Source organism: Helianthus annuus, chromosome 17 (assembly GCF_002127325.2).
Source record: "Helianthus annuus cultivar XRQ/B chromosome 17, HanXRQr2.0-SUNRISE, whole genome shotgun sequence".
In the NCBI taxonomy this organism is placed as follows: Eukaryota; Viridiplantae; Streptophyta; class Magnoliopsida; order Asterales; family Asteraceae; genus Helianthus; species Helianthus annuus.
The window spans coordinates 41,758,504-41,830,592 of NC_035449.2; the positions used below are offsets into that span (position 1 = coordinate 41,758,504).

General features: G+C 38.4%; 1 protein-coding gene and 2 long non-coding RNA genes across 3 annotated transcripts; 2 read left to right on the plus strand and 1 right to left on the minus strand.

Moving 5' to 3' along the window:
- Positions 1-17,261: 17,261 nt before the first annotated feature.
- On the minus strand, positions 17,262-18,781 carry LOC110905612. The gene is made up of 3 exons (XR_002573271.2): positions 18,637-18,781; positions 18,010-18,066; positions 17,262-17,455 (listed from the first exon to the last, which is right to left on the minus strand). It is a non-coding gene; the product is annotated as an uncharacterized LOC110905612 (long non-coding RNA).
- A 6,473-nt stretch (positions 18,782-25,254) lies between these two features.
- LOC118489260 lies at positions 25,255-28,550 on the plus strand. Its single transcript, XR_004886931.1, has 5 exons — positions 25,255-25,542; positions 25,739-25,788; positions 25,873-26,660; positions 26,908-27,195; positions 27,571-28,550. It is a non-coding gene; the product is annotated as an uncharacterized LOC118489260 (long non-coding RNA).
- Positions 28,551-31,820: 3,270 nt separating this feature from the next.
- LOC118488825 lies at positions 31,821-32,888 on the plus strand. The gene has a single exon (XM_035986206.1). The coding sequence runs from the start codon at positions 31,821-31,823 to the stop codon at positions 32,886-32,888; it is 1,068 nt and encodes a 355-aa protein (XP_035842099.1).
- Positions 32,889-72,089: the final 39,201 nt, after the last annotated feature.

Sequence of the window (72,089 nt, forward strand, 5' to 3'; positions counted from 1 at the left end):
AGACCCTACAATCTTTAGCCATATGACCCACCTTGTTGCACCTATGACATACCCGGGTGCATGTCCCGCGATGATGAAACATACACTTATCACACTTTGGTAGCTTTCCTGCATAAGAACCCTGATTTGAATTGTTGCTCTGATTCTGGTTCACAGAAGGCGACTGGCTAAAACTGCGGTTGGTTATTGTCTGCCCTTTTCTGAGGTTGACTCGCACTAATTGCTTTGTCAGCATCGTTCCATTTTCGCTTGTTAAAACCAGCAGGTGTGGTAGCTGTAGCAGTCGAGGTAGTAGCAGATTTACGAGGCGGCAAATTGCGACGTTCGACCTGTTGATCAGTGATCTTGTGTGCCAAACGGATGATCTGGGGCAGATTGTTAAGGTTTGCTGCAGTGACATATCCCTTTACAGCCGGTGCTAAGCCCATGAGATACAACTCAATTCGCCGAGGTGGAGGTCGAGACAGGTTAGGGCATAGAATTGCCAGTTCGTGAGATCGTCTCGTGTATGCCTCGATCTCAGATCCTTCCGTCTGCAAATCATAGTACTCATTCTCAAGCTTTTGTATCTCATCACGAGGATAATATTCCTCACGCATTAATTCCTTGAAGTCATCCCATGTAGTGGCATTCGCCATCTCAATACCCAACATCTGAACCTGGGCATTCCACCAAGTCAAGGCACCGTCCTTGAGCATGCCTGAAGCATACTTCACCCAGTACCCCACGGGACAGTTACACATAGCGAACACAGACTCAGCTTTCTCGAACCATCAAAGTAGCCCCACAGCCCCTTCAGTCCCACTGAAGGTCTGTGGCTTACAATCTATACATGTCTTAAATGTGCAGGCAGGCGGATGGTTCAGATTCTGCTGACCTATAGAACGAAAGGGAATACAATACAGGGGTAAGAGTTGTGTACGCGACACAAGTATAAAGAAGGTTTGGCACATATCGTACCAGCTTGATAGGCTGCTAAGGCTTCAGCCACACGGGTGTTGAGTAAGTATGTCAGCTCAGCTTGGGTCATCGCGATGTGACCACGTCCATGACCTCGTCCACTCATGATTCTATACAAGGAGAAGGAACAAGTTTAGGGATTGGGATGAGGTAAAAGTCAAGTGTCACGTTGAAATCTACAAACTACCACGTTTACACACAATTGGGCAGAACCCTTCTCACACTCGTTAAGCCTCACTAGGACTTACGTGCACCTCACGTTATTATTATGTGTGCACCCACAATAATAAGGCAATTTACATGCTCATCTCAGTGCCTCTTAACTTGCGCTAAAAGTTTCCCCGCACTCATTCAGTAAAGCAGAAGGTATTACTGGGTTACGAATCACAAAAGTCGGAGAGTAGTGTCACACTATCAAATCACCATAGTATCTAGTAAGTTGTTTCATGCAAGCTGTGAGTGTGTGACCCCTAAACAAGTAATGCATAAAGTAAACAGAAGACGAACCTTGCAATCTGGAGCTGAGTATCATGGTCGATTTTCGAAGTTGTTCGGTTATAGTCTGGATTAAAAAAAATCGTTTTAAAACCTAGTTCACTATAACCAGTGGCTCTGATACCAAATTGTCACACCCCCAAAATACAACCCATCTATGAAGACATGAGAACTATTAATTACCATAACATATGAGCACAGATTCCAACTTCAACAAGTAAAGCAACATCTCATTAATTAATTCATCTAACATATTTAACTATCACTGACACATTATTAGGATGTCCACTTTATTGATTAGATCAAGACTACAACACAGCACATGGGCCGCCATTTTAATCAAAGTTGACAAGTTGTCAAACCACTTATCCTTACATGCATTAGACCACCAAAGGCTATGAATATTATAATCGGTTTGCTTATCAAAAAGGCATACATCAACATCAACCAACACACATAGAATAAGGTTAAAATATAAGACAGTCACATGCTATTATGGGCGGCCCAATAGGAATTGACTAAGATCATAGTTGTCAAAACATCGCACATGTATATAACACAATTAATCAACATAATTAATCAAGACAATATATATACACATAAGAAAACCGAGAGGCTTTTACTAACCCGACGATGTATGGAACTAGGCACAAGAGAAGATCCCTAAAAGAAAAGAACTTCGACAGAGGGGGGAGTGTCTCCAGTTTCACGCGACATAGGGAGGGCTATCTACTGTCGACGATAGCTTGATGGGGGAGGAAATAGGGTTATACGATAGAATGGGTTATGTATACATAATAGAAGGAGATTGGGCCAAATATATGTTTCATGGTCTCAAACGGCCCAACATGCTTGTAACCGGCTCAAAGCTCAAACATTATTAACCGGCCCAACACTAGTCATGTGATACAATGAAACCCACCCGCACAATCACGCACAATCATGAATCATTTAAGTTTAACATCCCAAGCGATTAACAGATTCACCAAAATAAACAGTATGCAAGGAAGTAATACTAGTGAGGAATCGGAGTCACAAGATTGAAAGACACTAACCGTAAAGTTCGGGTTGTCACATTCAGGTAGCAAAACAGAAGACACCACAAAACATGAGTCACGAAGATCTAACGGTATATCACACCGTGACTCTACCAATCACATAACCTAGGCAAGTACGCATGAGTTCAGTTTGTAGTGCTAAGTGTGCAATCACATGCAACATCATACGATAGTGTATTCTAGATATGTTATGCAATAAGTAAACGAAAGATGAACCTTGCAATCTAGAGCTGAGTGTCATGGTCAATTTCGAAGCTGTTCAGTTATATTCTGGTTTTATGAAAACGTTTTAAAACCTAGTTCACTATAACCAGTGGCTCTGATACCAAACTGTCACACCTCCAAAATACCACATGCGGAAACACCGCAGGACGTGTGACGTACCAGGATCCAAGCCACCAATCACATTGAACCAATAATAAATATTTAAATAAAACATTCGATTCATTTCATAATATAAATCCAATTCATAAGTTAAAACCAAAGTAAACGTTCAGCGGAAGCATATTGTAAATTGTTAATCAACTATTTCAAAACAAGTCTTCAAAACCAACGAAACAAGTATCCAAGAGTCTCGACCCATGACCACTCCAGCATTCCCAGATAGCAAGTCCATACCCAAGAATCTAACGACCTACAAACATGCAGACAAATGTGTCAGACGACGCTGGTGAGTTCAAAGTTTGTTAACACATTTTAGTTACCCGATATAAGTATAAGATGATTCAATGATTTGATGTTGTTATTAACTCGATTACCGCAGATGGCTCTAGATTTATTTGCCCAAACCCCAATGCTCTATCACACATTGGTCAAGTGGTTAAGGTAATTAGTTCACGACCGTCCTCCCCGGTACGGTGTGAGGGTGCCAAACCTAATAGCGCTATCAACTAATAACCCCGTTGCCTCCCCGACAACCAATCGGTATATGGTGGGACTTAATGATAGAAATGAGTGTAATAACCAACATCCTAATAACCCGACATTCCTCCCCGGAACGATTACCAGATGTCCCTCCCCGGGACGCATGCTTGGAAAAAGAGCAGTGAACTCACCTTGGTTTGCTCGGTTTGTTAAGTTACCCGTTTCCAAGGTTAATCAGCCAACCCTACCGTGGTTACCAATGAATATCAGTTTCACAATTAAAAAAGTCATTGTTTTCACACAGATTGCATCTCGCACAAGATCACAGTATATTAGGTAGCCAATACACCTTTCTAATACAAGTTCACATCTCATGTGTTTGTCACAAGTAACACATAACATAACAGATGGGTTTGTTAAACCAACTATTTGAACAAAGTTTCTTGTTATCATTAAACCAAGTTTCTTATTATCATTAACATGTAACATGGATCATGTACACACACAAGTATCTATCATCATTAACATCACAGGCACCTACTGTTCAATTCAGTGACTTACACGAAGAAACATCCTAGTGACGAAAGATCATCTTTCGTCGGGATGCTTGTCGACGAAGGACCCTATGTTTCGTCGGACTGCTTGTCGACGAACAACCCTATGTTTCGTCGATATAAGGTGTGACGAAAATCATATGTTTCGTCGAGCAACAGTTACAGATCCAATCGGTTACCATTCTACATGTTTTAAAACCCTTAATCATCATCAACAGTTACATCATGATCATCGATCAATCATCCAGTTCCCAATTATCATCAACATGCAACAAGGGCCTTAACCACATACATATCATCATTTTATCATTCTGACCGAATCATTTACACCATGATTAACATGCAAACCCTAATTTCCTATGTAATATCAACACAGCGACAATTCATTTATATTCAAAAGCTGTTGAAGATTCGCATATAAACAACCCTAGATCATCACAAATCATAACATTACATACATGTCAATGACCAATTCAGTTTGTACACGGAAATCATGAATCAACAAGTAAATTATAATTGAAGGGAATCAGGAGTCACGCGTCGCAACAAGGGTAAACGTACTAACCGAACAACTGCGTATACTCAAAGGTATGCAAGACGAACGAGGGAAAAAGCTTCACAAAGACTGTCGTAGGTTTCGAGAGGGGGAATAGTCCTGCCAACGTTTACAATTGCGAAGAAGGGTCTAGGATTAAACAGATCTATGCTTAAATAGCGAGAGCAGTGCGACTGGGCTTCTTTTGGGCCAAAGCCCATTTCGGCGAAACACCATCCTCGACGAAACTCCATCTTTCGTCGAGGTTACATGTGGCGAAAGACCCCTTCTTCGTCGGGCAGTGTTTTCGTCATGCTAGGTTTTATTAATCATTGCATCACCAAACAAATAACTTATACATAATCATTTTTAAAATAATATACGTGGTATAACGTACAACCAAACATAAAACAGGATTGTAACACAGGTAACACGTAAAGGAAAGGTCTTGAAATCCCAAGTTGTCACAAAGACAATGGACATAACTGTAACACCCCAGTTTTCGTATGTCTTAATAGAATAAAATAATAGTGAGGATTTAACGACAAAGAATGGTAAATATAAATTTTTACCATTATACCCCAAAATATAAATTTATGAATAGGTTAACTAAGAATGTATGAAAATAAAAGTTTAACTATCAAGTATAATGCTCAATATTTGAGGGACCAAAGTTGGACAATTGGAAAGATAATTTAATTAAATTTCACAACACAAAACACACACATCAGATATATGTGTGCGTGTATGTGCGACCAGAAGAGGGCAAGGAAGAACAAACCCTAAACAACACAAATCAATCAAATTGAAAGGAGATTTGGGGTCTAGTTGAATGTATGAGATAAGAATGGTGATCACCTAAGTGTTTCTTGTATCAAGTAAGTCGAATTTTGCAATTTGGTGATGTTTGATTTAATGGGTTTAGTATAATTCGTGAATGTATTGCTAAATTCAGTATGATTAACGGTTTCTAAGGAGATTTAGACATCACTAGATGCTAAATTTTAGTATGAACATGATTAGGGCAAAAACCCACTTGCATGTCAAATAATGCTTAGAAATTGTGAAGTTTTGTATGTTAAATTGATGATTGAATTATGAAATTGTTATGAATATAGATTTAGAATTGTATGTTCTTGATTTGAATGATAGATCCTAACATGGTAGTATGTTTATGTTGCTCAAGAGTGAACTATGAAAGTTGTGCTTAAAATGCTTGTACATTATGCTAGTCTAGTGATATGCACACCATGTGTTTGACAAAATGCCTAAGTGAGTTAGTTATGGCCTTTGCATGAATACTTGTTAAGATGATGCAACTTTCTCATGATAATGATGTATGTAACTAGTAAACGCCATAACATACCATAAGGATTGTGAAATTAATGTTGAAAGAAAGCTAAAGTACGGGATTATGACATATAGGCACAAAGAAGGAAGAAGGCGCAAGTCACTCAAAGGCACAATCATCACAAGATCGCGGTAAGTTCATATGAACTTTATGTACTATATTGGTAGATTATGAATGATACCATTTAGAACTATGATTTTAGTATAATTTCCCTTTATGAATCTTGATTAAATAAATGCAAAGAGTTTGTAAGGAGAAATGTCGGAAAGACCAAATTGTGGTAAAATTTAAAGGATCCGTCTATTAGGATGAAATATGAAATAGAATGATAGTTGGAATGTTTAGGAATTTGATTTGTCATACGGGTCAAATGGGGTAAGTACATGAAGGAATGATATGCGGTGATTCATCACTAACGAATTGGAAAAGCGGAATGATGAATGTTTCCGAATGAAGGTAAATATGTTAGTAGGGTATTATGCTATGTTAACGGGTGAAAAGAATAGGGAATTAAAGGATTGTAATTGTTATGTGTTACAAACTAACAAGTGTTTGTTGTTATGAATGTTAGGTAAATCTCATGCTTGATCGCGGCGCATTCGGAGCGAACACACAATTGTCGACCTTTACACGTTCCGGTTCATGTTGTCGATTATGAATGGGTCAAAAACTCTGTTTTGTCATATGATGTTAAATTGTGTTTAGTATGTTAGTAAGTAGCTAGAACTTTTAAACCTTTTGGTACATTTTGTACAAAATTGTCCATGGTGAACCTTATGGTCATAACTTTGTAGTTTTGATAAGTGTCGTAGTATATAATTAAAATGATGTTGTTAAAAGCAGGGAAAAAGTTAAATTTTCGAACGGGTCATGTCAAATTTTTTTAGAATTTGTATAAAGTTATGTTATACATCGTAAAGGACAAATGTGGGCGTTTCAAGTTGGTATCAGAGCCTAGGTTTGAGGGATTTAAGCATCAAATGCTTGAACTCAAACCAAAAGCTCGGGAGAAGTGTGTGTTCAATCCGTGGCGCAATGCAAGTAAGTGTTCTAAATGATTACGTTATGAATAAATTTTGCATTTCAATTTAAGTTGTTGTGGGACGTTATGAAATGATTACGAGACGTAGTGGAAGATATAGGACGAATCATATCAGTTTGGGGGTTAATACGGGTCAAAAAGGAGTAGAAAAACATGAAAAAACAATAAAAGTACGCTGGGCACTACCGTAAGTTACGGTGGTACCGTAATTTACGGTAGCACCTGGGAGAAAGAATGGCTACCGTAAGTCAGTAGCTTGGCACCGTAAAGGAAAAAGGGTCACCGTAAGTTACGGTGGTACCGTAATTTACGGTAGCACCTGGGAGAAAGAATGGCTACCGTAAGTCAGTAGCTTGGCACCGTAAAGGAAAAAGGGTCACCGTAAGTTACGGTGGTACCGTAACTTACGGTGGAGCTCATTTCAGCCTATTTCAAAATATATTGTTTTGTTTACTGTTTTATTCATACGGAAGGTACTTGGAATGATATAATTCGATCATAATGGGTAAGAAAAGTATATTAAGATTTAAGGGATAAAGAATACTATGGAGTTAGTTGTCGGAAACGTTGAGTTTCCAAAGAAAGTTTAAGCATGGTTTAGTAATGAGTAATTTCTTTCACATATTAGAAAGAATGAGAGCTACGTAGCACTAGCATGGTCATATGATAGAAAGGATGAGTGAATGTCTAAAATAAAGAACGATACGATACAAAGACGATAAGGCAAGAAGTATGAATGATGAATGAAACGTGTTATGATAAAATGATGTTAAGACATGATGATGGAAGAAATGAAATGAAATTCTAATGAAAGTAACGAATGTTTTATGTAGATGGCCGATAGGGTGAATGCGAATGAGGACGACGAAGCACGCCGAAATGAAATAAAAGCTATGGTTGTGGAAGAAGTAATGAAAGCAGTTGAGGCTAGTATTCCCCGACTAGCTCAAGAAGTCGAAGGGCAAGTATTGGAAATAATTAATACCTCGGTAACTTCCAAGGTGGAAGAATTGAAAGAAATGATTAGCGAATTGCAAGTGAAGAAAAGCTTTCGGCGATGCACGTACAAGGAGTTCATGGCATGCAACCCCTTACCATACAAAGGGGAAGTTGATCCGATAGCTTGTCAAAGGTGGATTTCCAGTACCGAGGCAGTGTTTACACGAAGTAGATGTGAAGCGGAGGATCAAGTAATGTTTGCCACGGGCCTTCTACAACTTCGAGCAAAAGATTGGTGGGACGCATACTCGAAAGAATTAGGGGATGATAAGGTGCAATCGTTAACATGGCAAGAATTCAAGGAGTCATTTCTGAAATATTATAGTCCACAATCCGCAATTGATAAGATTCAGGAAGACTTCTTACGTCTCAGACAAAAGGATGAAACGATTGATGAGATAACAAACAAATTCCTTGAAAGGGTGAAGTTCTGTGAGGAGATAGCGGGGACTGAGAGGCAAAGGATTGTACGTTACCATGCTATGTTAAAGGCTGAATATCGGGAATTCATAAACCCCTCTAAGTGTGCGACGTTAAATGAATTAATTGAATGGGCAAGAGACAGAGAAATTGAGATAAAAAGGCAGGTGGAACGGGGAGAAAAAAGGGCAGCGGAGAAGCCTACCAACGCAAACCCATCGAAAAAGGCAAGGTATCAAGACCAAAGCAAGAAAGGGAAAGCAAGTGGTGAAATCCCGACTTGCAAGACGTGTGGGAAGCATCATTCGGGTGAATGTTTGTCGGGAAAGAAGGGGTGCTACAAATGTGGGCGAGAAGGGCATCCGTTTTATAGGTGCCCCGAAAACTCAAAGGCGTGTTACAATTGCAATGAACCGGGGCACATTAAAGCGGAATGTCCGAAACTCCAACAAGGGGCAAAGAGAGATGGAAAGAAGGACGAGCCCCCCAAGGCTCGCGGAAGGATGTTTCAGCTAACCTCGGATGAAGCTAAAGCTAGCCCGGATGTGGTTTCAGGTATATTCTTGGTTAATTCTATGCCTATGAATGTTTTATTTGATTCCGGGGCTAGTAGGTCATTCATTTCTAATGAATTGTTAGCTCACCCATCGTTTAAGCTTGAAAAGATGTCAATACCCTTAGAAGTTGAAGTTGCTGATAGTAAAAGCTATTTGTTGCATGATATTTGCAAAAACTGTAAGATAATAATCGAAGATGAGGAATTTAGTATAGACCTTGTTCCAATGTACATAGGGGAATTTAAAGTAGTTATAGGAATGGATTGGTTAGCCCAAAATCATGCTGAAATTCAATGTGAAAAGAAAATCATTCATATAGTAACCTCGGGGGGGAAACGGATAAGTGTTCAAGGGGAAAGGGTTATCAAGCCGAAATTGTGCTCTATAGTCAAAGCTGTCAAATATGTGAGGAACAGGGGTAGGGCTTATCTATCTTATGTGATTGACACTAGTCAAGGTGTCCCAAAGCTTGAAGATGTGAACGTGGTGAATGAATATCCGGATGTATTTCCGGAAGACCTACCCGGGCTCCCACCTGAACGAGAAGTAGAATTTAAAATAGAGCTTAACCCGGGTGCAAAACCGGTAGCTAAAGCTCCTTATCGGTTGGCCCCAAACGAAATGAAAGAACTGATGACGCAACTTCAGGAGTTGCTCGATAAGGGTTTTATTAAACCAAGTGTTTCGCCATGGGGAGCACCCGTATTATTCGTGAAGAAGAAAGATGGCTCGATGCGAATGTGCATCGACTATCGAGAGTTGAACAAGTTAACGATGAAGAATCGATACCCGTTGCCCAGAATTGACGATCTCTTTGACCAGCTAAAAGGGGCGAGTTGGTTTTCAAAAATTGATTTGCGGTCGGGATATCACCAACTGCGTGTGCGAGAAGAAGATGTACCAAAAACCGCGTTTCGAACACGGTACGGACATTACGAGTTTTTAGTAATGTCCTTTGGGCTGACAAACGCGCCAGCTGCGTTTATGGATTTAATGAATCGGGTGTGCCGACATATGCTTGATAAGTATGTAATCGTCTTTATCGACGATATTCTAATATACTCCCGTAGTGAAGCAGAGCATGCTTCCCATTTACGTGATGTATTAGAAACGCTTCGCAAGGAAAAGTTATATGCAAAGTTCTCAAAGTGTGCCTTTTGGCTTAGAGAGGTACAATTTTTGGGCCATGTGATCGATGCGAATGGTGTTCATGTGGATCCGTCCAAGGTAGATGCGGTAATGAATTGGGTACCCCCGAAGAACCCAAGCGAAAAAAAAGTTTTATAGGCTTGGCTGGGTATTATAGGAGATTTATCCAAGATTTCTCCAAGATAGCCTCTCCTATGACGAAGTTAACAAAGAAGAGTGAAAAGTTTATATGGGGCGAAGAGCAAGAAAAAGCGTTTCAAACTTTAAAAGAAAAGCTCTCAAATTCTCCGGTGTTGACATTACTGGATGGAACGGATGGTTTGGTGGTGTATACTGACGCCTCTCGTCAAGGTTTAGGTTGTGTGTTAATGCAAAGGGGTAAAGTCGTTGCTTATGCTTCGAGACAACTCAAGCAACATGAAGGCAATTATCTGACTCATGATCTTGAACTGGCGGCGGTCGTATTCGCCTTGAAAATATGGAGGCACTACCTTTATGGGGTGAAATGTACTATCTTCTCGGATCATAAAAGCCTCAAATATTTTTTCGAACAGAAAGATCTCAATATGAGGCAACGAAGATGGTTGGAACTCATTAAGGATTATGATTGTGACATCCATTATCATCCCGGGAAAGCTAACGTAGTAGCGGACGCACTTAGCCGAAAGGAATACCCGCCCCCGATTCGGGTAAAGTCCATGAAGATGGTAGTTACTCCTAAACTACTTGATGAAATTCGAGAAGCTCAAATGAAATCTTTAAATGCTGTTGACCCAAAGAAAGAAAGAACAAAAGGATTTATTCATGAATTGGAAGAGAATGCAAATGGTATGAAAACGAGGTACAACCGAATTTGGATACCCCGGTATTGCGAGGTGAAAGAACTATTGTTGAATGAGGCTCACAAGTCTCGATACTCCGTTCATCCGGGGGCTACAAAGATGTATCGAGACTTGAGGATGAATTATTGGTGGCCGGGGATGAAAAGAGACATTGTCAAGTATGTTGCTAAGTGTTTGACGTGTTCCCAAGTAAAGGCTGAACACCAAAAGCCGTATGGAAAGTTACAACCCTTGGAGATTCCGGTGTGGAAGTGGGAACATATAACGATGGATTTGGTGACTAAGCTTCCCAAGACAAGAAAAGGGCACGATGCAATATGGGTGGTCGTTGACCGACTGACCAAAAGTGCACATTTCCTACCTATTCGGGAAAATTATAAATCAGAAAAGATGGCGGAAATCTACATGAACGAGATCATATCCCGACATGGGGTTCCGGTGTCTATAGTGTCCGATCGGGACACCCGGTTCACCTCTCGTTATTGGAGGAAGTTTAACGATGAATTGGGAACCCAATTACACATCAGCACCGCCTACCATCCACAAACCGATGGTCAGACAGAGCGAACTATCCAAACAATAGTTGATATGTTAAGGGCGTGTGTTATAGAATTCGGAGGGAGCTGGGATGATCAACTACCTTTGGTAGAATTCTCATATAATAATAGCTATCATAACAGCATAAAAATGGCCCCCTACGAAATGCTTTATGGAAGGAAATGTAGGACCCCGGTTTGTTGGGGGGAAGTGGGTCAACGAGAGATCGCGCCAAAAGAAGTAGTGACCAAGACGAATGAAAAGATTGATATGGTTAGGTCAAGATTAAAAGCAGCGCAAGATAGACAAAAGTCTTATGCGGATCGACGAAAGCGACCAATAGAATTTCAAGTGGGAGATCATGTGTTATTAAAGGTCTCTCCATGGAAAGGAATAATCCGTTTTCGTAAACGCGGGAAGCTAGGCCCTCGATACATTGGGCCATTCAAAATACTCGCCCGGGTTGGGGCGGTGGCATATCGGTTAGAACTACCACCCGCGCTGGATGGGATTCATAACACCTTTCACGTGTCTCAGTTGCGAAAGTGCCTTGCGGATGAGACGGCATACGTGCCTATGGATGACATTGAAGTGGATAAGAAGTTATATTATGTTGAAAAGCCCGTAGCAATCAAGGATTTTAAAGTGAAGCACCTCCGAAACAAATCTGTTCGACAAGTGTTGGTTCAATGGCAACATCGGAAGGGATCGGATCTCACCTGGGAAGCGGAGGATGACATGCAAAAGCACTACCCGGAATTATTTGGTACGTAGGCAGGTTTCGGGGACGAAACCTTTTATAAGGGGGGTGGACTTGTAACACCCCAGTTTTCGTATGTCTTAATAGAATAAAATAATAGTGAGGATTTAACGACAAAGAATGGTAAATATAAATTTTTACCATTATACCCCAAAATATAAATTTATGAATAGGTTAACTAAGAATGTATGAAAATAAAAGTTTAACTATCAAGTATAATGCTCAATATTTGAGGGACCAAAGTTGGACAATTGGAAAGATAATTTAATTAAAATTCACAACACAAAACACACACATCAGATATATGTGTGCGTGTATGTGCGACCAGAAGAGGGCAAGTAAGAACAAACCCTAAACAACACAAATCAATCAAATTGAAAGGAGATTTGGGGTCTAGTTGAATGTATGAGATAAGAATGGTGATCACCTAAGTGTTTCTTGTATCAAGTAAGTCGAATTTTGCAATTTGGTGATGTTTGATTTAATGGGTTTAGTATAATTCGTGAATGTATTGCTAAATTCAGTATGATTAACGGTTTCTAAGGAGATTTAGACATCACTAGATGCTAAATTTTAGTATGAACATGATTAGGGCAAAAACCCACTTGCATGTCAAATAATGCTTAGAAATTGTGAAGTTTTGTATGTTAAATTGATGATTGAATTATGAAATTGTTATGAATATAGATTTAGAATTGTATGTTCTTGATTTGAATGATAGATCCTAACATGGTAGTATGTTTATGTTGCTCAAGAGTGAACTATGAAAGTTGTGCTTAAAATGCTTGTACATTATGCTAGTCTAGTGATATGCACACCATGTGTTTGACAAAATGCCTAAGTGAGTTAGTTATGGCCTTTGCATGAATACTTGTTAAGATGATGCAACTTTCTCATGATAATGATGTATGTAACTAGTAAACGCCATAACATACCATAAGGATTGTGAAATTAATGTTGAAAGAAAGCTAAAGTACGGGATTATGACATATAGGCACAAAGAAGGAAGAAGGCGCAAGTCACTCAAAGGCACAATCATCACAAGATCGCGGTAAGTTCATATGAACTTTATGTACTATATTGGTAGATTATGAATGATACCATTTAGAACTATGATTTTAGTATAATTTCCCTTTATGAATCTTGATTAAATAAATGCAAAGAGTTTGTAAGGAGAAATGTCCGAAAGACCAAATTGTGGTAAAATTTAAAGGATTCGTCTATTAGGATGAAATGTGAAATAGAATGATAGTTGGAATGTTTAGGAATTTGATTTGTCATACGGGTCAAATGGGGTAAGTACATGAAGGAATGATATGCGGTGATTCATCACTAACGAATTGGAAAAGCGGAATGATGAATGTTTCCGAATGAAGGTAAATATGTTAGTAGGGTATTATGCTATGTTAACGGGTGAAAAGAATAGGGAATTAAAGGATTGTAATTGTTATGTGTTACAAACTAACAAGTGTTTGTTGTTATGAATGTTAGGTAAATCTCATGCTTGATCGCGGCGCATTCGGAGCGAACACACAATTGTCGACCTTTACACGTTCCGGTTCATGTTGTCGATTATGAATGGGTCAAAAACTCTGTTTTGTCATATGATGTTAAATTGTGTTTAGTATGTTAGTAAGTAGCTAGAACTTTTAAACCTTTTGGTACATTTTGTACAAAATTGTCCATGGTGAACCTTATGGTCATAACTTTGTAGTTTTGATAAGTGTCGTAGTATATAATTAAAATGATGTTGTTAAAAGCAGGGAAAAAGTTAAATTTTCGAACGGGTCATGTCAAATTTTTTTAGAATTTGTATAAAGTTATGTTATACATCGTAAAGGACAAATGTGGGCGTTTCAATAACGTAAAACACAATGAGTATCAAACTAAAAACACAATGGAAAGTAGACTAAAAACACAATTGATGATGACAGATAAAAGACACAACTACTGAAATTGCTTTATATACCAACATGCGATTTCATCTATTTACCAACATGCGATTTGTGCTGAAAAGCGAATTTGGTTTATATACCAACATACGATTTCATCATATTTACCAACATGCGAAATTGTTACAAAAAAACCAACATGCGATTTCATCAAAAATACCAACATGCGATTTCCAACATGTTTTTTTATAACATGCGATTTCACATTATCGTACATATTGTACGTTAAGGAATATTGTATTTTACACTTTCACTCCCTCTCTCTCTCTCTCTCTCTCTCTATATATATATATATATATATATATATATATAGAGAGAGAGAGAGAGAGAGAGGGGGGCAGGTTAACGTACAAAATGGCTTAACGTACATTTCGTACGCGATTGTATTTTCAACGTGCGATTTTATCATTCAACATGCGATTTGTCAAAAAAAAATATAACATGCGAATTGTAAAAAATATATAGCATGCGATTTGTCAAAACAATATAACATGTGATTTCTAATCGCGCACGTAATGTGCGTTAACGCCAATTATATGATACACTTTCTCTCTATATATATATATAATTGTGGCTAAACTTTAAAGTACACAAATTTCAAATTCTTATTATTGGAGTTTTAAAACTCATAAAACAAAACTAAATTGATGTTGCGGGATGATAACGACCTTATTACGTCTTACTTTGATATATTAGTAGGCGTGGGTTTTTTAATTTATTATTATATGGTGTGGGTTTTTAAATTTATTATATTATAATTAGTTCTAGACGCACTTTCAGTTATTGTATAATTCTATTTATTGTAATAAAAATTATTCTTTGATTGTATAATTCTATTTATTGTAATAAAAATTATTCTTTGAAATCCAAGAATTCTTTGATTCGATTGTCCATTCATGTCATCTTCAGATGAAGTTTGGACTAGGTTGAAAACCCATGAATTGCATCAAGTATTAGAAAAAATCTATTTGTACAATATAATAAATAAAAAAGTTTAAAGACACGCGTTATTTTTTAATGTCTATGGTAGGGCTGAGTAATTCTACAAAGAGGTATAAAACTAAGAAGTGTAAAAAGTCACTGACAAGTGTCTCAAAAGAAATCAACTGAGAAGGATAAATTAGTCAAAGAAAATAAAAAAATTATGAACATGCAAGTTACATGTTATTCCCCCCTAGTTTTTAGACATCCATAATTTTTTTATACGTCATTTGTTTTTTTTTTAAATTATACCATAAAATCGAGCGTTTTTTTTTTATTTTTAATATGAGTACTATATTGTTATATTTAGAAATTTTCTAATCGAAAACCCAGTTGCGTATTACACAATGAACATAACGTAAAACACAATGAGAAAACCCAATTGTGTATTACACAATGGACATAATATAAAACAAAATGAGTCTTAAACTAAAAACACAATGGAAAGTAGACCAAAAACGCAATCGGTGATAACAAATAAAAGAGACAATGGACATAACGTAAAACACAATGAGTATCAAACTAAAAACAGAATGGAAAGTAGACTAAAAACACAATTGATGACGACAGATAAAAGACATGAATAGTGAGAGCAAATAAAAGACGCAATGAACAACAGACTAAAACACAATGGACAACAGACTAATACATAATGAACAACAGATTAAAACACAATGGATAACAGAATAAACACAATGACCAGAACCTATAACACAATGTATAGAGTACCCAAATATAACATCATCTTCATTATGTCATATATTGTGTTATAGGTTCTGATAAAATGCAATGAACAGAACCCAAATTAACACTGTGTTATAAGTTTTAATATTAAACAATATATAGAAACCTTAGTAAAAAATTTAAGGACCAAAACCCAGATGAAAGACACAATGGTCACAACCTTTAACACAATACAAATAAAACCCAACAAAAGTGAAATTTTTATTTTATTTTTATTTAGTAATATCATACTCATATTAAAGATAAAAAACGCTCGTTATATGGTGATTTTTTTTAAAAAAACAAATGTCGTATGAAAAAGTTATGGACATTCTAAATTTGAGAGGAAATTGGCATGTGTCTTGCATGTGGAGAGAGAAAGTCAATATATGTAGGATTTCTTTTATGCACTTTAATTATTTTGTTTTCCTTAAAATTAATCTCAAACCTCCAAATCTAAGATCAATGGACGAGAATCCTTTTTAACTTTCTTATTTATGTTGTCTTTTGTATTTGATCTTGTTTCCCATTTCTATCTCTTATTAAGGGTGAGAGGGGCACTCCCCTAAGAGGGGAGTCCCCTCTCTTACTCATAACCAATCCTCGTGTGCCACGTCAACTCCTCTCTTAAACTCCCCTAACACCCTAAATTGATGGCGGCACTCCCCTCTTAGGTGACTTGGTTTTTAATTTTTTTTTGTTTTTTTATTTGTTGAAATTATGCATGTTTATAAAAAAAATTAATAAAAATTAAATAAAATTTAACAAAAGACATTTCAAAGTAGAAAATAAAAATAAAAATTAAATTCAAACTAGAAAATTAAAATTACATTCAAACTAGAAAATAAAAATTACATTCAAACTAGAAAATAAAAATTACATTAAAACTAGAAAATAAAAATTTTAGAAATCGCATGGCCACCCGTACTTGTTAGCGATGTCGCGCTTTCGGGCGAGGATGAACGGTAACATATTTGGCGGAGCATCGTCGTGCGGCTTGAGGAATGTTTTCATATCTCGATCGTAATTGTAGTTTTTCATCGTCTCGCGTTGTTCCGATATGAGTTCGCGAGCCTGCGACTCTCTTTTCTTCCTCAATTCGATCGCCTCCAATTCCATCGCGTGCTTCGCTTCTTTCATGGCGGTGTACTCTTTGAATTGTGCCGCCAACTCGGTCGAGCTTCCCTCGGACGATGTCGCTTGACGCTTGTCTCGCCGTTGTGCTCTTTGTGGCGAGGGGTCTTCGTTCATATCCGGTATCGAAGGGTCCACGTCAACGAGCTTTCTTTTATGTGCCGAACCTTCACCTTCCTTGTTGGATCCGTTTTTTTTTTCGAACTTTTAAAATTTCTTACAAAAGTAGTTTATGAGACATCAAAAATACCAACTTTGTTACATAATAATTTTTACAAAAATTGGGCATGACCCGTTCGTAAAACGAACGTGCCCCATATTTTTAACATAATCATTCAAATAACATTCTACGAACCCGTTGACATAAAACTACCAAAAGCAAAGACGACAAGTTTTACAAATGTACAACTACTAACAAAGTTGGACAAAATAACAAGTCATGGACCAAAAGGATGAGAATAATCTAGCGGAAGCGTTTGGTATAACATGACATAGACACGTGCTCACTCCAATTCTCCAAATCGCCTAAAGTGAGGATTTACCTACATTCAATAACAAGACTTCAAAAGTTAGCCGTAATACTCATTTAACTCGATGTAACAATATATTAGCTTCATTCGTTTATATGCTTTCATTATTCTTACGCATTCGATTTACCCAATTAAATGGGTAATGGCATATACCCTCATAATGAGGTTCAAGCTTATCACTTACAACCCGGTAACATCGGGTTAATCGCTTTCAACATAATTCTTTCTTTCCATCCGTATAACGGATTAAATTTCAAGCATTCGTCATAGCATTCGTGACCACCCATTCAAAACGGGTGGTAGCTTATCTTTACTCGACTTGTCCAACTAGAACCGGTCGACTGGTATGGCTTAACATAACCTTCATTAGCATAACCAAATCCGCAAGGGATTTGCTATTTCGCATTCATTACAACATAACTTCTAAAACCTTTTTTGACATAAACTCTTACATCTAACCAATCTTTATCTATAAAGGAATTTGCACGAATCGTATTATCAATTAATATCATTCAATATCATTCGTAAATCTACTAGTAGAGTAAATAAAGTTCAAAAGAACTTACCGTGGTCTTGCACTACTTGTGTTTTGGAATGGCCCGTGCCTTCTTCCTTCTTCGCTCCTACATGTTACAATTTCATACTTTTAGCTTTCATACGAATTAATTACATACGCATTTGCTTTATTCGTCATGGTGTTAAACAACTATGCACACTTCCATTTCTATTCTACCACATCAATTTAACATGGATTCATATCAAATCACAAGTAAATAAACCTAGGCATTTCATAGAACACCTTATGTGCGTACCATCAATAAGGCATAGTGTACAAGTAATTAAAGCACATTTTTCCTTGTTCATTCATGGATCATCATAATCATTTAATCTTCATATATTATCATCATAATCATATGTATTCTGTTTCTTACCAAATTATTCATCAAAATATCTTCTACAACTCTACTTGAACACCAACATTACTCTAATTCACATATAAACTTCACCAATCCTTCACTTTCTTACAAATACCAAGTGGGTTTTAATCAAAACCTTCAATATGGTCAGAATCAAACATATTACTACTTCTACATGTTAATATTATCTAACATTCATGTCAATTTCATACTACAATCATAGATTATACATAACCCACTTTATCAGACATCACCAAAATATGAAATTTGACTTACTTTGTGTTAAAAGAACACTAGATGATCATGAATCTTGATACATGCATCAATTTACACTTCAATTTCCCTTCCAATTTGATGAATTTAGGATGTTAGGGTTTTGAGGGGAAAGCTCCTCCTGTCCCCCTTCTCACGATCGCACATACACCCACATGAAGCACTGGACTTTTTTTTGTTAAGGGTTTTAATTACATACTTTTTCATTTTGACCCCTCATCATTTAGAACATGTCACTTTTCTCATATTTAGATACTAATTTAGTAAACCTTCATGCATATGTATAAAATTTTAGATTTGCTAGAAGCTATAATTCTTAATAATGGTAAAATTTTATATTTACCATTTCTTTTCACTAGAGTGTTGCGATTAAACATTTTAACATGTTGTACGGAATTTGGGGTGTTACAAGTCTACCCCCCTTAAGGATGGTTTCGTCCCCGAAACCTCAATACATACCTTCTGACTGGTCTAACAGTATTCCTTCGTAATTACATACCTCGAACTTCGACAACATGCTTTCATTCGATCATCCATCATGATGAATCGGTCGTTACTACTCTAAAGCTTGTCTAATACACCTGGTAAATGAACCTTGCATGATTCAGTGTTATCCTATTACATTATTCCATGATCATTGTTCATTTGTTCAAGCTGACTTCTCAAAACTTATCTGTCAAGTTAATCATTCCCGCATACATCTAACATCTACTTAGGGAAATAATTATCATAATATTCATACTTGTTCATTCATATTCATTCATATAAAGTCACAAATCATGCATCATTTAATAGTTGCTAAGTATACATATATATATATTTACAATACCTACATATAATCTTTACCCGAGACCAATATTTCTTTCATTGATGATTCCTCATAAGTGCATGGTTACACACAACTTAACGTATACGGTTATACAAATCATGTACCTACTATCTTGCTCTAATCTTTTACCATTTATCCCTAGGTTACAAGGGCCAACATAAGTCTTTAATCATGCCATCAATATGATCGTGTAATCAATACTTACATTTGAGTAACTCATATTACACTCGAGGTGTCGTTATCATATTCCATAGCCGTTATACATACGTAATTCCTTCTAATAGTTGTAATGCTAAGGCAATTCCCTAACTATGTACCACAATGGATTAACTCTTACCTATATACTTACTAAGTTTCATTAATACGAGATTATAAGCTTATTACACATGCCATCTCATTCCACGTATGAGTTACACATAACTTGGTACAACCCTTCTTTCGATAATTTAGTTTACACTCTACCTCGTAGGGTCGTCTTATAACACGAGCCATGAATCTAGGTATATAAACTCTAATTCGTGAACATTTCTTTAGAGGTTTACCTTCAAATAAGTCCTCACATACGCTAGTTAGCCCGACTAGGGACAGGATCCATTAAATTTTTCAGTCATTTACTCCATTAGTCGTAAAATTTTCATGTCTTAGCGAAATCCTATCTTATATTCCTTGCAAGGTTTACTTGTGGCAAAATATCTTTTATGCCACATTCCATTCAAATATTCTTTATTTTATATTCCACGCAATCCTTCTTTACGTAACATTCTACCTCTCTAATAATTACGCATTCTAGTATTTTCATTCTAACTTCCTTCAACGTTAATCTTTCACATTTTCCATACAATCCCTTCTAATTATTCTAAATTTGGCATTTCAAGCATGTACTCCGCTTTCTTACCAGATCCTTACTTTCCTTTCCTTTCCACTATTCTACTTTTTTTTTGTTCGATATGCGGATCAACTCCTGCCATCTTTCCATAACGACATTTAGTAATTCCATCACTAATAGCATAAACAATTGTATGTGTTAACGATCATACCGATCGCATCATTCACATTTGACTCTCGTTAGTCGATTCTGACAAGCGTAAGACATATACTCAGATTCCAATTCTTTCAAATTCTTATATTTCGTCATGTCCTTCATAGTACGCGTATTGATTTAACATGTTCTATACAACTCCCTAAAATCCTACTTTTACGACCATAAGTCAAATCATGCTTCTTATGCATAGACGCTTAGTCGTCTCTCAGAAATCAATAGTGTTAACATATAACTTACGACTTAACCTTGTTTATTCGTGTTGTTATGTGAAACTATAAAAACATCAATATACACATATCAAAAATCTTGATGTAATTGGCTTACAACCACACAGTCACCTAACCATCGTCACATATACATTCACATACACATGCTCCCTCATGTAAGTGCTTTCATTAGTCACAAGCATATGATACGCTCATAATGAAAATACTCATTTAACTACTTCGTTCCATATCTACACAATTCAACGTTCATCGTTCACAACACAAAACAATCAATCATCTATTACAACATTCTAATTCATGTTTCTTACCATGTTATCTTATCAAACCAATTTCCATTGGCAATTCATCTAACACACATTCTTATGCAGATCTATTATCTATTATATCATTATCATTTGTCTACATATATTTATCCATTGTTAGCATACAATTCCACTTACCATTTTCACCTAAGCATTTCATTAAACATTTGGTGGGCGTACCACTTTCTAAGCATAATGTACAAGTTTCCTAAGCATATTCCTCCCAAATTCATCTCATGAACCATTACATTCAAACAATTCACATTATCATTACTTCCACATCACGTCTAACTATCAAAACTATCATGTAACATCTCATGCACCAACAAAATCACAATTTAACATCTTCATCATTTTACAATTCCAATTGGGTTTTACCACAAATCATTAATATGATCAAAACTGAGTACAATACAACTTCTATTTTCATACCAACCTCAAGCATATAATTAGTAACGTTAATACTATACGCATCTAAATTATGCTTACACACATTCTTACATGCATACGCACACATCTACATACATACCTACCTTCCTGCATCTCTACATACATACGTACACTCACACGCACCTTTATACACACACACATATATATATATACATTTACATACACGCATACCTTCCTACATACTCGTTCAAGATCTTGCTTACAACTTACATACAAGTACATTAATGGCTTGGGACCTAAACTTTGATTTAAAGCCCATAAACGTTAAAGGAATGATAAAAATTACATTTGGGATGCCCACCGTAGTCCACGGATAACGTATTGAAGCCCACGTTGCATAATCCACTTAAATAACAAGATTTCATGTACCATTTACGTGATCCTCTAATCAATACATATATATATATATATATATATATATATATATATATATATATATATATTCACATACACATATTTTCGTATGCTAATGCTCCATGATTCTACAATTAGCAAATTTCATTCGGAACATCTATCTATCATAATTTAAACATATCCTTTACTAATTAGCTCGTATGATTTACATTTAGCACATATTCGCCTCTTAATCATACTAGAGCAAATCATTAAATATACTTAAACATCACACCATTCATGTACAAGGTACAAGCCTCTAGTGCATAATTCTATCAAAGCATACATTCATCCGAATTTTCATACGAATTCCAACTCCACTTTATGCATTCGTCATTCATTTCATGCCATTCCATTCGTTACATTCGACTTTTATAAATTTTACTTTATTGCCAACGATCTACATGACTTTACATAACTTATTATATCTTCTAATACTTAACAGGAACATAAAACGGGCATTTCTGAGGAGTATGGGAACTTAAATTATAACTCATAAGCTCTCAATTCATCATAGTTCATTAGTCCGTATTTACTTCATTCGCATTCCTACATTTCATACTTTATCCACTTTTTAGACTTTCGGCATTCATTCGTGTCATTCGACACATTACTCTCGACCTTTACAAGTCTCTTTCCATCGTAACCACTAATTGTGGTTAGATATATCTTATTAGGCATTATTTGGACCCTACATGAACACTTAAATAGGCTTTCGGACAATCCGGTAACTCGAAACGCGAAAATAATACAAAAATAAAATTTTCAGCGGATTGATATTCCACAAGCCGTCGGCGACGGACTTACACCCGTCGGCGACGGGTCATGAATTGTGGCGTCGGCCACTTTTGCCCGTCGACAGACGATTAGGGCGTCGGAACTAAGGGGGCGTCAGCGACGGCATGGAAGCCCGTCGGCGACGGCCCTTCCTTTGTTAAAATGCTGAAAAAAAATTTGCCCAGACACAGCTGTGTTGATTATCTGAGTACAATGTCACACAGCTGTGTCAGCCTTGCTATACACCCTGATCCCAGCAACAAGCATCAATGGTCCACACAGCTGTGTCTCTTAACGACACACCTGTGTGCGACGCCAGATTAGATAAAACCCAATGTTTAACTCCCATTTTTACTATTTCGCATACTTAACTTAAATATTTATCATAAACACACTATACATATTTGTGTTTAACAAAAACTTAAAGTTTTACCTCATTGGCGATCTCGGAGCGAACACACTTTTGCACGAGCCATCGGTTTGAGTTCGAGCACTATGACTTTTGCCCGAATCCCTCAAACTTTGGCTCTGATACCAACTTGTTAGATCCGTTTTTTTTTCGAACTTTTAAAATTTCTTACAAGAGTAGTTTATGAGACATCAAAAATACCAACTTTGTTACATAATAATTTTTACAAAAATTGGGCATGACCCGTTCGTAAAACGAACGTGCCCCCTGTTTTTAACATAATCATTCAAATAACATTCTACGAACCCGTTGACATAAAACTACCAAAAGCAAAGACGACAAGTTTTACAAATGTACAACTACTAACAAAGTTGGACAAAATAACAAGTCATGGACCAAAAGGATGAGAATAATCTAGCGGAAGCGTTTGGTATAACATGACATAGACACGTGCTCGCTCCAATTCTCCAAATCGCCTAAAGTGAGGATTTACTTACATTCAATAACAAGACTTCAAAAGTTAGCCGTAATACTCATTTAACTCGATGTAACAATATATTAGCTTCATTCGTTTATATGCTTTCATTATTCTTACGCATTCGATTTACCCAATTAAATGGGTAATGGCATATACCCTCATAATGAGGTTCAAGCTTCTCACTTACAACCCGGTAACATCGGGTTAATCGCTTTCAACATAATTCTTTCTTTCCATCCGTATAACGGATTAAATTTCAAGCATTCGTCATAGCATTCGTGACCACCCATTCAAAACGGGTGGTAGCTTATCTTTACTCGACTTGTCCAACTAGAACCGGTCGACTGGTATGGCTTAACATAACCTTCATTAGCATAACCAAATCCGCAAGGGGTTTGCTATTTCGCATTCATTACAACATAACTTCTAAAACCTTTTTCGACATAAACTCTTACATCTAACCAATCTTTATCTATAAAGGAATTTGCACGAATCGTATTATCAATTAATATCATTCAATATCATTCGTAAATCTACTAGTAGAGTAAATAAAGTTCAAAAGAACTTACCGTGGTCTTGCACTACTTGTGTTTTGGAATGGCCCGTGCCTTCTTCCTTCTTCGCTCTACATTAGCTTTCATACGAATTAATTACATACGCATTTCCTTTATTCGTCATGGTGTTAAACAACTATGCACACTTCCATTTCTATTCTACCACATCAATTTAACAAGGATTCATATCAAATCACAAGTAAATAAACCTAGGCATTTCATCGAACACCTTATGTGCGTACCATCAATAAGGCATAGTGTACAAGTAATTAAAGCACATTTTTCCTTGTTCATTCATGGATCATCATAATCATTTAATCTTCATATATTATCATCATAATCATATGTATTCTGTTTCTTACCAAATTATTCATCAAAATATCTTCTACAACTCTACTTGAACATCAACATTACTCTAATTCACATATAAACTTCACCAATCCTTCACTTTCTTACAAATACCAAGTGGGTTTTAATCAAAACCTTCAATATGGTCAGAATCAAACATATTACTACTTCTACATGTTAATATTATCTAACATTCATGTCAATTTCATACTACAATCATAGATTATACATAACCCACTTTATCATACATCACCAAAATATGAAATTTGACTTACTTTGTGTTAAAAGAACACTAGATGATCATGAATCTTGATACATGCATCAATTTACACTTCAATTTCCCTTCCAATTTGATGAATTTAGGATGTTAGGGTTTTGAGGGGAAAGCTCCTCCTGTCCCCCTTCTCACGATCGCACATACACCCACATGAAGCACCGGACTTTTTTTTGTTAAGGGTTTTAATTACATACTTTTTCATTTTGACCGCCTCATCATTTAGAACATGTCACTTTTCTCATATTTAGATACTAACTTAGTAAACCTTCATACATATATATAAAATTTTAGATTTGCTAGAAGCTATAATTCTTAATAATGGTAAAATTTTATATTTACCATTTCTTTTCACTAGAGTATTGCTGTGATACCCATTTATTTTTTTTGTTAGTTTTCAACAATTATATATATCTATGGTTCCCATTAAGTCTAACTAACTCTTCAATCAATATACACCATTGGATTTGGCTAAGATTAAATCTCAGCCACTTAAACTCACAAAAGTAACTGCTGTCTATGGCAGTTCAGAGTGGTTTTCTCAACCTCCTCCATGATCCCAAACCCACTTTCTCCATTATCCTTTATCCTCCTATTTATTTGCTCAACTGCTTCCCCATATCGTGGCTGGTATCTGCGGTTTATCACGGTTACAAAATTGAATGGTTATCCTCTTCCTATATATCACTTGCTGAATCTCCTGTAGCCGAATCTCATATATGTTCTTTTAGGGTTTGACGTCTCAAGAGGTTAAGTTGGATGCCTTCAACATGTCCAATTGGAATCATGGAGGAGCCTCATCAGCCTCCCAAATACTTGATGAACGGTAAGTTTTTCTTCATATTTTTTTCTTCTATGTCTTCTTCCTCTTCGACTTTCCATTCCCCTGTTCTTCAATTTTCATTCGAGAATCAAATTTCCCATGTATTTCCAATGGTTTTTTTCCTGATTTTGATAAGTCCATTATATTTTCTTAATTTTATTTCTAATCGATTTTGTTTCTAATTTATGTTCTCATGAAGGAACTTCTCATTAAGCATTCAGGTTTCAACTCCATTCTTTTCGTGATATTGTGAGTTTCTAATTATGTTTTACTCATACTGCTCTGATTTGGTTCTGCTTTAATTTTATTAATTTAGTCGATTTCCCGTTTCAGAAGCCAGCCATCAGTTCTAAAATTGATCACGATTTAGAGTTTCTAAAGGAGGTCAGGAATTAAATCTGAGTTATGTCACGAGAATCATGGTAAGTTTTATTTATATCCATTCAACACACACATACTAACTACTCATGTTCATCTTATTCTTTTCTCTATCATGAAGTTAAATTCTTTTAAGACTCCGTTAACTAAGTTGTATGATTATGGGTTTTGTAATGGCATACATTATTTACAGTTTTCAGCTTTCTTTACCTTGCCCACCAGATGTTTGATAAATTCCCTCAATGAGAGTTTTGTTGAGGAATTCACTGACGTTCCATAAATCACACACAGTGTTTGCTAGCTTCGGTTCCTTGACCATCTAAAAAAGCTTCAAAGAAGAACGTGGAATATTTGGGTTGTTTTCGGGATCCACTAGATATAATTACTTAATGGTTATAACAAAATACTGAAACATCGCGTTATCCTAATCATCAGGTACTGTTTGCAGTAGGTTTATTCTGATTTAGTAGTAACATTTTTAAACTTTTTTAATTATCTTTTGTTTTTATTTATTTATTTTATTTATGAATGGTGAATAGGTTGTATGCTTTCATGCAATGGAGAAACAAAAAGAGGTTATGTTCTCTCTAGAACTGTAAGTTTTTTTGGGTCTCCAAGCCGGTGCTTAATGTTTCAGCTCAAATTTCATGGTTTCCGGATTACTCAATCCGTCGTCAAAAAACCAAGCCGAGGGGTGACCGGGTCGTGTACACTTGCCGAGTTGATGTCGAATCTGCAAAGTGGTAAGTCTCTTTTAGACCTATCTATTCATTTTGTATGGTTCTTGGAATTCAGTCATGGGTTCATGCTTTTTAGTTATGAATCCTCATTTCATGTTTATGATAATATTGAAACTGTAGGGTGAAATTGGTCATGGACCAGTTTACTTATGGAAACACAATTGCTCAAAGTTATATTGTATATGGATGGGGTCAAAGAAGTTCATTTGTATTTTTTAATGTGTTTTTCTCACTTTGTTTTTTTTTTCAGTGTTGCTTCATGCTGAGTTATGAGGCATTTGTTTTGCGAGTGTTGAATTTTGCTATATATTAGCGGTTACATGTTTCATACAGAAAATGGTTCACGTTTGCTAAGTAATTATCTGACAACAGGTTTTATACCATTGTTAGGAAGGTAGGTACTCTTCACATGAATGAGTTATAAAATAACTTATTTTTTAATGGTTTGGTTTAGGCCAAAAAAGGTGGGTACTTTTCAAATGATCGTCCATTTTCTGTTTCGGGAGTGAAAGCATTAGTTGAAGCTTGGAACATGAAGGTATAATATCGTTATTATCTCAATAAATAGAAAAAATTATTTGGAGCAGGATTCGTTGTCCATTTTCTCTCATTTAAACAACGTTTATGTACATACAATCAATCCCTTCTTAACGTAGATCATTGGTATGATATAAGATAGGTTGAAAGCACGTGTATATGGAGCAACCATTCGGTAGTCATATAGCATTTGCGAAATTTAGAATATCTTTTTCTGATTTAAGTTTATGTTTCTATTTTATTTCTTATATTGACACAATGAGTTATGTGCAATGAAAGAGTTGATATCACACCTCCTTTTTCTACTTTGCAATATATTTCTAATTCCATAATAATATTCAATTTAGCTAATTTGTTAAATAACTGTTGCTTGCAGGGAGTCTTTGCTGAGGAAACAAATTAAGAAAGAAGCTGTGTTATATCCCACCCTTATGCTTTCTCTTATCGCAGTTGGAGATGGCACTTTCTTTTTGGGCCTTATTGGTTCCAGTTCTTAATGGTTTTTACTGATCATATAAAAATCTAATAATAATAATAATGTGTGGTACTATATGATCTTTTTTGTGGTCATACAAATTTTTTGTTCTTTATCTTTTCTTACAATAGTTTGGCCTAACTTTTTCTTTATTTCCTTTTCCTTTTTGGGAATTAGGTAGGTTACCACATCATAATGTGTAGTGTAATAACTTGGTACTTGAAAGTATGTATCTTTAATCACTGATATGGTGCAGACATGCAATTTGTGATTACCATGTTATCTACTTATCTCTAAGCATCATGTGTGTCTTTGTACCTGGTGAAAATCTTGGCTTTCAACCGCTACATGTGTAGTATTATGTTTATTTGATGCTATTTTTCTTCTCTTATGGAAATCTAACTAACACTTTTCATTATTCCCTTTGTTATTCCAGAGCGCAGATACATGTTGGTTCAAGAAATTTAAACTTGCTCAGCAGCAGAAGTCACACTGTTACTCCATCAAGCAATTATACATTAAAATTTGCCTACCATTGCAAAACACATTGAAATCTAGGCTGCTCAAAGCAAGGCATTCTCATTAATTTTGTCTGCACTAAATACATAATAGTAAGTGTTCCCAAACAATCAATGGAAATAATCTTATGTTTTTTGTAGATTATTTTTTATATATATTAAAGAATGGTGCTTTTGTTTGTAATATTGTTTAGATTTGTGTGCACTTATTGTGGGTGTTTGGGATTGCTTATTTTGAGCTCCTTTTAACTTTTCGACTTTTTCGAAACGGAGAAAAGGATATGAAAAAGGAGAAAAGAAGAAAAGGCGAAGCAATCCCAAACAGCCTCAATATAGATTATGTTTTTTTGTCACGTTGTTTGCGTAACCCGTCCACCGGACGGGTATTAAACTAGTTTATTTGTTGTTTCTTTTTATTTTGAAATTTAAAATAAGTAAAGTTGGGATTTATATGGTGGCAACTAGCTGTTTAATTGAACAAATAACATAATTGGTGTTTATGTTAGTTTAAAATTAGAATTTGAATTTGAAATTTCGATATGCACTTAAATAATAGGATATATTCATTTACATATTTATACAAAGATGACTTAGAGATAGAATAGGAAAGAAAATAAATCACCGGGCCAATATCTCGCAAGATATCAAACGAAACCTAGTCTCTTCATCTAGAAAACCCTCTAGTATGCAATTAAATAGAGACATCTGCATCGTAAACAAAAGGAATAAGGGACCGTGTTCGTAGTTCCGCAGAGGCAGTGAGTAGCAGTCGCGTTTTGAAGGTAATCTCCGTTGATGATTTTAGATATGTTATGATTTCTGCATTAGATACTTTAGAGAGGTCGACTAGTTGAGTTTCTAATTCTAAACTGTTAATCATCGTATGTGGTTTTGTTTCTAGCGAACTAGCATGCTTATCTTCATATGATCATAAACATGCATATAGGTTGATTAAATTGTATGAGGTTTATCATATATAGGTAGATATGTAATCACTCACGCATAGGGAAAGAAGTCATTTTTTTTGAACAAATATAAAGTAGCATCCAAGTTTATAAATGGGTGGGAATGAAGATGTTGGCGTCCAACTTGAGAAAAATGGCAGAAAACTATTTATTTCATGTGATTTCATGGGATAGGTATTGAGTTAAAGTGGGGGAATGAAGGGGAATCGATGTTGGTGTTTTCAATTATTAAGTTAATAAATTCATTCAATTCATTTTTTTTTTAAAAAAAAGGTTGTCATATCAAAGCTTACTTATTTATACGATAATGGGTAATCTTGATTTTATTTTTTTTCTAGTTTTGAAAGGTTTAGTTAATCAAATAATTTTTGAAATATTTATTAATTTGGTTGCTATTATATAACAAACCTTGTGGTTCTAACGTTACAGTTAAACACAAAAAGAGCCGGTTTAAATGTTTTCAATAGTTAAATGGGTTATTTCTCTTAGAAGGGAACTACATTAATCTACTAATAGGGAAAGGATTTTATCGGCTGGGTGGATATATCTATGTTTGGTTACATAAAAGTTAAGTCAGAGAACTTGTGTTTTATAAGATATGGAGTTGGAATTTATATATGTCTTGGTGGAAAGCTATATGACCAACCTCAACGCTTTTCTAAATAACTATAGTATAAACAACTCTTTGGAGAAAGATTTAATAGTTGTTTTCTTTTCTTTTTTTTTTTGGATTCATGTAAATGAATAAGAAACTCATGATGAAATTAGATCAGTAAAACGTTTTTTTAGGCTTCCTTAATTAATTAGATAATTAAGGCTTTGAATTTTTATTTTTCTAAAACAACTATGGTTTTTGGATAGGGAGTCTCTAGAACTAATAAAGTAGTCTAGGATAGCTTTAATATGCATCTGAGGTTGGTTCATCAGGTGGGTTGTAACGGATGATAATTTTTATAATCAATTGTCTAGGTTGAAGAGACCATTGACACTCGGATAAACACTAGATATATTCAATCTTGTTCAGGTAAGATATTGTTTTCTAAAATCACGGGTACACATCAAATTTATTTTTATTAATATTGCAAGTTAGTTTTGATTCATGTGGGTATTTTATGCGTATGTTTATATGATGGGTCGGGTTACGGGTGTCCTATTTATTTATGCTATTGTTTGTACGATGATTTTGGTTAGTTGCTTTGATGATTTTATTCTTTGCCTATGATGAGAATAGCCCATGCATGACACGAAACCATGTAGACGACACTAGACTTTGAATCTTTAAGACATGTGCACGTTAAGGGCCTTAAAAAATAAAGATTAAAGATAGACTTAGAAAAGAAAAATAAAGAATTAAAGAAAAGAGAACGAACATGATTGAGAGCTCTCCGATGGATCCATCCCAAGATTTGGTGTGGGTGTTTCATGCACACACCAGGAGCAGTACCGTGGCAACTAAGATTTAAAGACACGTCCAAGAGCCACACGCATGAAGTACTTGCCCGCTATTGTTTACGAACGATGGCTAACGACGGCGGTGAACTGCTTTTGTGCTTCTTCACTTAGTCGGTTGTAGTGGGCTTTCCCCCGAATGGTGCCCGATATACATGGTTTATCCATGAAAGATCTGATGACCCAAGGATTATCCCCCACGTGGTTTTTACGATGATGAGATGATAAAAATGAAAGATTATGAATAAAACCATGTGATAATGATGATACGATAAAGATAATGATTTAAGATATAAAAAGATAAAGATTAGATAAGGTTGCTTAAGACGATAGGCACACTCTTAGGATTCTTTACTTGGTCATGTAGTGGTGTCTGGATCATAACTTGCAATCACATGAAATGAATGATTTAATGAATTGATGATATTTTACTTATTTCATGATTTACCCTTTATCTTACTCAGCTTTAAAAAGCTGACACTTGTTTTCGAAAATCGATGTGTATCATTTTCAGGTTAGTTAAGATTGTTAGACATGAAGCTGGTGAGGAACGGGTAGAGAAACTTTGACAAGAAGTGATGAATTTAGATGATTCGTTTATTTTATTATTTATATATAAAGGTTCGTTTATAATTCTGTTGCTATGAACGACAAGTAACACCCAAATTTTTGTAGTATTTAAATCATTTTTTTTGTGGTTTTATGATTTAAACATATGACTGGGAGTTTCCGCTGCGAAAGAAAATTTTTGAAATCTAATATTTTAATAAAAGAAAAATGCGGGGTGTTACAGTTGGTATCAGAGCAATAGTTTAAGCGAACTAGGTATAACGATTAGGTGCCTAGACTTAAACTTTAGAACTTTGCTTAATGAAATATGAACTAGGATGGGTCTGTATGGGGTGAGAGAGTGTGACTTAAATGTTTTGCCTTATTTTTTTATGTGGTAGTAGCGGTATGTATCATTCTGTGCGTCTAAGATTGGATAAGTCTAACTATCCTCTATATTAGATTAAAGAATGGTGAACACTAGAGCTATGGCAGTCGGCCCTCAAGACAGGTAGATGGTGAGGAAGCAAGTGTTACCGCATCAGATATCCGACCGCTTGTTGCTACTAGACAAGGGAACCGGGCCAGACATAATCAAGGTCGTGGGCCAGTAATCCGAGAGCCTGTGGTACCTCCTACTCCAGAAGAGTTGATGAACCAATTTCAACAAATGAGGGATGAGCTAGAAAGAACTCGGGAAGAGTTACGACGACACCAACAAAGAAATCAAGTTCAGGATCGACAAGAAGTTGTTGGGGATAATGGAGCTAGAGTCAATCAGGTTAACCGGGTAGTCATGCCTCGCAATGAAGGAGGTTGTTCATTCAAAACATTCCTAAGTTGCAAACCACCTGAATTCGAAGGAAGTACAGAACCAACCGAGAGCCAAAGATGGATTCGGGGGATGCAGCAGGCGTTTGATTCGTGTGACTGTGATGATGCTCACAAGGTGGTATATGCTATACGGATGCTGAGAGGGAAAGCTTTGGATTGGTGGGACACTGTTAGTGCTGCTTTGGGGCAAGAAGCTGTTAACAACTTGACTTGGGCCATGTTTACAGAAAGGTTTAATGAAGATCATTGCACTAGGAGGGATCGAAACAAGATGATAGAAGAATTTCTGACTTTGAAAAAGGGCGACATGACTATAGCTAAGTTCGCTAGTAAATTTGTGGAAAAACTCAAGTTTGCTCGGAAAGTTGCACCAGATGAGGAAGAAGTAGTGAATCGTTTCCTAGCGGGTCTACCTACTGCCTACATGCCTGCTGTACGAAGAGCCAGGACCTTAAATGAAGCTATTCAGGAAGCAAAAGTTGTTGAAGATGATCTTATTTTAGAGGAACAAGAAAAGAGAGCCCGGGAAGAAAAGAAGGTTAGTGGAGAGAAGAGAAAATGGGATGGGCAATCAGGATCTTCCAACAAGACTAGATCAGAGCAAACTAAGAAAGATACAGAGGCACGAAGACAATGGAGTTGGTGCTCAAGTTGCAACTCAATGCACACCGGGAAATGCACTAAAGAAACTCAAAGATGTTTTCGATGTGGAGACAAAGGACATTTAGGAAAAGAATGTACGAGCAAAGATCCATTGTGTTACACCTGTAGGAAAATGGGACACATTAGTACTGATTGTCCCCAAAAGAAAGATGACAGAATTGGTGGAGGGAATAGAAAGAAGAATGATCCTCCTCGAAATAAGGGAAGAGTTTTTCAGTTGACTGGCAAAGAAGCAATTTAAAGGGAGGATGAGACCCTAGCACCTTGACGTTATTATTTTTAATTATGGTTGAATTACGAGGACGTAATTTTTTTTAGAGGGAGATAATTGTGATACCCGTTTATTTTTTTTTGTTAGTTTTGAACAATTTATTTGTTGTTTCTTTTTATTTTGAAATTTAAAATAAGTAAAGTTGGGATTTATATGGTGGCAACTAGCTGTTTAATTGAACAAATAACATAATTGGTGTTTATGTTAGTTAAAAATTAGAATTTGAATTTGAAATTTCGATATGCACTTAAATAATAGGATATATTCATTTACATATTTATACAAAGATGACTTAGAGATAGAATAGGAAAGAAAATAAATCACCGGGCCAATATCTCGCAAGATATCAAACGAAACCTAGTCTCTTCATCTAGAAAACCCTCTAGTATGCAATTAAATAGAGACATCTGCATCGTAAACAAAAGGAATAAGGGACCGTGTTCGTAGTTCCGCAGAGGCAGTGAGTAGCAGTCGCGTTTTGAAGGTAATCTCCGTTGATGATTTTAGATATGTTATGATTTCTGCATTAGATACTTTAGAGAGGTCGACTAGTCGAGTTTCTAATTCTAAACTGTTAATCATCGTATGTGGTTTTGTTTCTAGCGAACTAGCATGCTTATCTTCATATGATCATAAACATGCATATAGGTTGATTAAATTGTATGAGGTTTATCATATATAGGTAGATATGTAATCACTCACGCATAGGGAAAGAAGTCATTTTTTTTTAACAAATATAAAGTAGCATCCAAGTTTATAAATGGGTGGGAATGAAGACGTTGGCGTCCAACTTGAGAAAAATGGCAGAAAACTATTTATTTCATGTGATTTCATGGGATAGGTATTGAGTTAAAGTGGGGGAATGAAGGGGATCGATGTTGGTGTTTTCAATTATTAAGTTAATAAATTCATTCAATTCATTTTTTTTTTTTTAAAAAAGGTTGTCATATCAAAGCTTACTTATTTATACGATAATGGGTGATCATGATTTCATTTTTTTTTCTAGTTGAAAAGGTTTAGTTAATCAAATAATTTTTGAAATATTTATTAATTTGGTTGCTATTATATAACAAACCTTGTGGTTCTAACGTTACAGTTGAACACAAAAAGAGCCGGTTTAAATGTTTTCAATAGTTAAATGGGTTATTTCTCTTAGAAGGGAACTACATTAATCTACTAATAGGGAAAGGATTTTATCGGCTGGGTGGATATATCTATGTTTGGTTACATAAAAGTTAAGTCAGAGAACTTGTGTTTTATAAGATATGGAGTTGGAATTTATATATGTCTTGGTTGAAAGCTATATGACCAACCTCAACGCTTTTCTAAATAACTATAGTATAAACAACTCTTTGGAGAAAGATTTAATAGTTGTTTTCTTTTCTTTTTTTTTTTTTGGATTCATGTAAATGAATAAGAAACTCATGATGAAATTAGATCAGTAAAACGTTTTTTAGGCTTCCTTAATTAATTAGATAATTAAGGCTTTGAATTTTTATTATTCTAAAACAACTATGATTTTTGGATAGGGAGTCTCTAGAACTAATAAAGTAGTCTAGGATAGCTTTAATATGCATCTGAGGTTGGTTCATCAGGTGGGTTGTAACGGATGATAATTTTTATAATCAATTGTCTAGGTTGAAGAGACCATTGACACTCGGATAAACACTAGATATATTCAATCTTGTTCAGGTAAGATATTGTTTTCTAAAATCACGGGTACACATCAAATTTATTTTTATTAATATTGCAAGTTAGTTTTGATTCATGTGGGTATTTTATGCGTATGTTTATATGATGGGTCGGGTTACGGGTGTCCTATTTATTTATGCTATTGTTTGTACGATGATTTTGGTTAGTTGCTTTGATGATTTTATTCTTTGCCTATGATGAGAATAGCCCATGCATGACACGAAACCATGTAGACGACACTAGACTTTGAATCTTTAAGACATGTGCACGTTAAGGGCCTTAAAAAATAAAGATTAAAGATAGACTTAGAAAAGAAAAATAAAGAATTAAAGAAAAGAGAACGAACATGATTGAGAGCTCTCCGATGGATCCATCCCAAGATTTGGTGTGGGTGTTTCATGCTCACACCAGGAGCAGTACCGTGGCAACTAAGATTTAAAGACACGCCCAAGAGCCATACGCGTGAAGTACTTGCTCGCTATTGTTTACGAACGATGGCTAACGACGGCGGTGAACTGCTTTTGTGCTCCTTCACTTAGTCGGTTGTAGTGGGCTTTCCCCCGAGTGGTGCCCGATATATATGGTTTATCCATGAAAGATCTGATGACCCAAGGATTATTCCCCACGTGATTTTTACGATGATGAGATGATAAAAATGAAAGATTATGAATAAAACCATGTGATAATGATGATACGATAAAGATAATGATTTAAGATATAAAAAGATAAAGATTAGATAAGGTTGCTTAAGACGATAGGCACACTCTTAGGATTCTTTACTTGGTCATGTTGTGGTGTCTGGATCATAACTTGCAATCACATGAAATGAATGATTTAATGAATTGATGATATTTTACTTATTTCATGATTTACCCTTTATCTTACTCAGCTTTAAAAAGCTGACACTTGTTTTCGAAAATCGATGTGTATCATTTTCAGGTTAGTTAAGATTGTTAGACATGAAGCTGGTGAGGAACGGGTAGAGAAACTTTGACAAGAAGTGATGAATTTAGATGATTCGTTTATTTTATTATTTATATATAAAGGTTCGTTTATAATTCTATTGCTATGAACGACAAGTAACACCCAAATTTTTGTAGTATTTAAATCATTTTTTTTTGTGGTTTTATGATTTAAACATATGACTGGGAGTTTCCGCTGCGAAAGAAAATTTTTGAAATCTAATATTTTAATAAAAGAAAAATGCGGGGTGTTACAATTGCGATTAAACATTTTAACATGTCGTACGGAATTTGGAGTGTTACATTCCTCACCCAACAATGGGACTTGGGCCCATTTGTCGTGTTTTCGAACGACCTCCCACGCCTCGACATGTTGAAAACCGTTCGGAAATCTCTCTTTAAATTCTTTTAAAGCGACTTTCATCACGTCGAGATCCTTACATCCGCTTCATCATGTGCGATCCTACATATTATAAAATTATAAGTGTTAAAAAAATATGAACTTAGTAAAGAAAATTAAAAAATATACAATGTTCAAAAAATATAATTTTTACCGCTTGTTGGTATAGGCCGTTGAAAAAGTTTATTTTCGTCATCATCGGGTTCCATTTAGACCGTACTTGATGCACTGTCCGGTTACTTCCTCCGACGGTGGCATTAAAATGATCTAAAATCTTACGCCAAAAACTATCGCGGTTTTGTTGATTGCTATTAGGGGAGGATTTCTTAATGACCTGTGATCCTCAATTATTATCCTGTTTGGTGATCCTTACTTCTGTGACAATTAGTGATCCTCAGAAGTGCTTCAGGATCGGGATCATGGATCATCCTAAGGATCCTTATACTAATGATTGTCTAGCTTGAATATGGTATTATTTTGCAGGAGTACCAGCTTGGACTTGGTCTTGGCAACATTCCTGGAGAATATTCCACCTTTATTCCGCACGTGCTTGGCTGGAAGTGGACGTTATGGAGTCATGGAAGACTTGCATGATTTGCGGAATGTTAGTTAGTGTAGTTAACTTCTATTTTTAAAGGGATAGCGAGCTAATTAGAGAACACTTGGCTATTTTTTGGCTACACACACTCGTACAACTGCTGTCACCAGCTCTCGGCAAAATACTTAGCATTTTTCATACATTTTTACACGATACACTATAGTGATCCTTGTACTTAGCTCGCTATCATCCGAAGTTGTAACACATTAATTGTTTAATTTGAGTTGGTGATCGGTAGTTTCCATCACCCGAGGTTTTTTATGCCGGAGATCATTCATTGATCAAGGGCTTTTCCTCGTATAAATCTTTGTGTCACTTGTGCAATTCATTTCTGAGTGATCCTCATTGTTGTTTATCAATTCAAGCATCATTCCTCACTACAGAAGATTTGGTTGCATTATCCTTGTGTGATTTTTGACCAAAACAGTTTGGCGCCCACCGTGGGGCAATTGGTGCTTCATTCCTGAGAAATTCTTCTATTTGTGATCATTTTGGTTCATTGCATTCAAGCACATGGCTTCATCATCAAAGAACACTTCCACTGCGATGTCTGCAGTCAATTCATCTCAGGGCATTCCACCTTTGCCTCCACCACCTTCTGGATCTCAGAAAAATGCCGAGAAGAAACCAACTCCCATTTTCTCAAAACCTCCAACTTCTTCTGCTTCTTATACTCCTACTACTAGTGACTTGTTTACTCTGGTTTTGCAGATGAAGGAGCATATACAGCAGCAGGATAAGACCAATGAAAGGATTCTTAGAGAAATTGGAGACATCAAGAAACAGAAGAGATCGGCAGAGGATCATTCCCCGTTGATGCCCAGATCTTTGAATTTCGATACTCCGGCTATAACTTCTCAGCCTTCAGTGCTTCCAGACGTTCAATATGTGGGAGGACCAAGAGGAGTGCATTACGGATCATCAGCAATGACTCAGGCTTCAGGGTCATACTTCCAACCAGTAGGATCCCATCCTCAGCATATAGGATCCTTCGCCAGCTCAGGAGGATACTCGGGAGCGCAACAGATTCAAGGATTCTGGCCGTTTCAAGGATCCTCGCAGATTCAAGGATCCTCTCAGGTTCAAGGATCCTCGCATGTTCCAGGATCCTCCCAGGTTCAAGGATCCTCTCAGGTTCAAGGATCCTCTCAGGTTCAAGGATCCTCGCATGTTCCAGGATCCTCCCAGGTTCAAGGATCCTCTCAGGTTCAAGGATCCTCTCAGGTTCAAGGATCCTCGCATGTTCCAGGATCCTCCCAGGTTCAAGGATCCTCGTATGTTCCAGGATCCTCCCAGGTTCAAGGGTCCTCTCAGTTCCATGGATCCTTCCAGATTCCGGGATCCTTAAGGAGTTTGCAATCAGGGAGTTCAGATATCCATCAGGGAGATTTTATTCCAATGCAGACCATTGCTTCTACTGGTCCTTCGATCATTCAAGAGTCTCAACAATATGGATTCACATCCGGTGTTCCTAATTTAAACCCAATGGGAGTTAACACTTATAATAATTCTTATACCACTAACCATGGCCTTATGCAGGATATAGGTATCAATCATGCCATAGCCAGAGAATTGCAAAAGTTAAAGGATATGATATCAAGTGTCCCAGGAGTGGTCAAGCCTATCCCGGAGATTGCAGATGGGAGCCATAAGATATCTCGTTTTGCACCACCCATCTGTGGTGCTGAGATACCCAAGAGGTTCCACGTGCCAACCATGAAGTTGTATGATGGTTCAACAGATCCTGAAGAACACATAGCATGATACAGGGAAAGGATGGATATCAATCCCATCCCAGAAAGGTTAAAGGAAGCATGTCTGTGCAAGGGATTTGGATCCACTCTTACTAGATCGGCTCTTAAATGGCTGCTAAGTCTTCCCCCTTATTCCATTACCTCGTTTGCTAATCTAGTTAACCTATTTAATAACCAATTTTCTTGTAGTATAAAATTTGAGCGTTTAACTAGTGATCTGTATAGGATAATCCAGGGTCATAATGAATCATTAAGGGATTATATCACTAAATTTAGTAAAGAATCCTTGGATATTCCTAACCTAGATATAGCTACGGCTGTTGAAGCTTTTAAAATGGGATTGCTTAGGGATTCATTATTCTATGATGATCTTGTTATGACACTGTTTTGGTAAAAAATCACACAAGGATAATGCAACCAAACTCTTTGTAAACGGGGAATGATGCTTGGTATGATGAGCAAAGTAAAGGATCACTATAATGAAAATTGCACAAGTGACACAAGGATTTACACGAGGAAAAAGCCCTTGATCAATGAATGATCTCCGGCATAAAAAACCTCGGATGATGGAAACTACCGATCACCAAACTTCAATATATCAAACAACGTTTACAACTTCGGATGGTAATGAGCTAGGTACAAGGATCACTTGAGAAATGTGTTGTCTCTTCCGAATGTTCAAGAGTGCCCTTTATACAAGTGTGTGTGGTTCTATTTTAGGCAAATCACCTAACTACTAGCTCGTTACCCCTTTAGGAATAGAAGTAAATTTAGCCTAATTAATTGCCCTTGAATTGTGCTGAGTTTCCATATTCTTCATAACGTCCATCTTTGATTATGCATGTGCAAAATTAGCGTGACAGATTCCTTGATTACGTTGCTAAGACCAGGTCCAACTTGTAATTCCTGTAAAATAACATTAAATCCAAAGAGAACAATCGTTAGTATGAGGATCCTTAGGATGTTCAGTGATCCTTATCCTGGAGCTCTTCTGAGGATCACTATCTGCCAAAGAAACAAGGATCACTTGTTAGGATACCAAGTAAGGATCATAGGTCATAAAAATCCAGCCCTAACAATTGCCCCCAAAATATAAGGAGTATTTATGCAATATAAACGAGTTATATTTTGCCGGTCTTATCTCTAACTAACTCAACGGATATATAGCCGTTAAGATGGAACTATCCGTTGTGATCTGACGTCATAGAAGTGACAGCCCTGCACAATCATGATTATAAATAGAGATAGGGATAGGATCGTTTGCATTTAAATTCAGGAACTCTTCCCTTTATAACCGCGATCAGAGGATTGAACAGGTATTCCCCTTTATCTTCTTCTTGCTTGCTCTGTTTCTCTTTTTCTTTCCATCGTTCTGTAAAAGTTGTTGCTCCGGAACTCCCCCTGCAAGGATCCTAAGAAGAATAGCCCCTTAAAGGGTCAAGGGATCATCAAAGATTCCTCCACCGAGAGGTGTTGTTTTACCGACCCTCAAATCGACAAAATCCGTCATTGCTTTCCGGCGAACACCCTTTTCAAGTCTTTTAGCCCTACCGCTTTGAGTGATTTCACCTTCGAGACTTGGGTAGCTTTCCCGGTCACTCCTTTCTTGATAGGATATTCGTATCCTTTTCCTCAATTCACCCAACCTTTTTTCTCCCTTACCGGCATCTGCTATATCCAGGCTATGCCGATGATCTGGAGGGTGTTATACACCCTTGAGAGGATCATTGAACAAGAGGGGATTGACCTGGGTATGGCGGAGTTGGCTGAGATGTATGATCTTACTACTTTTGGATCCCATCGATACTTGTTCAAACGGAAAGCTGGAGAAGATCACCCTGTTTTCAAAGTGACCAAAAATGACACGAACTGGAAGCGACGATTCTTTTTTGTTAGGAGAGATTCCATCCCTAATGGGAAGGATTTTCCCAAGGAGTGGGCTACCCATGGTAGGATAGAGGATCCTGGAAGGATCACCATAGAACTTATCCTTTAGCATAAGGATTACTGATGTTCTGTTATTTTTTGTGCAGCTATCTCCATCTCTCATCTGAAGTTGACACATGCTGCCAAAGAGAGACTGCTGGCCTTTAGGAAGCTTGAACCTGAGATAAGAACTTTCCAGGTTGCCACCCAGGATTCTCAAGAAGTATCCTCTGCCTCTGTCACAATGTCAAGTAAGTATCCTCATTTAAAAAGTAATTCTATGTAGGATTTTCAAGTTTAATTAGAATACTTATCTTATTTTGGTTGTGTAGGTGCTGGAAAATCCTCCAAGTCTGCTTCGAAGTTCGGTATTGCTGAGCTTACTAATGTCAAATCCTCAAGGAAGAAGACTCCTGCTAGCCCAAGTGCTTCAGCCCCTAAAGCACCTATCAGGGGTAAAGGAAAGAAGAGAAAGGCCTCTGAGGATTTACAAGGTCTGCCCCTGCTCCGCCAACAGTTTCTGGACTACTTCAACGAGGTAAGGATCACTGCCCCTGTTTGTGTATCCTGACAATTTTGAGGATCACTTGTTTCTGATGTTATGCCTTGTTTTCCTTGCAGAAATTTGCTGAGATAGAGACGTATGTTGGCCACGTCGAGAATCAAGACCACCAGATTGTTGACCTCCAGCAAGTGGGTGTGCTGAAGGATCTTAAGATAGCTGATCTTGAGAAGGAGCTCCGGGCCACCAAGGATGATGCTGCCAAGATGCTGATCAACTTTGACTATGAGAAGCATGAGATCACCCAGGATGCCAAGGTCTCTGCTGCGATAGCTATGTACAAGATCCAGCTACAAATGGCTACGGAGGCTCAGGATCCTACCTTTGACAGGAGCACATGGGACGTAGAGGGCTGGAAGGCGAGGCTGGCAGAGCTTGATGATGATGAAGAGGCTGAGGAGATCCCGATGCTTGAGGGTGGAGAGGCTGGCAAGGATCATGCTGGAGAGGCAAGCGGAGCTGGTGGTGATGGCGCAGCGAAGGATTGAGCTGCAGGATTGGGCGATGAAGGAAACTTCTACACATAGCCGGAGCCCAATTTTTTGTTTGGTGGTTGTTGATGTTTTTTTTAAAACAATTATGGTCTGTAATTCGAACAATAGTTTTAGGGTTAAGGATCCAGGATCCTTCAGACAATAGGTAGGATTACAAATGGTGGAGGGATCCTCTGTTCGGGGGATGAAGCCATTGTGATCCTGCCGCCTTTTAATTTCCTGCATGCTATGACCGCACAAACAATGGACACCCTTTGCCAACCCATGTGGACGGGCCACGTTTTGCTGGTAGAAACGTGGGTTGGCAATTTTGACAACTTTGAAGGGTTTTAAACCTTTGTTAATAAAATAACTCTAATCTTTTTGGCTTATCTTGTGTTGTTATCCTTTTAATTTCCAATTATTTTGATATATATTTGTCTGAGTGAGAAAAGTTTAACCAAATTATGTTTAAGAAGTTTAGGATACGATCCAGGATCAAGTATCCTATAGTTGAAAACTTCCAAAAGGTAATTTATTTTAAGGATCATAGGTTCAGTTGTCAAGGTCTAAGGGTTATTCAAATGAATAATGAATGAAATTAAAAATAGTCAAGGATCATACCTGAGGATCCAAGTTAGGATCCTAACCTTTAACCAGGATAACCATAAGTAAAACTTTAATGGATAATAAGGATTAAGGATCCTTAATTGTTTAACTTCGAAAACCTGAAAAATGGAATATAACTTGGGACTAAGCCAATATAAAAGATAAGTTAGTAACTGGGGACATGCCCAAAGGATAACTGGGGACAAGCCCAAAGGATCACTGGGGACACGCCCAAAGGATAACTGGGGACAAGCCCAAGGATAACTGGGGACAAGCCCAAGGATCGTATGTAAACTGGAGTATGGCCCTCACTGGCGACTATCCAAACTTAGTGACATGAAAATGCCAAAACCTTAGCTAACGTGAAAACGTTAGAAACCTTAGGAACGGATGTATGGTACGTCTACCATTATACGTAGGATCCTAGGTATAGCCAGTACGATGAGGTTATCAGCCCATAAAGCGAGTACTGGTCCCAAAGACGTGAACTATACCAGGATCATCGTGCGCTACAGGCGAAAACTGGGGACAAGCCCAAATAACTGGGGTTGAACCCAAGGATCTGAGTTGCTTCTGAAGATTGTCGACATTATGCTAAGGATACCTGGACTTATCAGAACTCAAAATCTCGTGAGAGAAGGATGAAGGATACATGATCCTTATCCTTAAATAAGAAGATATGTAAATAAGAGTTCAAGCTTAGGACATTACCAGAGTAAGGATCATTGATGCTTCAGGGATCCTTGAAGGATACCTCCAATGTAAGGATCATTCATGCCCGAAGGATCCTGCTCACATGAAATATTTTTTCAAGTGGACAGTATTCCAGGCTCTTGGTAACAGATTACCTTCCATGGTAAGCAGTCTATATGCCCCCTTTCCTGCTTCGGCTTCAATCAAATAAGGGCCTTCCCATTTTGGTGCCAATTTCCCATCAGCAGGATTGGTGGTATTTTGGAATGCTTTTCTCAATACCATATCCCCAACTTGGAATTTCCTTATCCTGACATTTTTGTTGTAAGCACCAGCCATTCTTCGTTGGTAGCTAGCCATCCTTATCCTAGCCAGATCCCTGATTTCTTCAATAGTATCCAAGTCTTGAGCTAGGTTTGCATCATTTTCCTCAGGATCACGGGTACTTGTTCTAGCAGTTGGAACCACCATCCCTGTTGGGATCACTGATTCTGCCCCAAACACCAAAGAGAAGGGTGTTTGGCCATTAGCATTCTTGGGGGTTGTCCTATCAGCCCAAAGCACATAAGGCAATTCCTCTGCCCATTTCCCCTTCTTGGATCCAAGTTTCTTCTTCAGATTGTTGATGATGATCTTGTTGGATGATTCTGCTTGACCATTAGCTTGTGGGTGGACTGGTGTTGATGTTATCATCTTAATCCCCCAACTGTCACAAAAGTTAGTAGTCCTGGGCAAAAGCTTCAGCTTCTATCCACTTGGAGAAGTAGTCAGTCATAGCAAGCATGAATACTTTTCCACCAGTGCCTTAGGGAGCTTGCCAACTATATCCATCCCCCATCTCATAAATGGCCAAGAGGATGGTATAGGATGTAGAAATTCAGCCGGCTGATGAAGGATATTGCTGTGTCTTTGACAAGGATCACACTTTTTAGCATACTCCACAGCATCCCTTTTCATAGTTGGCCAGTAGTATCCTGTCCTTAAGATCCTTGAGAACAATGCCCTGCCCCCAGTGTGGTTTCCACAATCTCCTTCATGGAAATCATTTAAAACTTCTTGAACTTCAGGATCCTCGATACATCTTAAATATGGTCCTGCAAGAGATCGCTTATATAGCATGTTATTTAAGATTGTGAATTGAGATACCTTAATCCTGAAAGCCCTAGGATTTTCTCCCATAGGAATCTCTCCGTGTTGTAAGTATCTCATGATTGGTGAGATCCATGATCCTGAACGAGATTGAGTATCCTCACTAGGGATCATTGAAGAATCCTCTTCTATTTCCATGGCCACCTGATTTTCAATAGCAGGGGCCAGGATATGGATGATGGGGATACTTATATCCTCTGGGATCTTCAAAGACGATCCTAGATTGGCCAATGCATCAGCTTCTGTATTTTCCTCCCTTGGTACCTGTGTCAAACTGAAGGAAACAAAGGAGAGTGCCAATTCTTTGACTATCTCTAAATATTTGGTTAGTTTTTCACCTTTAACAACATAGGATCCATTAAAGTGATTAGTGATTAACAATGAATCCACGTATACCTCAAGATACCTGATCCTCATATGCTTAGCGATTTGCAAACCAGCAATTAAGGCTTCATATTCAGCCTCATTATTAGTGGCTTGGAACTCACAAGCTATGGAATGGGGTATTATGTCCCCCTGTGGCGATTTTAGTAGTATACCAAGCCCCGTGCCTTTAACATTTGAGGATCCGTCAGTATGCAGTATCCAAGGATCCTTAGTTTCATCCAGCTGCTGGACTTCCAATTCGGCTTCCTTTTGTAAATCACTACTGAAATCAGCCACAAAGTCTGCTAATGCTTGGGATTTGATGGCTGTTCTGGGCTCATATCTTATATCATGGGCACTAAGCTTTACTGCCCACTTAGCCATTCTTCCGAACATCTCTGGTTTCCTGAGGACATTCTTAATTTGGAAATTAGTTCTAACAACAATAACATGGGTTTCAAAATAATGTCTTAGTTTAGTAGATGCCATAATCAGTGCAAGAATAAGTTTTTCAAGGTGTGAATACCTGGATTCAGCATCAAGTAAACTCTTACTTACATAATAGACAGGATATTGTGTACCTTCATGATCCTTAACAAGGACTGCACTTACTGCTTTTGAGGATACCGCAAGGTATAAGGATAACACATCTCCTTTTTCTGGTTTCATCAATGCTGGGGCTGAGGACATGTATTCTTTTAGGGCTTGTAAAGCATTCTCATGCTTTTCAGTCCATTCGAATTTCTTGTTCTTTCTTAGGATATCATAGAATTCTTTACACTTTTCTGAGGATTTGGATATGAATCTGTTTAGAGCTGCTATCCTGCCTGTTAGCCTTTGCACATCCTTAGCATTGGCAGGGGATTTGATATTCACCAATGCTTTGATTTGTTCCGGGCTTGCTTCAATGCCCCTCTGGGTTACCATATATCCTAAGAATTTACCTGCTTTAACACCAAAGTGACATTTTGAAGGATTAAGCTTCATGTTATAGTTATCAAGGATATCAAATGCTTCCTCCAAGTCCCTTAGGTGATCCTCAGCTTTTTTGGATTTCACCACCATATCGTCTATGTACACTTCCATAGTTTGTCCAATTTGATCTTTGAACATCATATTCACCAGCCTTTGATATGTTGCACCTGCATTTCTTAATCCAAAAGGCATAGCAATATAACAATATAAACCAGTTGGGGTCATAAAAGCCGTATCCTCTTGGTCAGATGGTTCCATCTGAATTTGTTGGAATCCAGATGATGCATCCATAAAGGTTAACAGTTCATGACCCGCCGTTGCATCCACCATGGAGTCAATGTGGGGTAATGGGAAAGGATCCTTGGGACATGCCTTATTCAAATCAGTGAAATCGACACATACCCTCCACTTTCCATTTTTCTTTTGAACAACAACCACATTGGCCAGCCATTTTGGATACTTCACGTCTCTGATCATACCTGCTCGTAGTAATCTTTCTACATCTTCCTGGATAATGGCATTTCTTTCTGGTGCAAACTTCCTCCTTTTTTGATGGATTGGCTTAACTGACCTGTCAATGCCAAGTTTATGAGTGATAATATCCTTAGATATACCTATCATATCCTCATGTTTCCATGCAAAGGTAGATTTTCCTCTTTTGAGGAAGGATACTATGTCTTCTTTCATTTTATCAAGGATCCCTGATCCGATGTAGATTTTGGATTCAGGATCATCAGGATCCAAGAGGATTTCGTCCACATCCTGCTCTCTTGCTTCCAAGACACCCCTTGGAGGATACTTTAATTGCTATTGCTCCCTTGGTTTCGAGGCTGGTTTTATTGATGAGGTGTAACAAACCTTAGCCTCCTGTTGATCACTATCGATCTTGATTATTCCCCATGGGCTAGGGAGCTTCACACACTGATGGTAAGTGGATGGGACTGCCTTCATATCGTGTATCCAGGGCCTGCCAAGGATAACATTACAACAAGACAAACAGTCAATAATACAAAATTTCTGATAATTATGTAATCCTTCCACGTAAATTGGGAGTTTGATGTCCCCCAGGGTTTTCTTAGTTTTGCCACTAAATCCCACGAGCACGGAGGATCTTGGTGTGATGTCAGATTCAGGAATACCCATTTTCTTCAGAACATCAAGCTGGATAATGTTTACCGAACTTCCTCCGTCATTGAGGATCCTGCGGACAAAATGGTTAGAAATAAAAAGAGTAATAACTAAACTATCATGATGAGGATCCTGGATGTTAATTCTATCATCCTCATCAAAGGTTATGATTTTTCCTTCCGAGACACTTGATGTTCGAATAGGTCTTTCTCCGTTATCCATTTTAGCTTCCCTTGCATGCCTTTTAGCTGCTGAGAAGGATGTACCACAGATGTCTGATCCTCCTGAAATAAAGTTGATCACTTGTGCATTTGCCGGAGGGGCTGGAGCTTTTTCAGGGATCCTTTCAGGATCCTGTGTCCTTTGCTTTTTTCTTCCCAACAACTCTTTTAGATGCCCCTTGCTTAGCAGATATCCAATTTCCTTTCGTAATGCGATGCATTCCTCTGTCAAATGCCCAAAATCCTCATGGTATGCACACCACTTTGATTTATCTTTAGCTGCGGCTGGTTTGTCATTTTTTCTGGGCCATCTGGCCTTTTCTCCTAGATTCTGCATTGCAAGGATTAGTTCATGGTTATCAACGGAAAAACAGTATTCAGAAATCGGAGGATAATCTTCATCATCCTCTTCTTGGTCAACAGCATGCACATTCTGGTTGTCAGTTCTTGTTAGGGCTGGATTTTTATAATACATGATCCTTACATGTGATCCTAACCAGTGATCCTTGTTTCTTTGGAAGATAGTGATCCTCAGCAGAGTTCCAGGATCAGGATCACGGACCATCATAGGATCCTCATGCTAACAGTTGCTTTCATTGAACTTAATGTCATTTTGCAGGAATGTCTAGCAGGATCCGCTCTTAGCATCACAATCAAGGAACGCGTCTTTACAACTTTGGCATATGCTTAATCAGAGATGAACGTTGTGAAGGATATGGAAACTTGGCATGATTTAAGGGCGATAATTTAGGCTAGATTTACTTTTATTTCTAAAGGGGTAATGAGCTGATTATTAGTTTGTTTACCTAAAATAGGCCACTCACACTTGTATATATAACACTCTTCCCCATTCGGAAGACACAAAACACAATTCTCACACGCTTAGACACTCGAAACTATAGTGATCCTTGTACTCAGCTCATTATCATCCGAAGTTGTAACCATTTTTCTTATATTGAAGTTTGGTGATCGGTAGTTGCCATCACCCGAGGTTTTTTATGCCGGAGATCATACATTGATCAAGGGCTTTTTCCTCGTATAAATCCTTGTGTCATTTGCATATTTCTTACTAAAGTGATCCTTTACTTTTTCAACAAACCAAGCATCATTCCCCGTTTACTTAGAGTTTGGTTGCATTATCCTTGTGTGATTTTTGACCAAAACAGTTTGGCGCCCACCGTGGGGCAATTGGTGCTTCATTCATAAGAAAACTTTCTGTTCGAAATCATTTCAAAGAGTTTCATGGCTTCATCATTGAAGAATACATCCACAGCGATGTCGGCAGTCAATTCATCTACTGGCATTCCACCTTTGCCTCCACCACCAGCTGGATCTCAGAAAAATGCTAAGAAGAGACCAACTTCTATCTCCTCTAAACCATCATCTTCTTCTCTAACTTCTTCTGTTCCCAGTACTAGTGATATATTTACTTTGATTTTGTAGATGAGGGATCGTATGCAGCAGCAAGATGAAACTAATGACAGGATCCTCAGAGAAATCGGAGATCTCAAAAGGCAAAAGAAAACGGCAGAGGATCATTCCCCACTAATGCCCAAATCTTTGAATTTTGATACTCCAATGATTACTTCTCAGCCATCAGAGGTCCCAGACATTCAATATATGGGTGGATCAAGAGGAGTGCATTTCAGCCCAGCAACAATGACTCAGGCATCAGGATCATATTTCCAACCGGCGGGATCCTACGCCCAGCATTTGGGATCCTTCATGAGCTTAGGATCCTCCTTAGTCCCAGGATCATCCCAGGTTCAAGGATCCTCCTTCGTTCCGGGAACATCCCAGGTTCAAGGATCCTCCTTTGTTCCAGGATCATCCCAGGTTCAAGGATCCTCCTTCGTCCCAGGATCATCCCAGATTCAAGAATCCCTACAGATACCAGGATCCTTGAAGAATTTGCAAACAGGAAGCCTAGATGTCCATCAAGGAGATTTTATTCCAATGCAGACCATTGCTTCCACTGGTCCATCCATTATCCCAGAATCCCAGCAATATGGATTCACACCCAATGTTCCTAACTTGAACCCGATGGGAGGTAACACCTTAAATAATTATCTTACCACTAACCATGGATTCGTGCAGGATACAGGTATCAATCATGCTATGGCCAGGGAGTTACAGAAGCTGAAGGATATGATCTCAAGTGTTCCAGGGGTAGTCAAGCCTATCCCGGAGATTGCAGATGGAAGCCATAAGGTATCTCGTTTTGCACCACCAATTTGTGATGCAGAGGTACCCAAAAGGTTCCATATCCCTACTATGAAGCTGTATGATGGTACAACGGATCCTGAGGAGCACATAGCACAATACAGGGAGAGGATGGAGATCAATCCAATCCCAGAAAAGTTAAAGGAAGCATGCCTATGTAAAGGATTTGGATCCACCCTTACTGGATCAGCTCTTAAATGGCTGCTAAGTCTTCCCCCTTACTCTATCACTTCATTTGCTAATTTAGTTAATTTATTCAATAACCAATTCTCTTGTAGTAGAAAATTTGAAAGATTAACTAGTGATTTATATAGGGTAACTCAAAGTCATAATGAATCATTAAGGGATTATATAACTAAATTTAGTAAAGAATCCTTGGACATTCCCAACTTGGATATGGCCACGGCTGTTGAGGCCTTCAAAATGGGACTGCTTAAGGATTCATTGTTCTATGATGATCTTGTTATGACACCATGCAGGAACCTAGATGAAGTAAGAACTCGGGCACTCAGGTTCATCCGGCTAGAGGATGACAAGAGGATCCAGGAGAGGCAAATAGGATCCTCAAAACAGGAAAAACAAGGATCCTCTTTCAAGAACAATAAGTTCAAATCCTACCATAGAAATGACAACCAGAACGTGCATGCTGTTGACCAAGAAGAGGATGACGAGGATTATCCTCCGATTTCTGAATATTGTTTTTCTGTTGACAATCATGAACTAATCCTTGCAATGCAGAATCTAGGAGAAAAAGCCAGATGGCCTAGAAAGAATGACAAACCATCCGGGACTAAAGACAAGTCAAAGTGGTGTGCATACCACGAGGATTTCGGGCATCTAACTGAAGAATGCATAGCATTACGAAAAGAAATTGGATATCTGTTAAGCAAGGGGCATCTAAAAGAATTGTTGGGAAGAAAAAAGCAAAGGACTCAGGATCCTGAAAGGATCCCTGAAAAGGCTCCAGCCCCTCCGGCGAATGCACAAGTGATCAACTTTATTTCCGGAGGATCAGATATTTGTGGTACATCCTTCTCGGCAGCCAAAAGGCATGCAAAGGAAGCAAAAATGGATAATGGAGAAAGACCTATTCGAACATCAAGTGTCTCGGAAGGAAAGACGATAACGTTTGATGAGGATGATCGCATTAACATCCAGGATCCTCATCATGATAGTTTAGTTATTACTCTCTTTATTTCTAACCATTTTGTCCGCAGGATCCTTATCGACGGAGGAAGCTCAGTAAACATTATCCAGCTTGATGTTCTAAAGAAAATGGGTATCCCAGAATCAGACATCACACCAAGATCCTCCGTGCTTGTGGGATTCAGTGGAGAAACGAAGAAAACTCTGGGGGACATCAAACTCCCAACCTACGTGGAAGGATTACATAATTATCAAAAATTTTGTGTTATTGACTGTTTATCTTGTTGCAATGTTATCCTTGGCAGGCCCTGGATACGTGATATGAAAGCAGTCCCATCCACCTACCATCAATGTGTGAAACTCCCTAGCCCATGGGGGATAATCAAGATCGACAGTGATCAGCAGGAGGCTAAGGATTGTTATACCTCATCCATGAAGCCAACCTCGAAGCCAAGGGAACAATAGCAATTACAGATTCCTCCAAGGAATGTCTTGGAGGCAAGGGAACAAGATGTGGACGAAATCCTCTTGGATCCTAGTTGTTTTGGTCAAAAATCACTCAAGGATAATGTAACCAAACTTTATGAAAACGGGGTATGATGCTTGGTTAATTATGAAAGTAAAGGATCACTTCTGTGATAAAGATGCAAAGACACAATGATTTATACGAGGAAAAAGCCCTTGATCAATGAATGATCTCCGGCATAAAAAACCTCGGGTGATGGCAACTACCGATCACCAACTTCAATATAACAAAAATATGATTACAACTTTGGATGATAATGAGCTGAGTACAAGGATCACTATTGCTTTTGGTGTCTAAGTGTGTGAGAGTTGCGTTGTATGTCGTGTCTCCTCTTCCAAATGATGGAGAGTGGTATTTATACAAGTGTAGGTGACCTATTTTAGGTAAAAGGACTAATTATCAGCTCATTACCCCTTTAGAAATAAAGACAATCTAGCCTAAATTGCTGCCCATGAATCAAGCCAAGTTTCCATATCCTGTGCAACGTCTTTCTTCAATTAAGCTCTTGCCATAATTGTGAAGACGCGTCCCTGGATCATGATGCCTAGAGCATATCCTGCTAGATATTCCTGCAAAAATAACATTGCATTAAGCGAAGATGATCGTTAGTATGAGGATCACCATAATGTCCCATGATCCTGATCCTGAAGTCCTACTGAGGATCACTGTCTGCCAGAGAAACAAGGATCACTGGTTAGGATCATGTGTAAGGATCACCTATAATAAAAATCCAGCCCTAACAATTGCCCCCAAAATATAAGGAGTTGATTGTAAATTAACGAGTTGTATTTTGTTTTGATTTTATCTCCAACGGGCAACTCCGAGTAACTAGCCGTTAATATTGAACTAGCCGTTACGATCATTACGTCATGGATGTGACAATCCCTGCAAATCATGATTATAAATAGGAGATAGGGTGAGGATCAGTTTGCATTTAAATTCAAGATACACTCCCTTTATATTCTGCACCGAAGATTGATCAGGTATCCTTCTCTTTCTCTCTTTCTTTTCTCTTTGCTCTGTTTTCTTCTTCTACTCTGTTTCCGTCCCGTCACAAACATGTTGCTCCGGAATTCTCCACACAAGGATCCCAAGAAGGATAGTCCCTTAAAAAGCCAGGGGATTATCAAGGATTCTCCTACGGAGAGGTGTTGTTTCACTGATGTTCACATAGACAGAATTCGTCATTGCTTCCCGGCGAATGCTGTTTTCAAGTCCTTCACACCTACCGCTCTGAGTGACTCTGTTTCGAATACCTGGGTGGCTTTTCCTGCTACTCCATTCACCATAGGGTATTCATATCCTTTCCCATTGTTCACCCAATCTTTCTTTTCCTTAACCGGCATCTCATATATCCAAGCTATGCCGATGATCTGGAGGGTTCTGTATACCTTTGAGAGGATCATCGAGCAGGAAGGGATTGATCTGGGGATGGCGGAGTTGGCCGAGTTTTACGATCTTACCACTTTTGGTTCTTACCGGTATCTGCTGAAACGGAAAGCCGGTGAGGATCACCCTGTCTTCAAGGTCACCAAGAATGATACAAACTGGAAGCGTCGTTTTTTCTTTGTTAGAAGGGATTCTATCCCAGATGGGAAGGATCTGCCCAAAGAATGGGCCACTCATGGTAGGATAGAGGATCCTCGAAGGATCACTATCAGCCTTGTCTCATATAATGAGGATCACTAATGTCTCTTTTTATTTCTTGTGCAGCTATATCCATTGCTCATCTGAAATTAAGCCCTGCTGCAAAGGAGAGAGTCCTAGCTTTTAAAAAGCTTGATCCTGAAGTTAGAAGCTTCCAAGTCACTATCCAAGATTCTCAAGAAATATCCTCTGCATCTGCCACAATGTCAAGTAAGTATCCTCATAGAAAGTAAGTTTTATGTAAGAGTATTTAATTTAATAAGGGAACTTATCTTGTTTTTGAATTGTGTAGGTGCTGGAAAATCTGCCAGGTCTGTTAAATCTGCCTCCAAATTTGGGATAAGTGATCTTGCCAACGTCACGTCTTCAAAGAAGAAGGCTCCTGCTGCCAGTCCTTCAGCATCAGCTCCTAAAGCGCCTATCCGAGGCAAAGGGAAGAAGAGGAAGGCTTCAGATGATCTCCAGGGATTTCCCCTCCTCCGTCAGCAATTCCTCGACTACGTGAATGAGGTAAGGATCACTGCCCCTGTTGGTTATCCATCTCGCATATCCTGTTTGTGTATCCTGCTTTTCTTGAGGATCATCTGATCCTAAGCTTATCTTTTTTCTCCTGTTGCAGAAACTTGCCGAGATTGAGACCTATCTCGGCCATGTTGAGGACCAGGAGAGCCAAATTGCCGACCTCCAGCAAATGGGTGTCTTAAAGGATCTCAAGATAGGAGATCTTGAGAAGGAACTCCGGGTCATGAAGGCTGAGGCTGCTCAGAGGTTGATCGATATGGATAACGAGAAGCAGGAGATCACCCAAGATGCTAAGGTCTCCGCGGCAATTGCTATGTACAAGATACAACTTCAGATGGCCGAGGAGGCTCAGGATCCTACCTTTGACAAAAGCTCGTGGGACGTTGAAGGTTGGAAGGCAAGGCTGGCAGACCTGGAGGACGAGGATGAGGCTGAGGATATCCCAATGCTGGAGGGAGGTGATGCTGACAAGGATCAAGGTGGAGCAGCCGGTGGTGATGGAGCAGCAAAGGAGTAGGCTGCATGATTGGGCGATGATGGATATTGTTGACTAGGCCGGAGCCCAATTTTTTAGGTTTGGTAGTGGTTTTTTGTGGTAGTGGTGTTTGTGAACAATTATGGTCTGTAATCTCTGAACAATAGATTTTAGGGTAAAGGATCCTGGATCCTTTGAACAATAGGTAGGATTACAAAAGGTGGAGGGATCCTCTGTTTGGGGGATGAAGCCTTTGTGATCCTGCCGCTTTTAATTTCCTGCAAAATGCTAAGACCGCATAGACAATGGACACCCTTTGCCAACCCATGTGGACGGGCCACGTTTTGCTGGTAGAAATGTGGGTTGGCAATTTTGACAACTTTTTTTGAAAGGGTTAATGATCCTTAACTTTTCTGGCTTATCTCGTGTTGTTATCCTTATCTTCTTGTTTCTTAGTTGTTTTTGTAGTATACTTGTTTAAAGTGGCAAGAGTTGAAAATATGTTATCCAAATTTAGGATATGATCCCAGATCAAATATCCTGATATTGAAATTTTTCAAAGTACTTTAGTTCAAGGATCATAGGTTTGGTTGTCAAAGTATAAGGGTCGGTTAGGATAATGAGTATAATCAAAATAGTCAAGGATCATACCTGAGGATCCGAGTTAGGATCCTAACCTTCAATCGGGATAACCACAAGTAAAACTTTAATGGATGATAAGGATTAAGGATCCTTATTTGTTTAACTTCGAGAACCTAAAAGATGGAACATATCTTGGGACTAAGCCAATGTAAGAAATAAATTAGTAACTGGGGACATGCCCAAAGGATAACTGGGGACAAGCCCAAAGGATCGTATGTAAACTGGAGTATGGCCCTTACTGGCGACTATCCAATCTTAGTGACATGAAAATGTCAAAACCTTAGCTAACGTGAAAACGTTAGAAACCTTAGGAACGGATGTATGGTACGTCTACCATTATACATAGGATCCTAAATATAGCCAGTACGATGAGGTTGTCAGCCCCGAAAGTGGGTACTGGTCCCAAAGACGTGAACTATACCAGGATCATCGTGCGCTGCTGGCGGAAACTGGGGATAATCCCAAGGATAACTGGGGTTGGACCCAAGGATCTGTGGTGCTTTTGGAGATCTTTGACGATTTGCTGAAGATACCTGAACTATCATAACTCAAATGGTTTGTGAGTAGAGGATGAAGGATACATGATCCTTATCCTTAGGCAAAAAGTAAAAAAAAAAATGCAATAGTTTTAGGATAAGCGTATTACCAGAGTAAGGATCACTGATATCTCCGGGATCCTTCAAGGATACTTCAATGTAAGGATCACATGCATGAAGGATCATGTTCACATGAAATATTTCTTTAAGTGAACAACATTCCAGGCTCTTGGTAACAAGTTTCCTTCCATGGTTAGCAACCTGTATGCCCCCTTTCCTGCTTCAGCTTCAATCAAGTAGGGACCTTCCCATTTTGGTGCTAGCTTCCCGTCAGCAGGATTGATAGTATTTTGAAATGCTTTTCTCAACATCATATCTCCGACTTGGAACTTCCTTATCCTGACATTTTTGTTGTAGGTACCAGCCATTCTTTGTTGGTAGCTTGCCATCCTTATTCTAGCTAGATCCCTGATTTCCTCAATAGTATCCAAATCCTGAGCTAGGATTGCAGCATTTTCTTCAGGATCACGAGCAATTGTTCTGGCAGTTGGGATCACCATCTCTGTTGGGATCACTGCTTCTGCCCCAAATACTAAAGAGAAAGGTGTTTGACCAGTGGCACTCTTGGGAGTTGTCCTATCAGCCCATAGCACATAAGGTAACTCCTCTGCCCATTTTCCTTTCTTGGATCCTAGCTTCTTCTTCAGATTGTTGATGATGATCTTGTTGGATGATTCTGCTTGACCATTGGCTTGTGGATGAACTGGTGTTGATGTTATCATGTTGATTCCCCAACTGTCACAAAAGTTAGTGGTTCTGCTTCCAATGAATTGGGAGCCATTATCACATACAATTTCAGAGGGAATGCCAAATCTAGTTATAATGTTTCTTTTAATGAAGGATATGACTTCCTTTTCTCTGACTTGAGCGAAGGCTTCAGCTTCTATCCACTTGGAAAAATAGTCAATCATGGCAAGCATAAATACTTTTCCACCAGGTGCTTTAGGGAGCTTGCCAACTATATCCATTCCCCATCTCATGAATGGCCAAGAGGATGGTATTGGGTGTAAAAATTCAGCTGGCTGATGGAGGATATTGCTATGCCTTTGGCAAGGATCACATTTCTTAGCATACTCTACAGCATCCCTTTTCATGGTTGGCCAGTAGTATCCTGTTCTAAGGATCCTTGAGAATAATGCCCTGCCCCCAGTGTGGTTTCCACAATCTCCTTCATGGAAGTCTCTCAACACTTCTTCAATTTCAGGATCCTCAATACATCTTAAATATGGTCCTGCAAGGGATCGTTTATATAGCACATTATTCAAGATTGTAAATTGAGATACCTTGATCCTGAAAGCTCTAGGATTTTCTCCCATTGGAATCTCTCCGTTTTGCAAGTATTTCATGATTGGTGGGATCCATGATCCTGAATAAGATTGAGCTTCTTCACTAGGGATTACTGCAGTATCCTCTTCTATTTCCATGGCCACTTGATTTTCAATAGCAGGAGCCAGGATATGGATGATAGGGATACTTATGTCTTCTGGAATTTTTAAGGATGATCCTAAGTTGGCCAATGCATCAGCTTCCGTGTTATCCTCCCTTGGTACCTGTGTTAAGCTAAAAGAAACAAAAGAGAGTGCCAATTCTTTGACTATCTCTAAATATTTGGTTAGTTTTTCACCTTTAACAGCATAGGATCCATTAAAGTGATTGGTGATCAATAATGAGTCTACATATACTTCGAGATATTTTACCCCCATATCCTTAGCAATCTGTAAGCCAGCAATTAAGGCTTCATATTCAGCCTCATTGTTAGTTGCTTGGAATTCACAGGCTATGGAGTGGGGTATTATGTCCCCCTGTGGCGATTTTAGTAGGATCCCTAGCCCTGTGCCTTTGATATTTGAGGATCCGTCAGTGTGTAGTATCCAAGGATCCTTGGTCTCATCCAGCTGCTGGACCTCCAATTCCGCTTCTTTTTGTAGATCACTACTGAAATCAGCCACAAAGTCAGCTAGTGCTTGAGATTTAATGGCTGTTCTTGGTTCGTATCTTATATCATGGGCACTAAGCTTCACTGCCCACTTAGCCATTCTCCCTGACATCTCCGGTTTCCTGAGGACATTCTTAATTGGAAAATTAGTTTTAACAACAATAGTATGGGTTTCAAAATAATGCCTTAACTTAGTGGATGCCATGATTAATGCAAGAATAAGTTTTTCGAGGTGTGAGTACCTGGATTCGGCATCAAGTAAACTTTTACTTACATAGTAGATAGGATATTGTGTACCTTCATGATCCTTGACAAGGACAGCACTTACAGCGGTTGAGGATACCGCCAGGTATAAGGATAACACATCTCCTTTTTCCGGTTTTGCTAATGCTGGTGCTGAGGACATATATTCTTTAAGGGCTTGTAAAGCGTTCTCATGCTTCTCAGTCCATTCAAACTTCTTATTCTTCCTTAGGATATCGTAGAATTCTTTGCATTTTCTGAGGATTTCGATATGAACCTGTTCAAAGCTGCTATCCTGCCTGTCACTCTTTGAACATCCTTGGCATTGGCAGGAGATTTGATATTTATTAATGCTTTGATTTGCTCCGGGCTTGCTTCAATGCCCTCTGGGTTACCATGTATCCTAAGAACTTTCCTGCCTTAACACCAAAATGGCATTTCGAAGGATTAAGTTTCATGTTGTAACTATCAAGGATATCGAATGCTTCTTCCAAATCCCTTAGGTGATCCTCAGCTTTCCTTGACTTGACCACCATGTCATCTATGTACACCTCCATAGTTTTTCCAATTTGATCTTTGAACATCATATTCACCAGCCTTTGATACGTTGCACCTGCATTTCTTAGTCCAAAAGGCATGGCAATATAACAATATAAACCGGTTGGGGTCATAAAGGCTGTATCCTCTTGGTCAGATGGTTCCATCTGAATTTGTTGGAATCCAGATGATGCATCCATGAAGGTTAACAGTTCATGCCCCGCCGTTGCATCCACCATGGAGTCAATGTGGGGTAATGGGAAAGGATCCTTGGGACATGCCTTATTCAAATCAGTGAAATCGACACATACCCTCCACTTTCCGTTTTTCTTTTGGACAACAACCACATTGGCTAACTATTTTGGATACTTTACCTCTCTGATCATACCTGCTCGAAGTAGTCTCTCTACTTCTTCTTGGATAATGGTATTCCTTTCTGGTGCAAACTTCCTCCTTTTTTGATGGATTGGTTTGATAGTCCTGTCAATGCCGAGTTTGTGAGTAATAATATCCTTAGATATACCTGTCATGTCTTCATGTTTCCAAGCAAAGGTAGATTTTCTTCTTTCGAGGAAGGATATTAAGTTTTCTTTCATCTTGCCAAGGATCCCTGATCCGATATAGATTTTTGATTCAGGATCACTAGGATCCAAGAGGATTTCGTCCACATCTTGTTCCCTTGCCTCCAAGACATTCCTCGGAGGATACTGTAATTGCTATTGCTCCCTTGGCTTCGAGGTTGGCTTCATGGATGAGGTATAACAATCCTTAGCCTCCTGCTGATCACTGTCGATCTTGATTATCCCCCATGGGCTAGGGAGCTTCACACATTGATGGTAGGTAGATGGAACTGCTTTCATGTCATGTATCCAAGGCCTGCCAAGGATAACGTTGCAACAAGACAAACAGTCAATAACACAAAATTTTTGGTAATTATGTAATCCTTCCACATAGATTGGGAGTTTGATGTCCCCCAGAGTTTTCTTCGTTTCCCCACTGAATCCTACAAGCACGGAGGATCTTGGTGTGATGTCTGATTCTGGGATTCCCATCTTCTTTAGGACATCAAGCTGGATAATGTTCACTGAGCTCCCTCCATCGATAAGGATCCTGCGTACAAAATGGTTAGAGATAAAGAGAGTAATAACTAAACTATCATGGTGAGGATCCTGAATGTTAATGCGATCATCCTCATCAAATGTTATCATCTTCCCTTCTGAGACACTTGAGGTTCTAATAGGCCTTTCTCCATTACCCATTTTTGATTCTTTTGCATGTCTTTTGGCCGCTGGAAAGGATGTACCACAGATGTCTGATCCTCCGGATATAAAGTTGATCACTTGTGCGTTTGCCGGAGGTGCTGGAGCCTTTTCAGGGATCCTTTCAGGATCCTGGGTCCTTTGCTTTTTTCTCCCCAACAATTCTTTTAGATGCTCCTTGCTTAGCAGGTATCCAATTTCTTTTCTTAAGGCTATGCAATCTTCAGTTAGATGCCCGAAATCCTCATGGTATGCACACCATTTGGACTTATCTTTAGTCCCGGATGGTTTATCATTCTTCCTGGGCCATCTAGCTTTTTCACCTAGATTCTGCATTGCAAGGATCAGTTCATGATTATCAACGGAGAAACAATATTCTGAGATTGGAGGATAATCTTCATCATCCTCTTCCTGGTCAACATCATGCACATTCTTGTTCTCATTTCTATGGTAGGATTTGAATTTGTTGCTCTTGAAGGAGGATCCTTGCTTCTCCGGTTTTGAGGATCCCACTTGTCTCTCCTGGATCCTCTTGTCATCCTCTAGCCGGATAAACCTGAGTGCTCGAGTTCTTACTTCATCTAAATTCCTGCATGGTGTCATAACAAGATCATCATAGAATAATGAATCCTTAAGCAGTCCCATTTTGAAGGCTTCAACAGCCGTAGCCATATCCAAGTTGGGAATGTCCAAGGATTCTTTACTAAATTTAGTTATATAATCCCTTAATGATTCATTATGATTTTGAGTTATCCTGTACAAATCGCTAGTTAATTTTTCAAATTTTCTACTGCAAGAGAATTGGTTATTGAATAAATTAACTAAATTAGCAAATGAAGTAATAGAGTAGGGGGGAAGACTTAGCAGCCACTTAAGAGCTGATCCAGTTAGAGTGGATCCAAATCCTTTACATAGGCATGCTTCCTTCAACTTTTCTGGGATAGGATTGATTTCCATCCTTTCCCTGTATTGTGCTATATGCTTCTCTGGATCCGTTGTGCCATCATACAGCTTCATGGTAGGGATATGGAACCTTTTGGGTACCTCTGCATCACAAATTGGTGGTGCAAAGCGAGATACCTTGTGGCTTCCATCTGCAATCTCTGGGATAGGCTTGACTACCCCTGGAACACTTGAGATCATGTCCTTTAGTTTCTGTAATTCCCTGGCCATAGCGTGATTGGTACCTGTATCCTGCATGAATCCATGGTTAGTGGTAGGATAATTATTTAAAGTGTTACCTCCCATTGGGTTCAAGTTAGGGAATCCATATTGCTGGGATTCTGGAACAACGGAGGGACCAGTGGAAGCAATGGTCTGCATTGGAATGAAGTCCCCTTGATGGACATCTAGACTTCCTGTTTGCAAACTTTTTAGGGATCCTGGCATCTGTGAGGATCCTGGTATCTGGGATGATCCTGGAACGAAGGAGGATCCGTGAACCTGGGATGATCCTGGAACAAAGGAGGATCCTTGGCCCTGGAATGATCCCGGAACAAAGTAGGATCCTTGAAACTGCTGTGCCCCCGGATAGGCTCCCGGATTCATGAAGGATCCCATGTATTGAGGATAGGATCCTATTGGCTGAAAATGTGAATCTGATGTCTGAGTCATTGCTGCCGAGTTGAGACGTGATCCTCTTGACTCCCCTATGATTTGCACGTCGGGGATCCCTGATGGCTGGGGAGTGATCATTGGAGTAATCGAAGCTCAAGGATTTGAGCATTAGTGGGGAATGATCCTCTGCCGCTTTCTTTTATCTTTTGAGGTCTCCAATTTCCCTGAGGATCCTGTCATTAGTCTCATCCTGCCGCTTGCATACGATCCTTCATCTGCAAAATTAAAGCAAATACATCACTAGTACTGGGAATAGAAGAATTCATAGCAGAAGAAGATAAAGGTTTAGAGAAAGTGGGAGTTGATTTTTTCTCAGTATTTTTCTGAGATCCTGCCGGTGGAGGAGGCAAAGTGATTTGTGACGAGGTGACTGCAGACATCGCCGGCGGACGTGTTCTTCAATGATGAAGCCATGTAACTCTTTGAAATGATTTCGAACAAAAGATTTTCTTATGAATGAAGCACCAATTGCCCCACGGTGGGCGCCAAACTGTTTTGGTCAAAAATCACTCAAGGATAATGTAACCAAACTTTATGAAAACGGGTATGATGCTTGTTAATTATGAAAGTAAAGGATCACTTCTGTGATAAAGATGCAAAGACACAATGATTTATACGAGGAAAAAGCCCTTGATCAATGAATGATCTCCGGCATAAAAACCTCGGGTGATGGCAACTACCGATCACCAACTTCATATAACAAAAATATGATTACAAACTTTGGATGATAATGAGCTGAGTACAAGATCACTATTGCTTTTGGTGTCTAAGTGTGTGAGATTTGCGTTGTATGTCGTGTCTCCTCTCCAAATGATGGAGAGTGGTGATTTATACAAGTGTAGGTGGACCTATTTTAGGTAAAAAGGACTAATTATCAGCTCATTACCCCTTTTAGAAATAAAGACATCTAGCCTAAATGCGCCCATGAATCAAGCCAAAGTTTCCATATCCTGTGCAACGTCTTTCTTCAATTAAGCTCTTGCCATAATTGTGAAGACGGCGTCCCTGGATCATTGATGCCTAGAGCATATCCTGCTAGATATTCCTGCAAAAATAACATTGCATTAAGCGAGAGATGATCGGAGTATGAGGATCACCATAATGTCCCATGATCCTGATCCTGAAGTCCTGCTGAGGATCACTGTCTGCCAGAGAAACAAGGATCACTGGTTAGGATCATGTGTAAAGGATCACCGTATAAATAAAAATCCAGCCCTAACAGATACATGGTGACAAAAAGAGGGATAGAGGCGAGCCCGGAGCAGATTAAAGCTATCTTGAATTAAAGTCACCCTCGAATATGAAGGATGTTCAGCGGCTAACGGGACGAGTGGCAGCCTTGAATAGGTTTATTTCAAGATCCTCGGAAAAGTGTAAAGAATTCTATGATATCCTGAAAAAGAATAAGAAATTTGAATGGGGCGAGAAGCATGAAGCAGCCCTACAGGATTTGAAGCAGTATCTCTCAACCGCGCCTCTATTGATGAAACCTGAAGGATGGCGAACCATTATCCCTGTATCTTGCAGTATCAGGGAATGCAGTAAGTGCAGTACTCGTAAAGATCATGAAGGTCAGCAGTATCCTATTTATTATGTTAGCAAAAGTTTGTTAAATGCTGAAACTAGATATTCTCACCTGGAAAAAGCTAATATTGGCTCTAGTAATGGCATCAACAAAGCTTAGACATTATTTTGAAACACATAGGATTCATGTTAAAACTAATTATCCTGTTAAGAATGTGCTTAGGAAACCGGAGATGTCGGTAGAATGGCTAAGTGGTCGGTAAAATTAAGTGCCTATGATTTAATATATGAACCTAGAAATGCAATAAAGTCTCAGGCTCTAGCAGACTTTGTGGCTGATTTCAGTAGTGATATTCAAAATGAAGTAGACCTAGAAGTGCAACAACTAGGAGAGAACTTAGAATCCTGGACATTATACACTGATGGTGCATCTAATGTAAGGGGTGTAGGTTTAGGAAATACTACTAAAATCGCCACAGGGGGACATAATACCCCAGGCTGTTAGATGTGAATTCCCTGCTACTAACAATGAGGCAGAATATGAAGCTTTAATTGCAGGATTAGAATTGGCTAAGAATATGAATATCAAGAATTTGCAAGTATATGTTGATTCCTTGTTAATTACTAATCATTTTAATGGATCCTATGCAGTCAAGGGTGAGAAACTAATTGAATACCTCGGTATTCTTAAAAAATTAGCAGGATATTTCGATATTTTTACACTTGAACAGGTACCAAGAGAGGATAACGCCGAAGCAGACGCATTGGCAAACTTGGGATCATCAATCAGGATACCAGAAGGGACCCCGATACCGATATTACATATCCTGTATCCTGCAACGGATCCTCAGCATAAGGAAGTAGCAAGTATTCAAAATCCTGGAGTGGTGTATCCTGAAGAGGATCCTAAATCCTGGACAACTCCAATTATGAGATATCTCAAGGAAGGACATATCCCCGAAGATGAAAATCCTAAGGCATTTAGGATGAAGGTATCACGATTCACTATTATAAATAATATTTTATATAAGAAATCTCTTGCAGGACCATACTTGAGATGCTTGGAGGATACTGAAGCCAAAGAAGTACTTCGGGATATACATGAAGGGGATTGTGGTAACCATACTGGGGGCAGGTCATTATTTTCGAAAGTATTAAGGACAGGATATTATTGGCCAACAATGAGAAAAGATGCCGCAGAGTATGCTCGAAGATGTGATGCATGTCAAAGACATAGTAACATAATGCATCAGCCCGCTGAACCGTTATATCCTATTGTTTCCCCTTGGCCATTTATGAAATGGGGATGGATATAGTAGGAAAATTACCAAAGGCCCCGGGAGGAAAAGTCTTTATGCTAGCATGACGGATTATTTCTCTAAGTGGGTTGAAGCTGAAGCCTTTGTCAAGTTAGAGACCAAGAAGTAGTATCCTTCATAAAAAGGAATATCCTGACCAGGTTTGGGGTACCAGCTGAAATCATCTGTGATAATGGGTCCCAGTTTATAAGTAAGAGGACCACTGATTTCTGCAAGAGTTGGGGGATCAAAATGATAACGTCCACTCCAGTACACCCTCAAGCGAATGGGCAGGCAGAATCCTCAAACAAGATAATTGTCAACAATTTGAAAAAGAGACTTGGGGCTAAGAAGGGAAGATGGGCAGAAGAATTACCATTTGTCCTATGGGCTGACAGGACAACTGTGAAGAATGCTACTGGGCAAACTCCATTTTCCTTAGTATTTGGAGCAGAGGCAGTAATCCCGACAGAAATGACAATGCCCACTGTAAGATCTACCCTAAGTGATCCTGAGCAGAATCCTGAAGCCTTGTGTCAAGATTTAGACACTATAGATGAAAAAAGAGATGCGGCAAGGCTAAGGATGGCAGCATATCAACAGAGAATATCCAGGGCATATAACAAGAACATTAGGACCAGAAGGTTTAAGGTTGGAGATTGGGTGCTAAGAAAGGCTTTTCAGAATACTACTAATCCTGCCGATGGCAAGCTAGCCCCAAAATGGGAAGGACCATACGAGGTTGAATCAGAAGCAGGAAAAGGAGCTACAGACTCAAGAATATGGAGGGGGATATGCTACCAAGGTCCTGGAATGCTATACACCTCAAGCTCTATTTCAAGTGAGTTTAGAATTTAATTTCTAACTCAGGATGGTATGAATTCTACCTTTTTTAAATATGTTTGGTTTAATTTATTCTTTGTAACCCAATACTGACTTAAGCATCGGAGGGGTGTTAGCCAAGCTAACACCCACCTTAGTTTACAATTGTTTTGCAAGATATGTTTCAGGATGTAGCTCCAGGATATGTGCTCAGGATAACTCGAAAGATTAGAGGATTGGCCCCCTCTCTCACGTTTAAGGGATACTGATCCCTTCACAGGTTTAAAGGTATTCACCTTTCTTCCGAATTGGGTTTAAACACCCCGCCTGGAGCGCAAGTTATTCAGGGATAGTTCAAGGTGGCGGGACCAGTCCATGTAAAAGTGGCTGACAATTTCGTCACTGTTGGCTATATCCTGAATCCTAAAGGTATATGAGGATTGATCACCCTCTCTCACGAAAGGGTATTTTCATACTCTCTAAGGTTTAAAGGTTTTCACCTTTCTAAGTCTTGGAGTTTATACACTCCCGCCTGTAGCGCATGAAAATTTGGGATTTTCCCCAGGATATAAGGGATTTATCTCCAGTACACCTTTGGGTTTTGCCCTTGGACATAAAAAATTGCCTAAACAATGGAAACTACATTCAGAAGATTTCTAAAGTATTTGAAGGCATTGTACACAGGGGACATTCCCATTAAGGTGGTGGTGCAAAAGCTAAAAAGATAGGATTTGGAACTAATGCACTAAGTACCTTGCACAGGGGACATCTTTATGGGAAGAATGGCAAAGGGATTGAAGTTTGGTAATAGGTTTATCCTATTTCTGGTATGATCTTTCCTTTGTAAACATCGTTTAAGTTTTTAGTGACATTATGTTTTATAAAAAGGACAAGTATCCTGATATATTCTCAAAGTCTTTTTCAGAATATTTGATTAGGGTGTTTGAAACTAATGTATGTTTGGACTTGATCATTTAAAACTGGTTATTATCAAAAACTTTCTACAAAAGTAAGCGATGTTTGTAAGTTCTATCTAATAAAAAGTTTACAGTATATTACTGAGCATACTGATCAGGATATTATAGATAACAGTATGGAATTTTTGCAAAGCTAAAATTTATACTTAGAAATATAAAGAGATGAAATTATTCTTTGATAACCGAAGGTTTCATCCTGAAACCCAGGACCCATCCACCTTCGGTATCGAATTGTTTAGATACAAATTGTTCTTAGAAACATAAAATTGTTCGAAAAATTCAAAGGAAATAAGTTCTAGGGGTAGCGCCTTCTTGGTCCATAGTGGTTTCAGCGGCATCCGTCTTGGAATCCGCCCAGCATCCTTCTCAGCATCGGTTGCTTTTTCGGCCGCCTTGGAAGATTCGACATTTGATTTGGAAAAGGTGCCGCCGAGGTTCTTTAGCTTTGGTCTCCCAAGCACAACATCCCAGGAAGGACAATCAAAGCCTAATGTTTTGGCTTCGTGAGCCATCTTCAACCTGGCTTGAAGGAGAGAAATTACACGGAACTTTTGAGGCTCTCCCGGTAGCTGACCATATCCCGTTCGTATTGCACATGGGCGGCTTCTAGATCGGCCTGGGCTTGAAGAGTGGCTTGGTTGAGAGCAGCTTGGTGTTCTTGGGTCATAGCTTTGTATTTCTCCTCGTACGAGATTTGGCGGCCGCAATCATACCTTGGTCGGAGATCGTGACTTCTGCTTCCTTTAATTTAGATTCGAGTGTCTTGTTGAGCTTGCAGGATTCTTGATATAAGTTAACCAAACGCTCGAGACCCTACAAAGTAAAAAGATAGATTTAATTGATAAACCTTTGATAGTAATAAATTGCAGGATATGGTATGAGAATACTGACTTGATTAAGAAAAGAAGTCATAAACCCGCTAGCTTCAATGAACCCGTGCTTCTCGTAAGGAAATGTGTCAGAAATGACAGGGGAATCAGGTTCTTTCCTTTTGCGGGAGCTTGAACTCCGGGGTTTGGTGGCCGGTGAAGGTTTAGGTATGACGATGGCTTTGGAGCTGCTGGGTTTGGATGTAGCTGTAGTTTTGGGGTTAGGCTCTTTCTTGACCTGGATCTGATCAGAATAGCTGTCCAATTCGTCAAGGTCAAAGACTTCAGGGATCTTAGCTGGTGCTGCATAAAAGGGAAAAGTTTTAATTTTTATTTTATCATATACTATTGTGACTAATTATTCTGAAAGAAATTCTTACCAGACATCTCGATGATGAGTATTGGCTGGAACTCGGGACGTGTGTGGTGAAAGTTCTATCTATTGCAGGTAACCGGTAAATGGTATTGATTCTCTCTTCTGAATCAGCGCTAGGGGAGCAACTTCCTTAAAGTTCACTGCATAAAGATCAAAAAGGAGGTATTAATAGAAGATAACAATTAAATGGTCTATGAGGATATTTATGATCCTACCGGTGGTTAACCACTCCACCGGAAGGTTGGCACCCTCGGCAATGGAATCTCGTTTGACAAAGAAAAATTTGCGTTGCCATCCGTCTTCGTTTTTGGTGGCTTTGAGAATCAAGGGTTTGCTGGATGTCGAAAAAAGCAAAATCGGCTAGAGCCGTGGGATCGGAGACGATAAGCGATAGGCAAATCCTCGATGCAAGGTCGGAACAGTGGAGATTTTTGATTTGGTTAAGTACAATCAGTACTCTCCAAACCATGGGCATGGTTTGAGCAAAAGAGATGCCGGTGGTTCGAAAGAATTGCATCATGAATTCAGGAAAAGGGTACCGAAGACCTAGTGAAAAGGGATATGCCGGAAAACAAATCCATTCGGTAGAAGAAACATCCGATCGGATTGACCGATCGAATGACTGAAGACTGTGCTGTCGGGGAAAGCGCCGGAAGCTCTTAAAGCTGCGATGTCCGCATTGTCAAAAGCGCAGATCTCCTTTTCGGGATTTTTAAGGAGATTCTGCTGAATGAAGGTCTCGGTATCCATTGCAAGTGAAATGAAGTAATTGACAGAAGAAAATTTGAAATGAAGAAATTACCTGAAGGTTGTTGGAGATATCTGCTTTTCAAACAAGAAGAGAGAAGATATAGGGGCATCGTAAACCTCCATTGAGTAAAAAACGCGTTGGAAGTTACGATGTGATCTTGACCGTCGCTTTATTTTAAATGCCATGAGTTATGGGATAAGATTTTCGAAATATATCCGTTGGATTGGTACACCAACAGATATATTTGGGGACAATTGTTATGGGTCATTTTCTAAGCATACATATCCTGACCAATATCCTGCCTTTGTTTGTTCGCTTGTGACCAGGATGCTGGAAGAGGATATTACTGACATCTTGGGTAATATCCTGAGATTTGTTAATTAACCACGTGCAGGTTGAAGACTAAGACTTACCAACGGTCGAAAGGACTTCTTCTCCTCAAGACTCGGACGAATTTGTTGAAGAAGAGACGTTGAGCCCGAAAGACCAGGTCTACAACGTTCAATGAGGGAATATCCGGTGGATCCCGCAAGTTTAGGATAGTTTGTTGGTTTATCTTTACTATAAATAGATGTGGCGGATCAGTTTAAGGCACACACTTTTCACCAACACTTCCGTACACTTTTGCTCTCTAGCTCTAGCAACCACTACACACAACACTTGTATTCAAATCTCATTGTAACACTTAGTTGATCCGCACCACATCCTGCACTGTATCCTGATATTTGAAGCAATAGAAGAACAAGGCAGCTGCGATTGTCAGCTCCCGAGGTTTTATGCCGGCGATCTAGATTGATCAAGGGCTTTCCTCGTACATCTCGTGTCATTTACTTTACTTTCTGCTCATTGTTTGATCAATAATACAGCTCGATATCCTGAGCCGTATCCCGAATACTGTTTTATAAACAACTTAACAAGCACATTTTCAACAACACTTTCTAGCACACTACCTCACTTAACTAATTTGATCATTAAATTGCTTAGGTAATTTTTGACCAAAACACCTGTATACCGAAACGAGATTCCGGCCACACAGCTATAAAAATCTGGTGTTAGATTGGACAATAGAAGCATTGTTCCATATAACAAAAGGCTTCTAAAAAGATATCAAGCACACATCAATGTAGAATGGTGTAATCAATCCGGTTCAGTTAAATATTTGTTCAAGTACATTAATAAGGCCCTGATATGGCTACTGCGGTTGTTTTTGTATTTCAAATCCAAGCATTAAGGATAAGCTAAGAGATGAGATCAAGGAATATTATGAATTGTAGATATATTTCAGCTTGTGAGGCATCATGGAGAATATTCTCAAACGAGGTTCATTATAGGTATCTTGCAGTTATGAGGCTTCCCTTTCATATGTCGGGTCAACAGAAATGTTGTTTATGGTGCGGATGACGATATTGATAATGTGTTAAACAAGCCTTCGTTGCTTCTTCAATATTTGTTGAATGGAGAAATTAAACGAGTCAAATGAAGATGCTTGAAAGTTGAGTTATGTCGAGTTTCCATCCAAATTTGTTTGGAAACTTCAAGATAGATGTTGGCAGGTACGTAAGACGTACCAAACTGTTGGCCGTATACTTCTGTGTCTCCCGCATTAGGCGAACCTTATTTTTTGAGGATACTTCTGAATAAAGTTAGAGGTCCCAATCCTTCGAGAAATACGTACTGTTAACGGTCAGTTATTCCGACTTTTAGAGATGCTTGCTACGCAATGGGGCTGTTAGATGATGACAATGAATAAGTTGAGGCCATTAAAGAAGCAAGTTTCGAAGGACATGTTGGGTATCTCCGAGCGTTATTTGCTACCTTGCTGTTGTCAAATACACTTTCACGTCCAGAGTTTGTGGGAGAACATGTGGAAATACTTAGCATATGATATTTTATACAGACGTCAAAAAGAAACAAATATTTCAGGTTCTTTACATTCTAATTTTCTGTTTGATTATTAACAACAATTATTTTGTTTGAATTTGTAGGTTTAGTGCTTCCTGAACATCAAGTTAAAAACCTTACTTTGGGTATGTTTGGCATGAAGCTTTTAGGAGCTTCTAGCTTTAAGCTTTTAAGAAAAAGATCCTACTTAATAAAAAGTCTTGTTGGTTGAAGGAGCTTTAAGCTTTTAGGTTAGGAGCTTGAAGCTTTTGGTTGAACGCTACTACTAGTAGCGTTTAGAAGGAGCTACAAGCTTTTAGGAAAAAAATGACTATTTTAACCTCTCAAAATAAGGAACTTTTTAATGCACCAACTTTCTAAATTTTTAGTTATGTCCATTTTTGTAATTTTATACATTTTATTAAATGCTACAGCTACTCTACCAAACACCAAATATATCTAAAAAACTACAGCTACTAGCTACCAGCTACAGCTACCAGCTTCCAGCCACCAGCTACCAGTTTCCAGCTTTTAGCTACCAGCCACCAGCTACTTTTGCCAAACATACCCTTTGTTGGAAATTGAAAACTATTTAGTTTCTAATGGTTCGTCGTTACGAGGATTTAACACGATGCCTTTTCCTGATGATGATTCGTTACGTGATGCTACTAATCGTCTAATCAATGAAGAGCTATCACATGACGTAGATGAAGTACAAACTGAGTTTAATAAGTTGCATTAATGTCTGACAGATGAACAACGAGCTGTTTTTGACGAAATAATGGCAGCAGTTGCAAGCCGTAAAGGATGGGTTATTTTTTCGTCTATGGTTACGGTTGGAACTGGAAAAAAGTTCTTATGGAAGACTTTGGCTTCAGCAGTTCGATGTAGAGGTGAGATAGTTTTAAATGTTGCTTCAAGTGGTATTGCTTCGTTATTACTTCCTCGTGGAAGGACAGCCCATTCTTGCTTCCATATCCCAATTAATCTCACTGAAGATTCATGTGTCATATTAAGCCAAATAGTGATATCGCATTTTATTAAAGGAAACTCAATTGATCATATGGGACGAAGCACCGATGGTCCATAAACATGCCTTTGAAAGCTTTAGATAGGACGATGTCTTGACGTATTTTCCTGACGGTAGGGGTATTCGATCTGATGTTCCGTTTGGAGGGAAAGTTTTTGTATTCGGCGGTGACTTTAGACAAATCCTACCAGTTATTCCTAATGTACTAGACAACAAATCGTTTGTGCGTCTTTAAGCTCTTCATATATATGGTCAAAGTGCAAACTGTTAAGGTTGACTAAAAACAATGCGCCTAACAATTGGAGCTGATAGTTCTGATATGGACTCTATCAGGATTTTTGCGAAATGGCTACTTGATATTGGGTGAAGGTAAGTTGGGAGATGATAACGATGGTGAAGCAATTATTCAGATACCCGGTGATCTATTAATCACCGATAATTATGATCCAAATAACAAAGCTTAATTGATTTCGTCTATCTTCAATTATGGAACAATTTTGGAATCCTGGTTTTTTTTTCTGAGCGAGCAATTCTAAGCACCAAAAAATGACGTGGTTCATGAATTAATGATCGATTGCTTTCGTTATTTCTAGGTGATGCTAAAGAGTATTTGAGTTCCGATAGCATATGTTAAACTGAACAAATGCTTGATTCCTTTCAAGAAGGTTTAATACTCAACAGAAAATTTGAATGCTCTTAAGATTTCTTTTGCCAATCATAGATTAGTTCTTAAAGTTGGTGTTCATGTTATGCTTCTCCGCAATATCGATCAACAGAAAGGTTTATGTAACGGTACAAGGCTAAAAATTACTTTTCTAGGAAAACGAGTAATAGAAGCTGAAGTTATATCTGGCGGTAATATCGGCACAAGAGTTTTTATTCAAGGCTTAATATGATTCCGTCCGACAAAAAAATACCAATTCAAATTCCAACGAAGACAATTTCCTCTATCAGTTTTGGTTTTGGCCATGACAATTAACAAGAAGTCAAGGACAATCCTTATCAAAAGTTGGTCTGTATTTGAAAGATCCTGTGTTCACTCATGGTCAGTTGTACGTTGCATTATCAAGGGTCAAGACCAGAGAAGGAGTTAAAATATTGATATTCGATGCCGATGAAAAACCAACAATAAGACGTCTAATGTTGTCTATAAAGAAGTCTTTGGTAGCTTATAATGTAAACTGTTATTTTTTTATTCCAATTAACATGTCAACTTATTTATTATCATTTTAAGTATGTAGCTCATAAATAAATAAGTAAATTAATAACTTTCTCTAGCCCGGGAAGCATTTCCCCGGGTGATAACCTAGTGAACTATATATATGGCTTGGTTGCGAGAGGGGCGGGGTTTGGACATTTAGTTGCCCATTTTGGTGCCTTAAGGCCTATCGATTGTTGCCCTTAGCTAGTTCCTAAAAGTTACCCAACTTAATCCGGTCTTATAGTGTTAGTAGTAGTTGTAGTGTTTTGTAGATACATTTGATGTTATGATGAAAATTGTTAGAAAAAAATGAAAAAACAACAAAGAAAATGGAAAAAGCAAAAAGAAAAGAAAAAGATTGATGCTGCATTACCTTGTACATAGTAGTTAAGTTTGGTATTTGTAGTTTGTTTCAGTTGTGTAATAAAAGACCGGGTTAAGTTTTCACTACTTCATATATATTCCATTTCCTACCTTCGCCTAGCCTTGTTACAACCTTAAATTCCCTTTGATTTCATTCATATTTGACACTTATAGGAGGAGAGCCGATTTAGGTACAAGCTTATAGTTGTGACCCACTCGTTCGCCTTTTGTGTGTCTAGCTTATAGTTGCTAGTGCTTACTTGTTGCCGAGAGGAGAGACATAGCGAGGGGTGCATTATTTTGGGTGTTTAAGAAAAGGGGTAGTAAAAGGATTGCATGTTTGCGTTTGATTTATGTTGATCGCTTGTTTTAAAAATGGTTTGATGAGTTGCTTGGGACAAGCAAGATTAAGTGGGGGATGTGACGGGTGGTCCATGGGACAACCCTTAATGATGTTAAAAGACTATTTTATCCCTCATTTGATCGCGTAATTATCTTGAATTAGAAAACTATGGTTGCTTATGTTTCAGGTGCAGTTCGGGAGCTTAAAGGGTTAAAACGCTGCTTTGGACGGTTTTGGAGATGAACGGGTCATGCATAGAATGAAAGAAGAAACAAAACCCAAGAATCAGGGCTTCACCGTAAATTACGGTGGCCACCGTAAATTTACGGTGGCCCTGAAACTTGCATTCTTCCGCCGTACTACAGTAGCATAATCACCGTAACAACTTGATGTCCACCGTAATTTACGGTGGAGGTGACTGACAGATGCGTAACTGCCTCATTAAAACCGTTTTTGATGTGTCTTTTCACATATCTCATCATTGGACGTTTTTCTCTGAACATTGGGGGCGATTTTGGCTGGTTCTGTTGGTTCTAAAACATTTCTAAACAATTCGGTTTGTATTTCGATTCATATGAACATTGATGATTGTTGGGATGATGAATCACCAAGCCATGTTCGGCTAACTTCCGGTGATCATCTTAGGTGAAGGTTTTCTATGACTTTTGTGTGATGAATCTTTATTTCTAGAATAATAGACTTGGTATGTTTGCTATGTTTATTATGGTGTATGAATGCTTGATTGTAAATTGGTTAATTGGTATTAATTCTAGTCTAAAATCGTACGTTCTTGGTGTCGTTGACAATCGAGATATCACGGGAAGGGTTAGGGTTGGATATTGGTTAACTGATCATCGGG

What these genes read in the sequence shown, in the direction of transcription:
- LOC118488825 (XM_035986206.1), top strand. Translation starts at nt 31,821, where the DNA reads ATGAGGGATGAGCTAGAAAGAACTCGGGAAGAGTTACGACGACACCAA.